General features: G+C 43.2%; 1 long non-coding RNA gene and 1 pseudogene across 1 annotated transcript; both read left to right on the plus strand.

Annotated features, from left to right (window-relative positions):
* Positions 1 to 21,495: 21,495 nt before the first annotated feature.
* LOC130102020 (uncharacterized) lies at positions 21,496 to 35,062 on the plus strand (annotated as a pseudogene).
* Positions 35,063 to 57,737: 22,675 nt separating this feature from the next.
* LOC130102030 (uncharacterized) lies at positions 57,738 to 58,148 on the plus strand. Its single transcript, XR_008809103.1, has 3 exons — positions 57,738 to 57,842; positions 57,934 to 57,972; positions 58,086 to 58,148. It is a non-coding gene; the product is annotated as an uncharacterized LOC130102030 (long non-coding RNA).
* The last annotated feature ends 13,941 nt before the right edge of the window (positions 58,149 to 72,089 follow it).

Raw genomic sequence — 72,089 nt, forward strand, 5'->3', positions numbered from 1 at the left:
TCGGGGAGCTTTCTCCGTTTTCTTTAATCTTTCTTTATTTTCGTCTTCGGACTTTTCTTACGTTTAGTTTCAGTGAAATGAACGTAATCGGCAACTTCAACCTGAAGGAGACTCTTCGAATCTGCAGCGACCACGCTCGCCCAGAAGAGCTGAGAAAGCACGCACCCGCTCCTAAGGACACACACGCAAGACACAGTTTTCCTCAGCAACACCAGGAGAACCAAAGACCTTTAAGCCTGCATTCAAACTAACGCGCTTTGCCCGCTCTGAAAGACCACGTGAGCGCATGACGCAAGGACAGAGACACAGACACGTGCTTTCTTCACATCACGCCAGAGAGCGTTACCTGTGCAAGTAACCGTTTACCATTCTTTCAAGGTTTAAGATCTGTTGATTCTTGGTGTCTAAAAAGGTTCTGTGTCTGTGATGAATTTCGCCAAACCAGCTGGATCTCTCATCTTCTCATCTTCTCACTCTCTCTCTCTCTCTCTCTCTCTCTCTCTCTCTCTCTCTCTCTCTCTCTCACTCCCAATCTTGCGCTCTCGCAATCTCTCTCTCTCACTCCTGTTTGTTATTCGTCTGTCTCATTTGTTTTACTGTTTACTGTACATACATGTATCCCGTGTTTAAATGTAGAATTCTGTATCCGTAGTTTCATTTTATTAAAACCATTATATTCTTGATTGTTTTGAATGCTCATATTTTACAAGTCAATGAAATGCGATCCTATAGCTACAAAGCTTTACAAGTTGTTACTATATCAGTAACGTAAATTTTATAAACACGAGAAAATTAATGTTCACGGCCGGAACATTGAGATTTCTTGGAGTTTATAAAAAGGGATAACGTTGTTGAATTAATTGATGGGTTAATCTTACAGCCGTTTGCTGGACAAACCGATTGTTTGATAACCAATTGATTCCCTTAAAGTTATCTCATATAATCGATCTGAAATGAGACCATTGATATATGAATGAGGAATTATAATTCGTTATGATTGATCATTCATATATACAATCGATCTATTTTCAATTTCGATAATTTAACTGTAATATGCAATATATTAATCATACTCATGATTAATTATTAAAATTCCCTATGCATAATTTGAGCTAATTAAGGCACATCTCGATGTCGCTACAGCCCTAAATCATCGAAGGTATGGGAATACTTCAAATTTAGTCCCAAACATAAGGTGTCGTTATTTGCGCTCTTTGCACAAATGGAGTTGGCATACCACACCAGCACAACAGCAATGTGGGAGCATCTGAAATGAAGGCACCCTATTGTCACTCGTGAAGGAGACAAAAACAAGTACTAACGTTGGCGAAATTAATTTCATGTTTGTGTAGTGTGTTGTGTAGCTTGAGCTCTGCCCAATTCGGTGGTTCTAGCTAACCATCTCAGATCTAAGTGCAGTATGTTCGTGCTAGGTTAGTTAACGTTAGCTAGCTACTGGCGCATAGCTGTATTTAGCTAACGTTAGTTATCATTTCACGAGTTTACATGTTAATGAAATCTGATGTAATATTATAATTAGGGCTGGGCAAGTTAACGCGTTATTATCGCGTTAACGCATTTATTAATTAATGCCGACAATTTTTTTATCGCACGTTAACGCAGTTTTTTTATTTTTTTTATTTTGAAAGTCCGTTGCACACTGGCTCTGAATAGGACATAGGCCTACAGTCAAACCATGGATCACAGGAGGGGTGGGATGTTGGTCAGCCAGCAAATAACCCACCCAAACCAGCAGTGGAGAGAGGCTTTGGCAGGTTCTCTCAGGTGAACAGAAAGGGAGACAGCGCTCCGCGAGTGAATGACAGGCGCTCTATGGATAGTAACCATGGCAACGGCTTCTGTGCGCTACGCAGCTGTAGTCTTTTTAACTTAAATTAAAATTATACATAACTTTACCAGATGTGCCTGCGTGTAGTTTAGCGGGGATGCTCTGCAATGTGAATTCCCTTCTGTTGATGTCCTGATAACTATTTAAATATTGGAAACTCACAAACAGCGAGCCGAGGATCAGTCTCTCTTCCAATGATTTTGTACTGCGCGTCGTGTACAAAAAGTTCTAGACAATCAAAGTCCTTTTAGACAATTCAACTTCGGCAACGGGCGGGCGCGGGCGCGTGCGTGAGGCGAGCGCGTGAGGCGAGCATGACCGCAACAGTTTCACAGAACGCACCCGCTTGTCGCTGCACCTTGTGCTCGACCAATTCACCTCACTCTAAAAGGCTGATTTATACTTCTGTGTCGGTACGCTGCTATACTACGCGTTGGTTGGTTTTACTTCTGCGTCGTTGTCCGCGTTGACGCGCAATTACACATGCAGAGGGAGCATGTGAAACCCGTGGAGCGGTTCTAGCAATCACAGCGCTTGCGGTACGCGTAGAATTGACGCGTTGTTACATTTTTGGAGAGGTGCACGTCAGGGTACGACCAGAGTGCGAATTACCCCACCATAATTGGGGGGTACTGCTCCTTCCCTCATTTTTGAAAACACTCTTATCTGAATAATTTTATGTACCTTTATAAAAGGGCAGTTTTCCTTAATTTTATTTAATGTATGCTCTAAATTTCATTTCAAATTCTTACATTTTATTAATAGGCTACATTCAATTAAAATAATAAGACAGCCTAGCGGCCAATCAAATTAAATAATTTACATTGAAAAATTATAACTGTATTAAATGAGATTATGAGATTGTTTTAAATATTTTTTGAATAATATAAGGAATGTTGAAAAGAATGATACTTTGAAACTAAACCGCCAGTAGGAGGCGGCAGGCGGCCGTCTTAGTGAGCGATTCATTGAGTCATTCATTTAAACGATTCGTTCAAACGGCTGATTTATTCACAATGAGGCGGTTTAATAATGGGTAATTGAATCTTTGACTCGAGCGATTAGTTCAAAACGCTGAATTATTCAGTAATGAATCATGGATGAGTGTTGCTCTGAGATGCGCTGTGGTTCTGTTGTTTGGAACTATTTTCGCTGCTGAAACAGAACAAAAACAGTCATTGCGTCTAAAAATGTAAGTAACTTAATTTGAACTATTTTACTTGTTTATCGAACTGTTATGAAATCAATATCTCGGTTTCAATCATGAATGCATTCAGGAAAACAGCACTCTGGTCGTGTGTAGCCTATATATTGTTTCTTAACTATAAATTAATGTTATAAATAACTGCGCGAGCCGCAACAGCGCAACTTTGTCCGTACATTAGCAGGAGCACAACAACAACAACTCACTCGGCTAGCTGCCCTTCTCTATCTCCACGGTGGTTAAAAATGGTACGGTCCACAATAGGGGTGTTCGCTGAAATCGCTTTACATTAAAATGTTCCTACAGTGAAAATAGGAGTTGACTTGTATTGTAACTGTAATTATATTTTTTCACAATATCAGAAAAATTATCTGACCCCCCCAAAACTGATATTTCTGTCCCTTTGGGGGGTATAGTACCCCCCAGTACCCCCTGTAATTCGCACTATGGGTACGACGTAAGTTCGACGCAGAAGTATAAATTGGGCTTTACCTCTGTTTAATGCAATCTTAGTGTACGTGGGAAACCATGGCATGACCAAACCTAAGCTACTATCAGAAGTAACGTTGGTCGACTTATATCTCATGACCTCTGACTACATAAACCAAGAAAACTGGACTCGTTTTAACAAGCTAGATAAAAGGTAATGCCCTGGCAGTGGCAAATAGCTTTGTTTTAATATTTGATTTGATTACATTAATGTTTAAGTTGAGATTTACAATAAATATTTTATTGCTGTGTAAAGGGAATACTGCTGGTAAAGCACCTTATTTGTTTAAAGTTTTTGCAAACCACATGTTATTACACTTTTGTGTATATAGCAGTACATTTAAATCAAAAAGTGAGTAATACACTACTTTAGAATTCATTATTAAAGTTTGCGCGTAAAAATGCGATTAATCGCGATTAATCGCAAGAAAATCATGCGATTAATCGCGATTAAAAAATTTAATCGTTGCCCACCACTAATTATAATGCGTATTTGGCTTGCTGTCCGGGGGGAGGGCTCCGAGCTCAGAATTCGGCCCGACCCCAGAGTACTCCCCCCATAACCTTAGAGATCATAGGAATCTATGAGCGGACCCAGCCGATGTGGGGTGAAGGGGTGGAGGTGGGGTGCTGAGAAATTAGTCATGAGACAGGAGGTAAGGGAAGGCTTTATTTATACTGGCTTCTTCTTGTGCTGATTGGATGATTACCTGAACATGCTCTTCCCGAACTTTGTTTACATAAAACTTCCTTTCACGAGTTTACATGTTAATGAAATCTGATGTAATATTATAATGCGTATTTGGCTTGCTGTCCCGGGGGAAGGCTCCGAGCTCAGAATTCGGCCCGACCCCAGAGTACTCCCCAAATAATGCCAGATAAACGAAGGACAGCGAGCGTAGAATTTAACCCCCCAAAAAGTGAAGGGTATGTATTTACCAAGGAACGAGCTTGCCTGTTCGACTGGGAAGTCTCTCGCAACGACCGACGGGAACTTGGATGCTCACGGCATCGGACGGATAAGCCCATTCTGCAGTTGAACTGACAGCTCGCTGACGCAAGAATTATGCGAGCGTGAATTTGTGGACGAGTTTAACCGTTCACCCGGGAGGGCTCTCGCAGCGTCCGACGGGAACTTATATGCTCACGGCATCGGACGGGTAAGCCTCGCCAGGTTGGACGGAGGGCGCCCGCTGGACTCGGTCGGGAGGGCTCGACCGGCGCTTCGAAGGGGGGCTGGGGCACGGGAAAGACCCCTCACGTCCCGACGAATGGGGAGCCCGCCTGGCGACACGAGCGCGGTCGTCCGGCGACGACTAAGACGGGCAGACTCTCACTGCAATTCGAACGGGAGGGTTCAACCAGCGTTTTGGAAGGGGGACGGAACCCGGCCTTCGAACGGGTGAGTCATCGCTGCGTGCGAACAGGGGAGTCTGCATATGATTGAAAAACGTACACTATGAATTTTAAGCGAGCGTGCAAGCGGCGAGCCCAGATGTAATCGGAAGGTTTGGTGTAAACGGATGTAACTGAAATGAGGCGCAGCAGGTGATAATTATAATTAATTAATTAGTTAGGGCTTGGTGAGCATTTCTGATGAAAAAACGGCTAGACCTAATATAGGTTTTGAAGGCATTCGATGACCAGCGACCGAGGGTTTTGATTTGTTGTTGGGAGAGACCTTTTTGAGCGGCTGTGGTAGCTGCTCCGATGCGGAATGAGTGGCTAGAGAAATGCTCTGCTGAGACGCCGGATTTGATGAGGACTGCTTTAAGATGCTTTTGGAACCAGAATCTCGTCGCTGGATGATTGGAGTCGTTAGTGAAAAGAGGGTCGAGTGGGGATTTGGACGAGGAAAGTTTATACTGCAGGTAGTTAAAAAGCGCATGGTACGGTTGGATGGGAGTTTGTAGATTGAAAATATAAACGAAGTGACCTCTTTTATCTCTGTCCGTTTTGCTTTGTTTATTGAAAAATGATATGGTTTCATTATCTACGATCTGGAGGTCTGAAATGGAGGGATGGATATTTGGGTCGAATAAGGAAGTGATGGTCAGTTCGGAACAGCGGAGGAAACCGAAGAATGCTTGGATGAACATAGCTTCTAATGTATATGCGGTGTTGATGGAGTGGTATCCAAGACGGAGTGATGAGATGCATCTGGTGAGTATATCGATTGTGATTGGTTGTCTGGTATCTGGGCGCGTGGGGCGGGATCTTTGGATTCTTTTAACTAGAAGGGACGTTTGGGAGTTATTTATTGCGGGTGTAGGTTTACCGTGGATTAATTTATGGAAGAATTGAATGCCGCTTAGATAGCTTTTAATGGATCCGGCTTGGAGACCTTTAATACTATGAAGATGAGATATGAATGAAGTAACTGTTAAAAGAGAAAATTCGGGAAACGACAGGTTGTGAGAGAGGTGGAATGATTTGAATGATTTCCATGCTGTGTAATAAGTTTGCAGGGTTCTGGGAGAGACGGCTTGGAGGATGGATTCGATGGACGTGTCCAGGAGGGATTTTAGCGGATGGTTTATGGGAAGATCAGCTGCAAATAAGGAGGTACTGGAGTTGGAGTGGGGTCTGCTTCTGGTGCCAGCATCCTGAATTTCTGAAAGGAGAAACGGGAGAGAGAGTCAGCGATTTGATTTTGAGCCCCTGGAACGTGATTTGCAGTTATTAAGAACTGGTCGCATGCGGAAATCCATATGAGGCGTCTGAGGAGTGGCATAAGCGCAGGTGAGCGAGAACGACCTTTGTTGATACAGTGTACAGTTGCTTCGTTGTCGCAATGGATTTGGATGCTTTTGGTTGACCATTCTTTCCCCCATAGGGAAGCTGCAACGACGATTGGGTAGAGCTCGAAAAGGGCAGAGGAGGCTGAAGACTGGGGTGTGTCCAGGAGCTGAGGGGGTCAGGGAGACGCGAACCAGCGTCCTTGGTAATAGCCGCCGAAGCCGATCGAGGGAGCTGCATCTGTGAACAGTTTGATATCGAGGGGGAGAGAGATAAAGTCGTCGTAAAAAAAAGTTAAGCCGTTCCACTGATTGAGGAAATTAATCCATAATTTTAGCTCGTTTTTTGACTCGACGGAAAGGATGTTCCGATCTTCCAGCGCATGAACAGATGAAGAGAGGGCTAGGAGATGCGCGATAAAGGGTCGGCCCTGTGGAATAATGCGCATCGCATAATTTAGGTGGCCCAGCAGCGAGAGAAGTTCGCGTTTTGAACAATCTGTGCTGTCTGTAAAATTGGATGCGATTAGAATGATGCGATCGATTTTTTCCTTAGGCAGTGAGGCCTGGAATTTTGCTGAGTCCAGATTGATGCCCAAGAACTCGATGGATGTAGTTGGACCCGATGTTTTCTCGTGGGCTAACGGAATCCCTAGTTCGGCGAAAACTTTTTTCACTATGAGGAGGTGAGCCTCGGGGATGATGTCGTGAGGTGAAATTATTAGGAAATCGTCGAGCAGATGGAGAAGATGAGGAATTGCATAATTATTGGAAAGGATCCAACATATGGCTTCAGAGAGAGTGTCAAAGATTTTTGGGCTTAGTTAAGCGCACGGCGAAATAATACTTTTTCTGCCAGTTTACGCCGAATAAGTGCCATGAATCGGGGTGGATTGGCATTACTTTAAAAGCAGAGGAGATATCTACTTTTGCAAGCCATGCACCTCGTCCAGCTATTTTAATCATGGTTATGGCTTGTTCGATATCATGATAGTTGAGAGAATACTCTTCGAGAGGGATGAGACTATTGATGCTTGGATATGGAGAATTATGGGGGGCTGAAAGGTCGATTATCAGCCACTTTTTTCCAGAGAATTTCCTGGTAGCCACGCCTATGGGGCTGATGCGAAATTTGTCGAACGGGGGGGCCTCGAATGGACCGATCATGAAACCGGATTCAACTTCTTTTTTAATTAGCTTATTTACTACTCCGGGCTCTGCTAAGGCGGACTGAAGGTTAGCGCAGATAACATTTTGCGTGGGATGGCTTTCTACACCGGGTTTAAAGCCTTGATTGAGACCTGTCAGTAAATCATTTGTGAAGTTGGCATCTGGGTGGTGTGATAATTCTTCGGCTAGACGGAAAACATTCACAGGAGTCGAGAGATAGTTTTTAGCATTTTTATTGACAGATTTTTTGACTGGGCATATCACGCGGGCGTGTGCGCCGCCGCAGAAATCGCAGACGTGGAGAAAACGACAGCGTTGTCTTGGGCATCTCCCTTCGTTGAAGTTCCTACAAACTTGTCTATCGGGTGCCGAGTATGGTGCTCTGGTTGAAAAATCTTCTCTTGCGTGACGCGGAACGTAACTTGTGGATTTTATGGCATTCTGCTCTGGGCAGGGAGGGATCGACGGATTAATTTGGGGGCATGCCGTGGTGGCATGGATTGTGGATCTGCAGATTGCGCAGGAGATATTTTTGCACCCGAGGAAGACTCGGTTATGGAGATCGGTGTCCAACGCTCCCCAATAGGGACACTGATTCCATTGGGAAACGCGGACGGCGCATTTTGCGGAAAACAGCTTGTGGTACGTATAAAAATGACTACCCCCGTAAGACAACGCGAGCTCAGCTATGATGGACAGATAGTCGTTCAGCTCGTGCCGTCTATGGGGAAAAGACGAGCATATGATTTCTGTATAACGGCTGAAGGCAATTCAGAATTCGGCTAGTGACAATGAACGTGATGTAACCTGTGAGTTATTTTTTATAGTGACTGAAATGTCGCCGCAGTCTACTTGGCGATTGGACTCAGCCGGAGGAAACAAGGACAGGAGAGAACCCAAATCAACATCTGCACCTGCTAGGATTTGAGCTCTGATGTTGTTCGTCACTGGAGGAGGTTCAGTTGCTACTGCATTCGGAGGGGCTGGTTGAGGAGTGGCTGAGAAAAGAGAGAAAGGAGAACGCACCTGGAGAGGGTTAAAGGGATGGGAAATCGGGGCTGTGGCCGTTTGCGGAGGCATCCTCACGCGGAGATCGGCCCCCGGGTTAGGTGGAGGAGGAGGAATAGCAAGAGCATAGGGAAGGGAAAGGGAAGGGGAAAGAAATGCGCCGGCGATTGACCGGCTAACGGAGGCATCCTCATGTTAGGGTAAGCACCTGACGCTTGGGAAGGAGGAAAACTGAAAGATGTAGAAGGGAAGAAAAACGTTTGGGGATCGTGTAAGAAAGTGGAACTGCCAGGATCTAGAGTGTGAGGTACCACGATGGGAGGGGCTGAGGAGGGGAGTTGACCTGGAGGAGATTGGCGCCCATCCGTGACTGGTTCCGGGGCGCGGCCCAGGCTAGCGGAAGGTCTGTGACGCCGTGGCGCGGGGGCGGAGCCTAGCGTTGCAAGTGAGGAAGGAGGTACTGCGGGACGAGCGATCGGGGCCCGGCGAGCCTTGCTCGTTCGAGCCGAAGGAATTGGAGCTGAAACAGAAAGGTGAGAAGATTGTAAGGTGACATATAAATTAAATAATTCTGCTTTTTTCATCCTGCGGGAGAAATTTGCATCAGAATTAATTAGGGCTTGTCTTAGCCCCTTAACTGTCCACTTCCCTATGAGAGGGATGTTAGGGGGAGCTGGAAGGTGGGAAGGCGCGGAGGAAGACGATGATGAAGATGATGAGTTCCTCGCTGGCGGTGGTGAGGGGAGTCTTCGGCGCCTTGGAGTATGCGGAGAGGATCTGGAGGGCCGACGTCCCCTGGTTGAGGATGGGGGCTCAAAGTTGCCGTTGGCTGCTGGAGAAGGAAGGGTCGCTGGATCTGCGCTTTGCGGTTGAGATGACTCCGAGATGAAAGATTCGTCATCGGAGGGAAAGAGCTCTAACTCGGACATGACTGCACGGAGGCGGAGTCAGATGCTGAGAAATTAGTCATGAGACAGGAGGTAAGGGAAGGCTTTATTTATACTGGCTTCTTCTTGTGCTGATTGGATGATTACCTGAACATGCTCCTCCCGAACTTTGTTTACATAAAACTTAATCTAATGTTGGCTTGAATGGTAGCAAGTTTACGACTGCAGAACACAGCTATCTATACTAGCTAACGTTAGCTAACATGAACGTTAGCTACTAACCTAGCACGAACAAACTGCACAGAGCTAAGATGCCTTGGTTAGCCCAGCACCACCAAATTGCACAGCTGCTAGATCTAGCTAACGGTAGCAAGCAGATTGCAGTAGCTTTTAACATTATTTGTCTAACGTTAGCTAACTCACGAGTCACGACTTAACGTTAGTTAGCGTTAACTCATGCTGTGGTCTTTTACGAGTCAAATACATAACATTAGACTAACGCTAGCCAGCTTATAGTATCATGATTCAGTACACTAGTTCGCCAATGTCAATTAATGGAGCCAAGCAATGTCCAGGCCAGGGCTGCACATAAGCTGGTGCGCAGTGCTCATGAATGGATGTTTTTATGAGCACTGAAAAAAATAAAATGAGCACCACATCCAAGTGTGATAGGGCTCATTTGAGTACCAAACGTTTTACAGTGTAGATATAGTACTCTGTAAGAACCAGATCAAAATTGTTGTGCATTTAATGTGCACCCCTGCAATTTCCATGTTACAAAACAACACAGACAGAGACACAGCTGCTACGTTATCAGCTGGCTAGCCTAACCATGATGATGAAAAATGCATTGTTGGACATAACATTACTTTTAAATGTAGCCACGTTAGGATTCAAATAAACGTAGCATAGCATAGCAATGCAATGAGGTTAAGACTAGAATTAAAATGCCCCACTGTCTAAGGAGCTGTTGTTCTAATATGCATTGCTTTTGTGTTTTCTAGGACAAAGCAAATAACCTTGCCGTCCTATCTTGGGAAAGAGACGCAATGTACTCCACAGAAGGCAGCTGAACTGAGCAAAAGGATCTTGAGAGTAATTATTAGCTCAGCTATTAGCTTCATGTTGCTTGCTTTGAGCATCTTTTTTTTAGGATGGAATGGCTGTGCCCATTTTTTGTGTCCTATATTTATTAGCTAGGTTATGGGTGTTACTTCAGTTAACTTGGCCCTTTTCTTTGTGTCCTTATTTGGATTGTCTAATAATTAATCTTCGTAAGCCACATATGGTTCTATGAAAGGTGCTATGTTTACGTTGTTATTAAGACTAATTTTCTTTATCTTACAGGTGATTGTCAAAGACATGAGGCCTGTGCCTCTTGTTGAAGGTGAACCCTTCATAGACATGATCGAATATGCCTGCCCAGGCTTCAAATGTCCCTCCAGGTGGTGGTTCACAAAGCAGTTGGAGAAGGCATATCAAAGTACTCTTGGAGATCTGAAGAATGACTTACAGAAGAGGTTCTCAAAAATCACACTCACCACCGATGCCTGGACAAGTATTGCCACAGAGGCATACCTCGGAGTGACCTGCCATTACATCAACGACAACTGGGAGATGGTCTCATTCGTTTTGTGCACAAAGCCCCTTCAGGACCGACACACTGCAGAAAACATCTCTCACTGGATTGAAGAGGTTGCCGAGAAGTTTGACTTCTCTCTCAGTGATGATGTCCAGGCGATTGTCCACGATAATGCAGCCAATGTGGTGAAAGCCCTTAGAATCCTTGAGGAGAGGCATGGTGTTGCCTCACTTCGATGTGCTGGCCATACCACCCAGTTGATCGTCAACCATGCTCTGAAAGATCCCCGGATCAACAAGGCACTTGGGGCAGCAAGGAGCCTCGTCGGGTACTTCCATAGCAGCGAGATCGCCACCCTGAAGTTGAAACTCAAACAAGAGCAAATGGGCACAGCTCAACACAAGTTGACCCAGGATGTAGCTGTTAGATGGAATAGTTCTTACTATATGATCACACGCCTCCTTGAGCAGCGGTGGCCTGTAACCGCAACCCTCTCAGACCCAGAGATCACCAATGCAGCAAAGCACTACCTGGATATGAAAGCTGACCAGTGGAGCCTCCTGGAGGAGCTACAGAAAGCACTTGAGCCCTTCGAGCAAGCCACCGTTTTCCTGAGTGGAGAGGCATACGTCACAGTCTCTGTCCTACCTCCACTGGTGAAAGGCCTACAGATGTCCACGCAGACAGCCTTTGAGTCTGCTCCCATTACCACCTTCCAAACAGCAGCCGCAGCAGAGATTTGCTTCAAGGTTAGTTTAATTATTCAGCTCTTTAAATCTCTTATAGTGAACTAACTGAATATTTTAATTAAGCTTTCCCAGTTTGCATCTTTCAATTGTTTTCCCATTGGCATTCTATCATGTAGAGCTATTGATTCTACTGTTATCTTTCTCTCTAAGCACCTTGAATTTCTTTGATCTTAAGTGTGCAAATAAAATCCATTATTTTTCAGATGGAAGTTTGAGACAACATATGATGAAGATGGGAACAATGTGTGCATCTTCGTCGCGGCCCTTGATCCGAGATTCCGAAAGCTTAAGTTCCTGTCCACAGACGACATCCTGAAGGTGAAAAGCAAACTTCAGACCCTTGCACTTCAAGCCAGACGAGTGCAAGTCAGGGAAGAGTCTGAAGATGACTCCCTCAGTGGCCAGCCAGATCACTCCAGACTAGGGGTGGAACGGTACACACAAGTCACGGTTCGGTTCATATCTCGGTTCAGACATCACGGTTCGGTACGATTTCGGTACAATGGAGTGAAAAGCAAAACAAAAATGCAGAAGGCATTTTTATAAATGTCTTAAGCCTTGTATTTTTTAAATAAGTTTCATTAATAAATGGATAGAACCAGTTTATTTGTAGTGCACTGAAAATAGTTTTATGTAATTAGTTTATTAATTAAATTAATAAACAGACTAAAAGACCTTGAGATATGTTTGGTAATTGTACCTGAATGAATTTAAAATTAATTTTCTATATTTCAGATGTGTAAGGACTGGGCGAGGGTGAATCTGAAAGGACTAAATACATCCTGCTAAATACCCAAAAAGCCTGGAATGTAAATTTACACACACACACACACACACACACCCACGCACACACACGCATCCCCCACCAGTGAAGACCACGCTCAGGACAGAGCTTGGTGTCCAGTTACGAGACATTTTTATGGCTGACTTGAATGTGATTCCAAAGAGAAAGAAACTTCTTTTCTTTAAAAGACATTTAACCCGATATATTCGATGTGTTTTTATGTGTGTCCATTTGCCCATGTCACATTGTAATGACTATAATTTGTCCGTAACTTAAAAGTGAATTATAAATACCCTAGATGTATTTTAATGTAAATGTTTACCTATAACAGTCGTGTTTGATATCGTAAAAATGCCCTGGACTTGACTCAGCCAGATATGTATGAACACACCGTAAAAGGTATGATTATGTGCATAACACATCTCTGCAGTAGAAATGACCCTTCCTAACACAGGTCATAATTTAATTAGACAAGCAGTCTGACAAGACAAAGAGAAATAAAACCCAAAGTCCCGCCTGTAAACTTCCAACCCTCTAATTGGCCAAGCCAACAGGAAGAGGCTGGATTTCTCCAAAAGTGATAAATGACGCTTCCCCCCTCCGCTCGCTCTCTTCCTCCCTTGTCCTCGTGTTACAGGGCCGGAGTGGGACTCATTTTCAGCCCTGGAGTTTCATGCCTTAGACCGGCCCACTTTAGTTACCGTCTGACTATATTAAAATAATGTAATTGAAACCTCAGTATAGCTATAAGTCTGCAATAGTGCAGTGTTCTGTACAGCCTTGTCATTCATTGTATTTAAAAAAATATATAAATTTCTATTCAGTGCAATAGCCGTATACAGGGTTTTATAAATACAGAGGTCCAAAAAGTGATCTTGCTGGGGGTTCGGGGGCATATGCCCACCCAGACAAGTGAAGTAATACAAACAGTGAAAAGTCCCAGTGCTGATATGGGGAAATATAAACACATTCGAGGTATACAAATATCTAAATTTATACAATAACAATAGCAATATATTAGCCCTATATATATAGGTGATTGTGTTGTTAAATTGAGCTTATTTTTACACTGATGATCATCATTGGCAAAGAACATATGTATGTCTGTGTTAAATAGGAATCCATTGTAATAAAGTTATTCTCATTCTGGGCACAGTAGCCTATGCAATAGGCTATTCCTCTACCTGCTCTCATTTCTCATCTCCATCTTCTCTCATTCTTCTTCTCTGCAGTCTCTTTATCTTATAGGTTACCTGTAAATCTCCCCTTCCCAAAGCTGAGTTTTGATTGATACAGTCTTCACAAACTGATTATTTCTTTCGGTCGTTTAAAACTTCTTTCGTAATTAAAACAGCTGATTAGTTTAGCCACATGCATCTTATCTCGTGAAGCGTCGCGTTGGGATTGGCGCGCGGCCGCGGCTCGCGCTTCTGTGAACATAAATCCCGCTTGCTTTGATCGGTCATCTCAAACATTTTGCCATTGCCGACGAGCGGTGTTTGAATACTGAAGCAGCTCAGATTATGAGGTCGGTTATCGTCGCGATATGCAAATCATTGCAGCACCAAATTAGAGTTAATATTAGGCAATTATTTCACAACGTTCATTATACACTCAGAAAGCTGTGACTGGAGTGTCATGGTGCAATGGATCACAGGAAGCAAATGCGAGTGAATGAATCTTTATTGTCTCAGTCCACGGCAAAAGCCAGCAATGGTGACGCAGGGACTGGATGGTCAACTCGGTGAGTGAAGACAGACGGTGCGAAGAATCCACGGTGAACGAAGAACACACTCTAGGCACGAAAACACTCCACGGAACACGACACGATCAGGAACAGGAACCAGACAGGGACACACCAAACAAAGATCTGACAAGGATGAGAGAACAGCGGTGAGTATAAGTAGTGGTGATGATCAACTGCAGCTGGTGATGTGATGATGAACAGCTGGAGCGGATCAGGTAATGCCATACAGACATGCCCCTCACACACGTGCGTTCATACAACAACGTAAACACGAGACAAGAAGGAACAGAGAAATTGTCTACCGTGACAGTACCCCTCCTCCTAAGAACGCCTCCTGGCGTTCTCAGACTCCCTTACCTGTCGATTGTAATCATCGATAAGAGAGTGATCCAGAATGTCTCTAGCAGGAACCCAACTTCTCTCCTCCGGACCGTAACCTTCCCAGTCCACCAAGTACTGGAACCCGCGTCCCCTCCGTCTAGAGTCCAGGATGCGATTGACCGAATAGGATGGTTGCCCATCTACGAGTCGCGGCGGTGGGGGAACCGGGACTGGCGGATTAATGCGAGCATAAAACACGGGTTTGACTTTGGATACATGGAACACGGGATGAATTCTCTTGTACGCAAGAGGAAGTTTAAGGCGGACTGCCACCGGACTAACAATCTTGGTGACAGCAAACGGGCCAATAAATTTGGGAGCAAGTTTATTCGAGACGGACCGGAGAGGAATGTTCTTGGTAGAAAGCCACACTTTGGAACCGACGACGTATACGGGAGGCCTCCGCCGGTGGCGATCGGCCTTGGCCTTGGTGCGAGCTCCCACTTGGAGTAGAGTCTCACGGGCTCTAGTCCAAGTGCGCTGACACCTCTGGACAAAGGCGTGAGCGGAGGGGACCGCGACTTCGGATTCCAGACTAGGAAACATTGGTGGCTGGTAACCTACACTACACTCAAACGGAGATAGGCCCGTAGATGACACTGGTAACGTATTGTGGGCGTACTCCACCATAGACAGTTGCTGACTCCAAGAGGAAGGGTTCTTGGAAACCATACATCGCAACATTCTTTCCACATCTTGGTTGGCTCTCTCAGTCTGACCATTGCTCTGGGGATGAAATCCAGAGGACAAACTAACAGTCGCCCCCAGTAATCTACAAAATTCTCGCCAAAATTTGGACACAAATTGGGGACCCCTGTCAGAAACCACGTCCATCGGGAGGCCATGTAACCGAAAGACGTGATCTACGACAGTTACCGCTGTCTCCTTAGCTGAAGGTAATTTGGGTAAGGGGATGAAATGTGCTGCCTTCGAGAATCGGTCCACCACAGTTAAAATCACTGTGTTACCCTGAGAGGGTGGGAGGGCGGTAATAAAATCTAGAGCGATATGGGACCAGGGTCTCGAAGGCACCGGCAGCGGCTGAAGTAACCCATCTGGAGGTCGATTGGAAGACTTACCAATGGCACAAACTGAGCAAGCCAAAACAAAATCGTGAACGTCGCGAGCCATACGTGGCCACCAAAACCGTTGCTTGACTGAAAAACCAGTGCGATTAACTCCTGGGTGACAAGCAACGTTGGAATTGTGACCCCACTGGATAACGTCTGACCGTAATCCCTCCGGCACAAACAAACGATTCGGTGGGCACCCGGGCGGAGGCGTTACCCCTTCTAAGGCTCTCTTGACCTTCGCTTCGACCTCCCATGTGAGTGTTGAGACAATTCTGGTCTCAGGTAAAATACACTCGGGAGTAGACGGGCGTTCGGAAAAATCAAATATGCGAGATAAAGAATCCGGCTTGATGTTCTTAGAACCCGGACGGTAAGATAGAGTAAAATCAAATCGACCGAAAAAAAGCGCCCACCGAGCCTGCCTGGAGTTCAATCTTTTGGCAGTTCTGATGTATTCTAGATTCTTGTGATCAGTCCAGACGATAAAAGGTACCCCCGACCCTTCTAACCAGTGTCGCCATTCTTCCAATGCCAACTTGACTGCCAACAACTCTCTGTTACCAATGTCATAATTGCGTTCGGCTGGGGATAATCGATGTGAAAAAAACGCGCAAGGATGCACCTTGTCGTCCACAGGTGAACGCTGGGATAACACTGCCCCTACTCCCACCTCTGACGCGTCGACCTCCACCACAAACTGACGTGAAGAATCAGGGGTTATAAGAATTGGAGCTGAAACAAAGCGGCTCTTCAGTTTAACGAACACAGCCTCGGCTGCTTCGGACCACCTGAACGCAGTTCGGGGGGAGGTCAAGGCAGTCAGAGGCGCGACTAGCTGGCTGAAATTGCGAATGAAACGCCGGTAAAAATTGGCAAACCCCAGAAACCTCAACAGGGCCTTGCGGGAATCTGGACTTGGCCAATCCACCACAGCCTTGATCTTCTCAGGGTCCATCCGCATTCCCTCGGACGACACGATGTAACCTAAAAAAGGAACAGACTGTGCATGAAAATCGCATTTCTCCGCCTTGACAAAAAGCCCATTCTCTAGCAGCCTCTGAAGCACTCGTCGGACGTGCTGCACATGCTCCTGGAGAGACGAAGAAAAAATCAATATGTCATCCAGGTAGACATATATGAACTGATCGATCATGTCTCGCAGCACATCGTTGACCAGTGCCTGGAAAACTGCTGGGGAGTTGGACAGCCCGAACGGCATAACCAAATATTCAAAATGCCCCCTGGGGGTGTTAAAAGCAGTTTTCCATTCATCTCCCTCCCTGATGCGAACCAAATGATAAGCGTTACGTAAGTCCAATTTTGTGAAGACAGATGCTCCCTGCAACCTCTCGAAGGCTGAAGACATCAACGGCAAAGGATACGTATTCTTTACCGTGATGTTATTCAACCCTCGGTAGTCAATGCAAGGTCGCAAAGATCCATCCTTCTTCCCCACAAAAAAGAACCCCGCCCCCGCTGGAGAAGAGGAAGGGCGAATGAATTTGGCTACTAGAGAATCAGAAATATATTTCTCCATAGCCTCTCTTTCAGGAATCGAAAGTGAATATAACTTGCCTTTAGGCGGAGACTTACCTGGCAGTAAATCTATAGCACAGTCATAGGGACGATGCGGAGGGAGAGAAGCAGCACGAGACTTACTGAACACTTCCTTCAGATCCAGATACTCCGCGGGCACGTTAGACAAATCCCCTGTTTCCTCCTGCAACACAGAAACAGGTACAGACGAACAAGCAGACACAAGACAAGACTTATGGCATTCCTTATTCCACTCCAGCACAGCTTTATGAATCCAGTCCACACGGGGGTTATGTTTGATCAGCCAAGGATGTCCGAGAACAACAGGTGCCAAAGGTGAGTCCAAAATAAAAAAAGAAATAGTCTCGGTGTGATTGCCAGAAGTGATGAGCGTGATATCTTCAGTGGTGTGTGAAATGATGGGAAGTTCTTGACCAGTTAATGCATGAACAGAAATCCTGTGAGTGAGGGGTCGAAGGGGAATCTGGAAGGTGCGTGCGAAATTAGAATCCATAAAATTACCTTCCGCCCCGGAATCCAACAGTGCAGAACAGTCGTGCTGGTTGGTTGACCATCTCAGTCTTACCGAGAGGAGGGTGGAGGTAGATGTAGCTGGTGAGGTCTTCCTGGCGGAGATCCCACCCGACAGTAGCCTCATGTTTACTGTCGGGCTTGGCCTTTTACCGGGCAGTTGTATGCAAAGTGACCAGTCCCTCCACAGTAAAGGCAAAGGCCCTGGGATCTCCGCCTCTCCCTCTCCTCTCGGGAAAGCCGAGCTCGACCCACCTGCATGGGCTCGTGATCGTCGACAGGGCTGACCACGCCCCTGCCGCTGGACCGCCGGCCGTCGAAATCTCCGAGAGGGCGGGTGGAAGTTGTTCTGCGCTCGACTCTGGACAGTCGAGCGTCCACCCGCAGGGCAAGGTCGATTAGGCCATTGAGACTGGTGGGGAGATCCAGGGCATAGATCTCCTTCTGGACGTGGTCAGCCAGCCCATGCAGGAACATGTCCCACTGCGCCTCCTCGTTCCAGCCACACTCCGCCGCCAGGGTCCTGAACTGGATCGAGTAATCGGATACCGAGGATTCGCCCTGGCGGAGTTCAGCCAACGTCCTGGCCGCTTCTCTTCCGGACACCGCGCGATCGAAGACCTTCCTCATCTCCTCCGCGAGGGACTGGAACGAGGAACAGCATGGGTTCTGGTTCTCCCACACCGCCGTTCCCCAGAGTGCCGCTCTCCCAGTCAGCAGCGTCAATACAAATGCCACTTTCGTTTGTTCATTGAAAAAGGTGCGAGGCTGTAAAGCAAAGTGCATAGAGCACCGGGTTAAGAATGCTCTGCAATGAGACGGCTCACCCGAATAAGCCTCCGGAACCGGCAGTCGAGGCTCCGACTGGGAGGGGCTTCCTGGTGGTGCGGGGGGAACGGCTGGTGTGGGGGGCGCAGCGGGGACACGTAGGCGCTGGATCTGCTGGGTGAGCTCAGACACCTGCGTCACCAAAGCTTGAACAGCGCGACCCGTGTCGCCGATCTCCTTCTCCTGGGAATTCATTCTCTGGATGCTGTGATGTACAAATTCTTCTATGGACGGTGACGCACTCGCTGCTCCCATTTCGTGGTCAGATCTTTCTGTCATGGTGCAATGGATCACAGGAAGCAAATGCGAGTGAATGAATCTTTATTGTCTCAGTCCACGGCAAAAGCCAGCAATGGTGACGCAGGGACTGGATGGTCAACTCGGTGAGTGAAGACAGACGGTGCGAAGAATCCACGGTGAACGAAGAACACACTCTAGGCACGAAAACACTCCACGGAACACGACACGATCAGGAACAGGAACCAGACAGGGACACACCAAACAAAGATCTGACAAGGATGAGAGAACAGCGGTGAGTATAAGTAGTGGTGATGATCAACTGCAGCTGGTGATGTGATGATGAACAGCTGGAGCGGATCAGGTAATGCCATACAGACATGCCCCTCACACACGTGCGTTCATACAACAACGTAAACACGAGACAAGAAGGAACAGAGAAATTGTCTACCGTGACATGGAGCCTATATAAAGCATTCAACCCAGTGCCATGACAACACCGGCCCTCCTGGCCAATAAAACAGACCGGCCCACCGGGAATTATCCCGGTGCTCCCGATTAGCCAATCCGGGCCTGTCGTGTTATAATGTAACGTCTCGCCTCCGGGCGAGCTCTTCGCCTTTCTTTTATTTGTTTCTAGTTTAGTTTGTGTTTTTCAGTTGTAGATAAGTCTCTGTGTTTAATTCCAATCGACGATTGAAAAGAAAACTCCGTGACATATCTCTTCAGCAAATCCATCTACAAGGGACCTTTAAACGAGCGCGCGCTCGCTTTGAAGGAGAAACACGCGCACGTGACCGCGTGACGCGCCGGACCGAGCGACGCACGCGCTTCTACACCAACCATGCAAAGATGTAACGTTAACTCCGCGTGATTTCCCCGTAGAGATCTTTATTTCTTTTCTTTGTTAGTCAAAGTTTTGTTTTCCGTAGTCGACTCAGTTCACTTCCACGAAGTGAAACGAACTTAGCCGAACTATCTTCCTTTGGTAATGTTACCCAAAGACTCTGAACCTCCGTTCAACGCGCGCCAAGCAGCACCACGTGACGCTTCTTAAAGGACTCCGCTCACGCACGCGGCCAGACAAGGCCGCGCAGGAATGCCGGACACAGAGAGACCAAAACTTGTGCAAGTATCTCTTTTGAAGCTTCTCAGAAGCATTAAGATTATGTGTTTCGTGTTGTTACAGAAAGGTGAAAGTCTAGGGAAAAATCGTACCCATGCTGTCTCTCTCTCTCTCTCTCTCTCTCTCTCTCTCTCTCTCTCTCTCTCTCTCTTACTCGCTCACGCGTAAGTTATCCATTGTCCAAACTTTACGCATTTCTCGTTCAAAGCGATTTTTATTTGTCATTACACTATGCCCAATATACTAGCGTTATACTAGCTTTATAGGCTAAACTGTTTTTAGAGATAAAACTATTTACATTCGATAATCATGAAAACAAATCTCAGATAACGGTTGACTAGGTAACAATGTGTAATTAGACCAAAGGTTCATTTTGCGCCGGAGTTCTCCTTTAAGCGTTTTGTCCTGACGGAAGGGGAATCTTTGAGTATGATGAGGTATTGAGGGAAACCGATTATAATCCCGTTCATGGTAGAAAAAGCTGATAACATGTAAGGCTACACAGGGAAAGTAACAATGAAGTTAATGAATGATACATAAAAACAGCTTTTGTACCTTTATCATCTTTTCCGCATATACTGACCCAGATAATCGTCACAAAAAAAACGTAATGCATGCTCAATTGTTGTACAGTTTTTATGAATGAATGGCTTGCTCTAACTTTTCATCAACAACACGCGCTTGCACCCCCTGCTGGTGAGGTCGACTAACAGCAGATGGAGATTATGCTTGGTAATCTACTACTTTTCCTGCAGCTCCTGGATGTCAACGTTGAATTTACTGTCGAATTTGAACCACTGAATTTGTGGAAGCGAATTTGAAAGCGAAATAAAATGGACCGAAACCCGCCTGTTGAATATTATAGGTTGTATTTTTAATCAGTTTGAATATTTTGTAAGTGAAATATGAAAGGTGAAAATGGATTATTGAAATTTTACTAATGAAAATGTGTTTGAAATGTTTTGAATTGAAATATTCACAGCCTAAATATTCAACCATGCTAAATTTCAGCCCATAAAAATGCAAGCCCTAAAAATACAATGCATTAAAATACAAGCAGGGTTAATGCAATGCATATTTTTTTTCAAGTAGTACAATTCAACAGGCTTTTTGTTTCAAAAACATTTGTCATTATTTTACTTCCATAGTTGGGTGTCAGGTTACAGTTTGACATGAGTTTAGAGTGTGACAAAAGCACAATGTTGTGTTTTATTGCGAGTGTACACAAATATAAGTAAACACTTTGCAGTTTGAATGATGTCCTGTATGAACAAAATGACAGAGTATGTTTTTATGTTTCCACTGTTGGATCGGGCCCGCGCCTCTCTCTCACACACACACACACACACAGTTCGATCGCGCCCGCGCCTCTCTCTCTCGCGCGCACACACTCCAGCATTGCAATCTTGACATCGCAGCCTGTTCATTATGCTGCGTTCACACCAAACGCTTTATTTATTTTTATACCGTGTATTATTCGAGCACCGAACCGTGACGCCCGTACCGTTTCGGTTCAATACGAATACATTTACCGTTCCACCCCTACTCCAGACAGAAGCCAAAGTCTGTTCTGGACATGTTGCTTGGCACAGATGATGAGGAGGAGTTGGAAGATGAAGACCCAGGCCAAGACCAGAGGGAAGATGCTGTCAGGAATGAGCTGCTTGTGTACTTTGGGGAGAAACCCATTCCAAAGGACAAAAACCCACTCCAATGGTGGAAGGAAAATGAAACGAAGTTCCTGCCCTGGCTGTTGTGGCGAAATCCTATCTGGCTGCCCCTGCAACATCCACACCTTCGGAACGTCTGTTCTCAGCAGCAACTCAACACTTGTGAGCAAAAAAAGAGCAAGCCTCACCAAAGAGCACATGGACATGCTCACATTCCTCCACAGTAATTCAGAGTAGGTTGTGTAGAAGAGGAGTAAAGAGTGGTGATGGATGAGGGAGGAGAAAAGCGGAGAGTACTATATTGCACACACTTCATTAGCATGTAAGCTTACAGAATAGCAGTTAAGTCAGTTCGATTCCATCAGGTTTTATGTCGGGACTGTTATATTGTGTTAAACACATTCAGGAATGTCTATACTGTGCACTTTTATGTTGGGACTGTTATATTGTGTTAAACACACTCAGAATGTCTATACTGTGCAATGCAGTGTTTTTTTTTTTGCACTACAACTTTTGAATTTTTTGAACAAGAGTTATGTTGGTACTATAAAAGAGTTTAGAGTTTCAAGCTGGCCTTTCATTTTGTATAACAGTACAATTATTTTATTTTATTTTGTGTAAAGCAGAAGATTTTTTGCTGTGCAAAACTGTTGTTTAATGAAATATTACTGTTGTTTAATGAGATATTACCAGGGGCGGACTGGTCATCTGGAGCACCGGGACTTTTACCGGTGGGCCGGCCCGGTACACATATAAAAAAAATATATAGCCTATATAAAAAATTACGGAATATTACATTTCTTTTCTACGCAAATATATGAGGGAATCGATCGCGCGGGCACGGCAGACAAGGAGTGTGTTTCGGGTGTGTGTGTGTGTGTGTGTGTGTGTGTGTATTGCCCTCCCTCCCTGTTAAGTTTGATCTACTCCATTGCGTATCTTGAGAAACGCCCTCTTTCACGTCCTGGAAACACACCAAGCCAACGCCGATGAACTAGCGCAGATGAAAGCCGACTGTGTTGTTGCTTCGCATCGCCGCGTCGCGGGAAAAAAGCTGCACTTGAACACACCGAGAGAACTACTGCCGACTGTTAGCTAGAATGCGCGTTCTGCGCCTGCGTGTAAATGAGACAACTGTCTATTTCTGAAGATATATTCGTCTATATTCGTCATACAAAAAAGAGAAATCTGGCGGCTGCACACCGTAAACAAAGCAGCAGTGCGTGCTTACCGTTCTGAAAATCAATCCTGCTAAACACTTTCTTTATTCCACTCCTCTCATGTTAAAATTTAAATATTCGCCAAGGAACACTCAGGTAAGATGACGTAACATTAGAACAGCCTTCTATCTGTGCTGTTTTGACTTCTTTGCTTGCTGTTTTGCTATTATTCTCGTGCAGTGCACTGACTCGTTCACTATAAGCTGAACAGCCAATCAGAGTTCCCTCTTTCACCGAAAGGTCGAATCGGCCGAAAAAAAGCCGGCGAGGACCAATTTCAGCCGACGGTGCGGAACACAACTGAGAAAACTTAGTCGGCCGACGCACAAACCGTCTATCTCCAATATTAGAGACTTTAAGCAACAGCTGCTGATAAGAACGGCAACGGCAGCCGGAAGTAAACAGTTAACTGCCGTAGCTAAGAGAGCGCAAAAATCACTAAGCAACAGTAAAGAGGACGGCATAGGGGATAATTTAATCATCAGACAAAATACAACAAAATAAATGATTTTAAAAAGTAAGAGAAGGGTTGATTTTGGCATTTAATGATATACAGAAATGATTATAATGCCACTTAACCTAAAACATAACATTAACTTTCTTAATCTGTCACGTAGTAACGACTACGGCAAATCAGCTGTTCTCCCGTAGTAGACGGTTACAGTAGAACGTCGCGAAGTAGCAGTTAATGTTGCGCATGCGCAATAGAACGACAGAATGCCGTTGCCGTTCCACCAGAGGCTGTTGCTTAAAGTCCCTAATAACCAACTGCAGAACCGCAGAACCATACGTCATAGCAGTGTGAGGACGACAGCGCCAGCCTAACCGTCTGATGCCGGAAATGGGCGGAGTTCATGTTTAACGCGGAGCACACAGAACCATAGATAAACAGAACAAGGAAAAGAAGAAGATAACAAGTTCTATCTTTGATGGATGCAACATACTTAACATTATACGCTTATACAAAACGGCTCTAAGTATTTTTTAAGTTACCGGTAATATTCAACAATGCGTTTGATCTGTCATTGGGCGCGTTTCCATTACAGATTTGTGCAATACTTTAAACCCATTTAACCCTTAATTACAAAACGAAAAATTAACGGTTGTTGTATTTTTAAAACGCAAAGTTGAACACCGAAATTGCGCAAAAAAAAAATTGTTTATGACTTTTTGCCCCTTCATTAAATATTTAAAATATTCACAAATGAATGTGATTTTTTATTTATTTTTTTATTTTTTATTTTACTGGTTTTCTAAGGCCAAATTAGAACCTGGAAATTATGTTTTTCCCGCAGTGCTGAATGAGAAGAACCATATAACCACACCACAGCCTACAGAAAGGTGATTTATTGGCGAGTTATAGGCTATAATAAATGTGTCTGAAAAAATAACGAGGCATTTTAATTGTTTATTAATAAACTGTTTTCTAAATCAGTGGACATTTCAAGCTTTAACCTACGGAGGCGATATTTTGTTTCAGTTCTCGCGCTCCAGTTCACAGAGATCATGAAAGCGCGCCTGATGGTTTGATTTTATTTTACAAAAGCACAACGTTTTCTTGTTATTGTGAGTTTACACAAATAAAAGTAGTTGCGAATAATGTATTATTATTTTCTGTATGACCAGAAATGATAGAGTATTTTAAGTTGTTTCCACTGTTGATAGGAAAATGCAAGTGTTCGCGCCTGCGCCTCCCTGTCATCAAGTGCGCGCTCCACACTCGCACAAACACTTGGATATGCGTCAAAATCTTGTGTTTATTTGTGATAATCTTAGCCCATTATGAATGAGATGTGACGAATTGCTTTGTTCTTTTATTTGGATAAAAGCGTATTCTACATATGTAGCCTAATAAATGTTATAATAATGATGATAATTATTATTATTGTTTGCGGACACGGACCGCGTCTTCTAGGTGACTGTAAATGCGCAAAACCTGTTTCCATTGCAGTTTTACGAAATATTCCTTTTTCGAATTGCCTGAAAAACCACCTCATGCCAGCGTAAAAACTTGTTTACGATAAACGGGAGTTTTTGCGAAATGGACGTGTTTCCATTGTGCGTATTTTCAATTCGCAATTTGCGCAATTTGAAGGGTATAATGGAAACGCGGCTAATGACACCATTATATGAGAACTGAACTGAGCTGGAGGACGAAGACATCAGAATGGCTATATAGATTAATTAACTGAAATAATAACTTTTTTACAACAGAAATGAATCAACACTGAACTTACTTGAGCTGACACTATTTTGTTCTAGATCTACAGAGATTTAATTTGTTGTTGGCGTAGCCTATATTGTATTGTACAGCATTTGTTAAATTTTCTGACCATGATAATTGCATTAATTGTATTTTATTTCACCTATGAGCACCTAACGATCTTTTGATATCAGAGGAAAAAAACTCATTTTATTTAAATTAATCATTTTTGTTTTTTCAGTCTGTCATATCATTGTTGTGTATGGTCTATGAAAAAAATTGTTGGTTGAGTATTAAACATTATTTTCAATTAAATCATATGTTCAAATGCTCAAGCTTTGTTTTCATTGTTTTTTTGTTGTTGTTGTTTTTTAAGCTTTGTTCAATTTATATTGTTAATCTTTTGACTCAACAAAACAAATGGATAAAGTATAATTTTAACTTTTAAAAAAACTATTAACATTTGTTAATAGTACTATTGTCTTTTGTTAATAGGACAAAACATAATTCTTATCTTTTATAGCCTACTATTTGATTTTTATATTCATAGATGCCACCTACGTCACTTCCAATAGAACGCCGCCATATTTACGACCGATCTCGCCCGGTATGGCCGCCCAAACTGCCTATTTGAATAAGAGAGAGAGACAGAGATACCTGGAGAAAATTTTAATTTTAGGCTCCGATCCTTATTTGTTACCCCCAGTTTTCTTTTGCCCATTATTATCTGCCCCAGACTTGCCCTCCATGATTTATATATATCTTGTGCATAACCCCTCCCCATACAGTGGAGATCGCTTGAAGGCTGTCAAAAGTACCGATGCATATCAATATGCTGTAGCTGGATGGGTAAAAGACGTAAAAGTGCGGCGCTGGCCACCAAGGATTTATATTTAATCATGGGAAATGTAGGTATTATAAAAAAAATTAAAATGTATGATTTTGGTGGTATTTTGCTCTGAATAGCGAGTTGTTAGCTAGCTAAGTGGCTAACAGCTGGTAGCTTGCCCGCTGTTAGCCACGGCTCACGGCTAGCTGTCATTAATCTGGATTAGGCCTCTTGCGATAGTCAATAAATCAATTAATCGCACGAAAAAAAAAATGTGCGCGATAATTTCCATTTGCATGCTTGTTTGTTTTCCTCGTCTCTCTCTCTCCAAAGAGACTGGATGACAACTCTGTTTAAGACATAACCAACATATTTTATGTGAATACTCTCCAAAACGGACATTTAAACATAATGTTGTGTGTATTTGTCCATTCAGACACGAAACAGAGCTCAATTCATTACTCGCGCGCTGTATAGGGGTCTATGGCCGCACGCGTCGGGTCGTGTGTGTGCGCACAGAAAGATGAGACATGATGATACAATATGAGACATGCAGCGATGATCTCTTCGAATGACAGCTAACCACTTCTTTCTTCTATCCTTTTCTTTTGTTATATAATAAAATACCAGTTCGGGGTTCCTCTTTTGGCTGTTTTTGCAGCCAACTGCAGAACATATTGCAGGCATTACTGAGACCGTCGGTCGTAAAGATGGCGGCGCAAAGCTACAGTGACGTCATGTGACCCGAACGAATATATATATATTCAATTAAATCGTTTAAAAAAGTCTTTATAATAAAGTTGTTTTAAATTTTAAAACATTCCAAAACACGGAATTAGTGTAATGCCTTGCCGCGCCCACTTCCGCCCTCAGACTGTCGGGCTGGCGCTGTCGTCCTCAGACTGTTATGACGTAATGGTTCTGCGGTTCTGCAGTCAGACCTATCTCAAACCGTCGGCTTGGTGTGTTCCGGGCTTAATTTACAGAGAGAGAGATTGATTCTTTACATGGAACTTCTCTGAGCAGATAATTAATAACAATTGTCCATGGATGAAAAGGGGAAGAAAAGAAAAGGTGGAGCTGAACAGTTATGCATTGAAAAAACATTAGAGGTAGATGCTGTGAAATGCTTCAAATTAACAGATTATACATTTGGTGCGAAGAGTAGCAGTTCAGCAGGCTCTGATGGCTCTGGCTCCCCCTGACTAGCTGATATGCTGTCTTTATAGTTTTATATTAATAATGTTTTGTCTTAATGTTCTTTTATTTGTTTCCCTTTGGTTTTACAAATATGACCTAATATATGTTGTGTTACTTAAAATAAATGTTTAAATAGAATTTATTTTTGTATTGTGTTATATTTTTATGCTTTAAGGGGTGTTAAAAAAATATTCTGCACATTAATGGGCCAATGTGTTATGATTTGGAATGTGGTGGGCTGCTGTGGGCCCCTGGATATTACTGTTGTTTAATGAAATATTACTGTTGTTATATGAAATATTACTGTTGTTATATGAAGTGTAAATAGAAATAGATATTTATTTGAGATACATTATGGTTTTTATTCATCGAGCAACAGAAAAATAATCGTTATATTAATCGACCAATTAGTCGTTAGATTAGTCGACTAATCGATAAAATAATCGCCTGACTAATCGTTTAATTAAAGTCCCCATGAAATCAAAATTGACCATACTTACTTTGTTTGCCTAAATTGATCGTTTTGTGGTGAACAATTCATCCATGCAAGTCAATCCACACAAAAAAATTTTTTGGCTTTGTAATCTTTAATCAAATTTTGAAAATGCCCCTCCCCTCTGCATTGGAGGACCTTGCCCGATGACGTAGGCTTTACGGTTTGGGTGTCTGCTTAACATCCGTAACCACGCCCCTCCAACTGACAGTAGACAGGCTGAATGAAAACACCTACTTTTCTAGATCCAATCAGGTGCTAGTTGGAAAAAAGCCACGCCCACTATTTTGCCTCATTTAGTATTCCGTTTCTCTCGGAAATACGTCACAACACTGGAGAAAAGTCGTTTGCAACTTCCGGTTCACGGGGACTTTAATAATCGTTTACCCCAGCCCTAGTATACATAAGCTCCTTCAGTATTATCAGCAGCTATCGCGTTTCTCAGGAGCTAATTAAATGGCGAAATTCGGCAGGCAAACCGCATAATCTCACAAGGAATCTTACAATCGGGAATTTAGCGAGAGGAATTCGTTCCCCACAAGGATTTCACCTCAGATTCATTTAAAGGGGTCATATAATGGTACATGCACTTTTTCAAGTTGATTGTACTGAAATGTGTGTTGGCAGTGCCTGTACACAACCATCATATAATGATAAAAATCTATCCAGTGTTTTTGTTTAATCTCCTTATATGTTTTTCCCAGTCTCAAATCGAGCCGTTCGACCGTGTGACGTCACGCGATCGGACGCCACTCCCACGATTGTTGATTGACAGCAGCGTTTCAACACAGACCCGCCCTGAGCGAGCTGTCATCATAGTCCATCATTGTTGATACACTGGAGCAGAATGGCGTCTAAGAGATTGCGGTGTTCTGTTCTTGGGTGTAATAACGAACACAGCAGTCATTTTGATGTTCCTAAATCCGAACCGCTGAAGACACAGTGGCTGAGTTTTGTTTTCGAAGGGAATATTCCCCACGAGCAACGTCAATGCTTTCATGTTTGCGCGAATCATTTCTCGCCAGACTGCTTTATAAACAAGTGTCAGTATAAAGCTGGTTTTGCTAAGAAGCTGCTCCTGAAAAAAGAATCGGTACCAACTATTCGTGTTCCTGCTCCACCTCCAGAAGAAGTAAATGTAAAGTTGTATTAACCTTTATATTAATCTTTGCAAATCGCTTGCACGCTTCACAAAGAATACGGCTAAGGTTTACACTCAGGGTACATTACGGCATGTTTTCTATGTACGACGTTCTCAATATAATTCATAATTCCATGAACAACGCGTTTTGGTTATTGTGTTATTATAAACTGTGTACACATAGTGTTCTTATCTCACTCCTCTACCCTGCCAGTACATACAAAGATAGATCAAAGTGACATTACGTTAACCAACCATTCAGAAACGTCCCGTTCGAGCCTTAATTGTCGAACTTCTTCGGGGCCGTCATCTTGTTCCATGTCCGACTCCGGTTCAAATTGATACTGTTGCACAGATGTGTCCTCTCCTCAGAGACTCCCGCTGCCATTCTTTCTCCAAAATATACCCTCAACTGTTGTCAAGGCATGTCAAATCGCCCCACAGAACAGAGGGGCGGAGTGAGCAAAGCTCATTATCATTTAAAGACACATGCACTTAAATGGCGTGCTGAAAACAGAGCTGTTTTTGACCAGGTAAAATGAGTGTTTTCTTACAATACTAATGAGAATTTTTAATTAAAGTATATTACAAACTTTTCATTTAGACCCTAAAGAATCATATTAACTTGTATACAAATGGCATTATATGACCCCTTTAATAAAGCTTTTCTTGTGCATGCAAATTTAATTTACGCTTACAATCTTATGTACACTTCCACAAATTTTACCTTACATATGCAAATCTTTTTGGGTTATATATTGATGGGTTTTATAAACAGTTATCAACATTTAAAGTGGATCAAAACAGTTCATCGAAATTGTCCTAAGAAAAGAATGGGTATTGTTGTGGTTTTAGGACATCTTTAATGAAAGGTTTTGATCCACTTCAAATGTTGACTACTGTAATTGTATGGGTTTTATATTGATGCATTGGTATTGTTTTTCCTGATTTTAATACTGTGTTTTATCTACAGGCAAAATAATATGTTGTTGCCATTTGCCCTGTAGAATTGAGGCTCATTACCATTGTCCCAATTGCAGCAAAACTGTTCTGAAGAGATATGTAATGGAAACTCACTTAAATATATACCCATCAAATGTACCCCTTCAATTCTCTAAAACTTCACCTGCGGTGGTCAATTTGTCTTCAACATCACCTGCACTGTCCTCACTGCCATCTGCAGCGACACCTGCGGTGGCTTCTCTGTCCACAACGTCAGGTTCAGTTGTTATGGGAAGAAGTAGGCGGGAACCGGCGAACATTCAACACTTTAATAATAAAATAAACAAATACAAAAATAAAAGTATAAGCCAGCAGACCCTCACGGACGACTGCTGGCCACATTAAACACAACATAAAATCAGGCCTGTTCCTCTCTCGCTCTTCACTGTCGTCGCTTCTCCTTTTTGCTTCCGCTCCTCCTTGAGAGATGCGAGACCGGTGCGTGTCACAGGTGTTGTTCATTATCACTCATGCCACCGGCCTGGCGCCGCTCTCTCACGTCCCTCTGCCTCGTCCTGCTCGCCACAGTCAGGTTCACAGTTGCCAAAAAGGCAAAATGTGATTAAATGCCCACATTGTTCCGTCACTGTACTAAAAAAGAACTTGATAATCCACATTAACAGAAAACATACTGTCCATTCGAAAGATATTACAATGCACTCGCATCTTTCCAGTGTGTGTGTGTTGATATCCCTCAAATGGACTGTCAGCAGTTCAAAGAAGTGGTCATGGTTTCACTATACCAGTTCATGTTCAGAGAAAGACGTGGGGCAAAGGTCATTATGTTAGATGTGAGTTGGAGGAGTGTCGCCAGTACCAGCTACTTGCTCACCGGAGTGGACACACGTTTAGTCTGTGAACACCTTCGTTCACTGGATTATTGTTTTGAGACAGCATTTATGGAGCACCTGGAACCAAGAGTCCTTGATGAGATGGTTGCGCTTAAATTCATAGGAGAGTCAAAGAAGGCAGTTTGTTTGAAAAGACAAAAAATAGCTCAGACAGCTCATGCTCCATCTTCAGTGTTGGTGGCATTAGGTGAATCTCAAAAGCAAATCACTCTCCATACATGAGCCTACTGTTCATCACTATAATCGCCTTGGGAGAGTAATGGTAACATACAATTCAACTGCAAGTACTTGGCACTGCCCATGTGCAAAGCCACGAATGTCTTGCCATCACAAAAACATAGCCAAATGGCACTTATTCCAAACAAATAAGAACTTGTTCACAACACACAAATATTCTAAATCAAGTGACGCCTTGGGTCCCCAGCCCTCAGAAGAGCACATCTTCACTTCCCAAATTGACCTTCAAAGCACTGTGCAATATATATATATATATAACAAGAAGAAAATTCCAGCTAATCTTCCAGAAGCAGCAACCAAATCAAAGGAATTTTCATCAACTTATCTTCCAGTTGAAACAACGTGTATGATCTGCAGTGGTGAAACTGCACTTGACATGCCACTGCTGATTACTGCAAAAGTGTCATTGAGAGTAAGTTCAACATTCAGAAATGTATGTTCACTAGTCATATTAGATTGTCTCATAATCATTCATGAATGTTACTTGCACTTACTCTTTTTAGACATCTCTACTTACACCAGAAGATGCCCAGGGTGTAATATGATTTATAGGTACCACCAGGAATAGCAGGATGGTCTCCACAATTTTGATGATCATGTGCTTCTGTACCTAAGACACAGTTTACAGGTTTGTCTTTATTGCATAGGGCCCTATCTTGCACTCGGCGCAAATGACTTTGTACACTGACGCATGTATCATTCCTATTTTGCACCCACGCAAAGCGGGCTTTTCCCTCCACAGACACACGTCGGTTAACTAAGAAATACACTTGCGCTCCCCGGGGCGGTTCAGCGCAAAAAGGAGGCGTGTTCCGGCGCAAACTTTCCCTCATGCTATTTTGCTGTTCTATGTAACAAATGCGCCACTGACCAGAAAAAAATAGTCTAAAGTCAGTGGCGCGTTGCGCGTTGTTCATTATGCTATTTTAAGGGCGCATGCTTGGCCATAATCAATGTAGCGTGTGCACAACGCGCATACACTTTGATTCTTACATCTAAGCAGCAGTTTTCATTTTTGCAAATCATACATTATTACGATAGATAGATAGATAGATAGATAGATAGATAGATAGATAGATAGATAGATAGATAGATAGATAGATAGATAGATAGATAGGCAATTTATTATAAAAGCATACATGTAGCTTACACATTTACCCAAATTATCATACGCCTGTTTAACAGAAGTTAATTTGGGTGGGTTTCTACATCCCCAATGTCACTTCTCTGTGTTTTACGGCCCTGACGAGAACGTTGCTCTCCTCGGCTGTGAACCGCTCCTGGCGCGCGCCTGGCAAATCCGCCGTTATAATAGGAATCCGCTTTAGAACAAGCGCGCCTGCTCTTAAAGGGAATGTGAGATGACGCTCTGATTGGTTTATTTCACGTTACGCCCAAACCACACCTATGAATAATGAAGCTACTTCAGACCAACCCCTTTTAGATTTGCGCCAGGCGCAAGAGGCATTTTATCCCGCCGGGAAAATAGCAACAGCGCCGGGATCCGCCCACAAAGTTTCTTGCGCTTTGCGCTTTGACACTTGCGTTTCAGATCGTTAAAATAGGGCCCATAGTGTTTAATGACACACATACCTATCCAATAATTAAGCTTTAAAAAAATTGAGTTGACCCAATCCTGTTATGTCTATTCCAGAACCATGTATCAGTTTCCAGGGCTATAGATACTTTGGAGCGCCTCCGGAGAATAAAATACCCCAACAGAGACACCAGGGATGGAAATTAACTTTTTTGTCCACCTGCCACTGTGGCTGGTGGATTCCAAAATCTACCAGCCACTCAACGTTTTTATCAGTCACTTTCTTGTTTTTAACCGACAATGTGTAACTGCATGTGAAAATTAATACTACAAGATCTACAATACTTAAGCCGTTTATTCCATAGGGTAAAGTCTCAAGGTGTGCCTCCTCTAAAAGTGTCTGGGTGAAACAGCATGCTACTTTTATTTACCCGCCACGGTGGCTGGTAGGTGAAGCGAGTTTACCAGCCACAACACAAAATCACCAGCATTTGGCTGGTGGCTAGTGCTAATTTCCATCCCTGAGAGACACCATAATCCATGGTTATGGTCAATTTGAGGCCTTGACAGATACCGAATACTTGTATTCTTGTGTTACCTGTGGTTACCATCCTCCCGTGGTCAGCATGGACTTACACAAGAAGGGTGTTATTAGCATGTCAGGTAAGAGTTTGTTTTCTTTTTTAAATAGTAACCAGAGTAATGAAATGTAAAAGTAATTTTCTTGAAATACTATCTATCCGCCCTTAAGACGAACAACCGACTATCTATCTGTCTATCTGTCTGTCTCACTTTTTTGTTTGTTTCTTTTTTGTAAGTGAGTGACCTCAAAGAGCCTCCACCTGATTTTAGAGGGGAAGTTGACATTGAGGATTTCTGGAAATCAGTAAATCTTGAGATGATTGCTCGAGGATTTGTCCCCAGTAAGTGTTTTTTTGTTTTGTTTTTTAAACCAACAATAAATTCCTCTTTGTTATGGTCTCTTCTGGGAATGATTATTGAATTTTAATCTAATTTTTTTTCCCTCTGAAATGCGTCTCAGTTTTCATATTATGTAGACTAATAAATGTGTGCATGTGCATCAGGCTGGGCCAAAAATCCATTAGCTGTGCAACCTCGCTATGAAAGGTGGGCTCCATGGATAGGAAGCAAGACTAGGAAGGATAACACTGTATTGAATACAGGATACGCTAAAGTTGTTACAGCAAAGGTCACATCAGCTGAAGCTCAAATGATGAATGTCTCAGAAGACCGTCTTGTGGATGAGCTGATGAAGCAGAAGGTAGAAATCTTCTTTAGTTGAATCATGTGATCTCTGAGACAAAAGAATTGTTCTGACAATGTGCTTGCATTATTTAACAGGTCGGTGTTGTCCGAAATCTATGCAAGGCCTGTAATATTGACTCTAAAGGTTCTCGCATGGATCTAGTTTCAAGATTAAGAGTGGAGATGCAGAATAGGCAGTCATATGACAAAATGTTCCTGAAAATCTGGGGAGCATCAGGTGGGCATATTACTTTAATGAGATGATAATTGAGAGATGATAATTTTACATGTCCTTATTCAGTTTTTATTATGGCTTTTCCAGGTGACTGGTCAGTTATCCTATGCCCACATGGTGTGGTGTGTAGTATAAAGTTCAATTTGAGAGCCGAAAGTCCCAGAGATTTTGCGGACCTGTTGTTGTCATGGAAGCACATTCCTAATGTTAGTGTCTATGACTTTGCGTGAGGCTTGGCCACACATGGTAATTTGCGTGTACCCACTGCTATTTCATTTCAATCTCATGAAGGGAGACTAGCTTAGCCAACACCAGACAACATCAGTTCAGCAAAGCAGGGCAAACTAAACGTCTCTCTTCCTTGGTTGTTTGAGAAGATGGACAATTTGAATATCAAATGCCATCCCATCACTGGATCATCTGAGCACTACATGTTATATGACAAACTTCATAAATCGAACACAAAAGACCCCCAGGAAGTACTCAGAAGAATCAGCCTGGTCCCAGAGCTACAGGGTTGGCTAAATAGTCAAATAGCAGAACAGTTTTTTGCAAGCTTGCGAAAAAGCAACATTTCCTCAACAACATGGTACCATCAACACATATCTTTATGATGCACAACATCATTCATCATAAGAACACATCCACAAACCAGAAGCTTCTGGAAGTACAGCTGCAACGTGGTCACAGACCTCATGGAATTGAAGATATCATCCTGTCTGACTTGGGACAAGCTATTCTAGGTCAGTAGCCAATAGTTATGCTGCACTGCTTTCTTTTATAAACCATGATATTTTGAGTAACTTTACAATAGTAACCTTGTTTTACCCTGCTTTTCTCAGCCCCACAAGCCAGTGAAAGAGAAACCGTCAGGCAACATCCACATCACATAAAACAGGACATTAGTGAGGGAAATTGTTTTTCTCCTTGTGACTTTCAATGTTTTTTACCTTTTTGCTAATACTTTCTTTTTTAACATGCAGAAGACTGTGGACCTCAATGTGAAGCATTCACCAAGTGTGAAAATATTTCAGCCTGTCGAGCATCATGGACTTTGTGAAATCATCCAGCTCAAAAAGAACTAGTTAGTTTCAATAAAGTATTAATACAGCTCTGTTTAACTGTGGGATTTTGAATGTGAAACCTTTTTTTTATTTTTATTTTTTTTATAGCTAAACTACATACTGGATATTGAGAGACCAGGCAAGGAACTGATCGTTCGAACAACGAATGCTGTCCTAAACCGTGCTGACTTTTGGACACATGGAGTTAACTGTAAGATAACAGCTGTTTTACATTGCTTTATATATTTGTTGTTACATGGATTTCTAATTAATATTGTAATTATATACTTTTTTTCAGATTGGAAATGGTTGTTTTCAGTTGATTAAAAGCATTGCACGCTCAAAGTTATTTTAATTATATATTTAGTTACTTAGAAATACCTTCAAGTTGTACAATATTCAGTTTATACATTATTACAATAGTTGAAACAAAAGAACAGGTCCCTGGCACTCAGTCAAGTCTTCAAATGAGGAGAAGGATAAAGTTAAAAAGCCTTTATTGAATGTGGCTTAAGTCATTAAAAAGTACATGAGCCAACATGTTTCGACCAAACAAGTGGTCTTCTTCAGGGCAAAGTAACACAAGATCTGAGAATGGCAACAAATTATAAGTTAAGTCCCACATATAATCAGACAGAATACAATTAACCCAATAAGGCAATCAGGTCTTTTGTTGTTTTAAGCCACATTCAATAAAGGCTTTTTAACTGTATCCTTCTCCTCATTTGAAGACTTGACTGAGTGCCTGGGACCTGTTCTTTTGTTTCTTTGGATCTTTTCCCTACCCCAAGAGCACCTATCACGGACTTTATATACTTTACCTGAGTGCCTGGTTGAACCTTTTACACGATTACAATAGTTGAGTTGACAGTTCATATTTTGAATGGCACCTTCTACACACAATACCCTGCAGGGCAAGAACATTTATGTCGCCAATCTTTATGTTGTACCAACATGGCTGCCACCAAACAACTGTGATCCATTTGTGAGTCTACTGTTCTATCCCCTGTTATGCATGCTGTTATTATGTGTTCACTAAAACTTTCTAATTCATGTCAGGATGATGCTCACATGAAAGATTCCCTTGTGATTCCGATTTGGACACCAGGGGGCTGTTCTTCGTACGTTGCTTAAAACATCCGAGATCAAACGAGATATCCAAGATAATATCATCGTGCTCATCATGATCCGGCTAATTAGGTTCTTCGAACACACCTGCCAGTTATGATTAGTATAGCTGGATTGAGTTATCTGAGATAATTGCACATTCATGCGCTGGTTTAAAAGGGGATATGTATCGATAGTAGAAACATTGATCAGCATCGCTGCTATTGGCTGCTCACCGTGGCCAAAGAGCGCGCTCAGTTCCCTTTCAAGGGAACTCGAGCTGAGTTTGAGACGCGGTGGGAACGCTCTGCGTGATTGCGTCATGAAGCACGTGTAAAATCAGTCCAATGGAAGCCCGATACGTCATAGGTGACGTCATAGACCAGGAAACTATAAAGCACCCCTGAAAACAGATCGCGACAGCTTCTGTTGTCTTCAGCAAGCGCTCTCTGTGATTCTGTCCTTGTCTATTTATTGTTGTCTGTCCAAGCATTATATTCATTGATTTATCAGTATGGCGAGCAAGCAAGATTACAAACGTTGTGTTGTTCCCTGCCCTCGTTTTATTACGGGTGGGGACACACATCAGATGTGTGTTGCTTGTTTGGGAGTGGAGCATGCCCAGTCGGTCCTCGAGGGGGCTGACTGTGAGCATTGCATGAGTTTGTCCATGAAAACTCTCCGCTCTCGCCAGGCGTTCTTTGAGGAGGATGGTTCGGTTCGCGTTCCCCGAGGTGCGGGTCCCGCTGCTGCCGAGGCACAGCGGCGGCGTGCATCTTGGGGTTCGCAGATGGATCTAGTAGCGGGGTTTGAGACGGGCCCCGCCCTTTCTCAGCCCTTACCTGCTGGATCCGGTGTCTCAGCCCAGGAAGGAGCCCGCTCGGCGGTTTCTCCTCCCCAGGTTGAGGCACCAATGTTGCGGCTATCCAGTTCTGAGGAACTGGATGTCGTTGATATGGGGGAATTTGAGTCTTCGCCAGCTCATATCCCTGCTGATGAGGAGCTTATGGAGGTCTTATCTCGTGCTGTTGCTAAATTAAATATCGACTGGCCAGCTGATGATATTGATGTGGAATCTAGAAAAAGTCTTTTAGATGAACGTTATTTACCATCTAGATCACGACCTCCTCGTCGGGAACTCCCGTTTTTTCCCGATCTCCACACCGAGGTGTCGAGATCGTGGAATAAACCGGCGTCTTTCAGAGTGCATAATCCTCAGACTAGTAATTACAGTAAAGTTAAAGGGATTGATCACTATGGTTACTTGACGATGCCTCGTGCGGAAGAGACGCTTGCGAGCTATCTCTCCCCCGAGTTATCGTCATCACTGAAAGCCCCGACGTTACCCACCAGACCATTAAAAAATACATCAGTGCTGGTGGGTAAAGCGTATTCGGCAGCAGGTCAGGCTGCGGCATGCTTACATACCATGTCAATTTTACAAGCATACCAGGCTGACCTGCTGAGGGACATGGACGATTGTGAGGAAGTTAGTGCTGATGCAATTCGAGAATTGCGTCGCACAACAGACCTATCTCTCCGGGCCACCAAGGAGATGGCCAAATCTGTGGGCCGTTCTATGGCAGCCCTGGTGGCCACGGAGCGTCATTTATGGTTAAATCTGTCAGATATTAAAGACAAAGATAGGTCTGTTCTTCTGGACGCACCGCTTTCACCTACAAGTCTGTTCAGCGACGCTATAAATTGTGTTGTCGATAGGTTTCAAGAAAACAAAAAACAAGCGGCTGCGTTTCAGAGGTTTCTTCCTCGCCGGTCCAGTGTCCCCGAGGCTGTGCGTAATATAAAATCTGAGCAGCCTCGTCCGTCTACGAGCTCCGCACACAGGTTCCAGCAGAAACAGAGCGTCGCCGCTCGGGCTCCTCCGCAATCCGGGGTTCCCGAGTGGCGTTCGCAGTCCAGGCCTGTTGGGGGTAGACAGGATCTGAGGACTGTCACCTCCAAGAGAGCTTGGACTAAGAAGAAGTCCTGACGCCGAGTCTGTCAGGCTTCTGAGGGTGGTCCCCTCCAGGGAGGAACGATTCCGAGGAACCGTCCCTCTTTGGCGCCCTCCGGGGGGCGATTCTCCGAGGAGAGTCGCAGAGTTGCCACGTCGGTTGTTCCCTGCCGGTTCGCCGTTTAGGGCACCGAGGTGTCAGCGTCCCCGTGCAATCCTCTGAGGAGGGTTGTAGAACGGTCAGTTCGGTTGTTCCCTGCCGGTTCGCCACTTCAGGGCGCCGAAATGATTGTTCAATCAAATCCAGAGGCCAGTCTCGAGAGACTGGTTCCCTTATCAGAATTTCTGGCAGCGTGGAAACTTCTGCCAAATATTTCTCTATGGGTCCTGCACATAATAGAAAAGGGTTACAGAATTCAGTTCGGTTCTCGTCCGCCCAGATTTCAAGGGGTCCTTCCCACAGTGGTGGACTCACAGCAGGCTCTGGTTATGGAGCAGGAAGTACTGACACTTCTTCAAAAAGGAGCTATAGAGGGGGTGCCTCCCCCCAGCAGAGAGTCAGGGTTTTACAGCCGTTACTTCATTGTTCCAAAGAAGGATGGAGGGTTGCGTCCTATGATAGACTTGAAGGACGCGTACTTCCATGTATCTATCCATCCTCATCACAGGAAGTTCCTGAGGTTCGCTTTCGGGGGCAAAGCGTACCAGTATCGGGTTCTTCCGTTTGGCCTAGGTTTATCACCCCGCACCTTTACAAAATGCGTGGATGCAGCTCTGGGTCCTTTGAGACTCCAGGGCATTCGCGTATTAAATTACATCGACGATTGGTTGATTTTAGCTCAGTCAGAGCAGTTGGCAGTTCGGCATCGAGATGTCGTTCTGTCCCACATAAAGGATTTGGGGTTGCGGCTCAACATCAAGAAGAGTGTTCTCCTCCCTGCTCAGAGGACCACTTTTCTAGGTGTAATTTGGGATTCGACCACAATGCAGGCACGTCTGTCTCCTGCTCGTATTTCTGCGATTCTCATAGCCGTAAAGAATGTAAAACTAGGCCAGTCACTCACTGTGAAACAGTTTCAGAGACTGTTGGGACTCATGGCAGCAGAGTCCAACGTAATTACTTTTGGCCTGCTGTACATGAGACCCCTGCAGTGGTGGCTCAGAACCAAGGGGTTTTTCCGAGGGGAAATCCGTTCCGCAAGATCAAGGTCACGCAGCTATGCCTTCATGCCTTGGTCATGTGGAAGAAACCTTGGTTCCTCGCCCAGGGCCCAGTGCTGGGGGCTTCTTGTCGACGCGTCACGCTTTCGACGGATGCTTCCCTCACGGGATGGGGGGTGGTCATGAGTGGCCGCTCGGCGCAAGGTCTTTGGCAGGACCATCAACTGTCCTGGCATATATAAATTGTTTGGAGATGATGGCGGTATTTCAAGCTCTCAAATATTTCCTGCCAGACCTGAGAGGCCATCATGTGTTGGTCCGTACGGACAACACATCGGTGGTCTCCTATATCAACCATCAGGGGGGTCTGAGGTCACGTCACCTTTGCAAGCAGGCCCATCAGATCCTCCTATGGGCCGAGGGGAAGTTGCTATCTCTCAGAGCAGTGTACATTCCGGGGCGTCAGAATGTGGAAGCGGATATCCTGTCGAGGCAGGGGCTGAGGCCCGGGGAGTGGAGACTTCACCCCGAGGTGGTGGAGCTCCTGTGGGAGAGTTTTGGTCGAGCTCAGGTAGACCTTTTCGCATCGTCAGATTCAACCCATTGTCCCATGTGGTTCTCCCTCACGCACCCAGCTCCTCTCGGACTGGATGCGATGGTGCAGGTGTGGCCGAGGCTGCACCTGTATGCATTCCCCCCGATATCTATGCTTCCGGGGGTTCTGGAGAGGGTTCGCCGGGAAGGGGCTCGTCTGCTACTAATAGCCCCTTACTGGCCGACCCGAGTTTGGTTCTCGGACTTGGTGTCTCTTCTGAACGGCTCTCCCATGGAGATTCCACTCAGGAGGGACCTGCTGTCCCAGGCATGGGGCACGATATTTCACCCTCGGCCGGAGTTGTGGAAACTGTGGGCCTGGCCTCTGAGGGGGCCCGGCTCATAGATTCCGGTCTCTCGACTAAGGTCGTTGAGTCCATTCTCCAATCCAGAGCTCCTTCCACGAGAAAACTTTATGCACTGAAATGGAAATTATTCTCCACCTGGTGTGGTGAGCGTCAGTTAGATCCTGTTAACTGCCCTGTTGGTCCAGTTCTTGATTTCCTGCAAGACCGTTTCTCTGCTGGATTATCTCCTTCCACCTTAAAAGTTTATGTGGCGGCTATATCGGCCTACCATACCTCTCTTGGGGGTACTTCTATCGGGAGAGATCCTTTAATTACTTGTTTTCTCCGTGGTACATTGAGGTTGAGACCTGCACTGCACTCTAGAGCACCGGCTTGGGATTTGGCCATTGTACTTGAGGGTCTGGCTTTGGCTCCCTTAGAGCCTATTGAAGAGGTTTCAGAAAAATTCCTCACCTTGAAAGCTTTATTTCTCCTCGCTATTTCATCTATCAAGAGAATTGGAGATTTGCATTTGCATGCCCTGTCGGTTGCTCTTTCATGTTTGGAATTTGCACCTGGTATGGTGAAGGCATTTCTCTACCCTAGGCTGGGTTATATTCCTAAGGTCCCAGTTAATGTTGGGGGCCCAATAGTGCTGCAGGCCTTTTATCCTCCACCTTTTAATACCCCAGATCAGGAATAACTGAACCTGTTATGTCCAGTTCGGGCATTAGATGCCTACGTTCACAGAGCTGCCCTGTGGCGTAAAGGCCAATTTATACTTCTGCGTCGGGTGCGCGCAGTAGGTACGGCGTAGCATACGCACAGACGCGTACCATACGCCGTACCCTTCGCCGTAACCTGACGCGCACCTCCTCAAAAATGTAACTACACGTCGCGATGACGCGGACCGCAAGATCTGTGATTGGTCGGCTTGGTAGCATCGCGTTTCCTCCTATGCATTTCCGGCGTGTTCTTCTGCACCGCCCGCCATTTTTTAATTCTAAGTACAGCGAAACTGTAAAAAAAAACTAAAAATTTACCTTTTCCACCTCGATAAGCTCCAACTCCAACATGATCTGCTCTCTTTCAGTCGCCATTGCTTGTAATAACCTAAACTCAAAACAGCCGCGAGGAATCTTCTTCTTCTTGCCACGAGGAATCTAAACACAGTGGAACATTAAAACCCTCCGCCGCCAACTAGCGTTTCGGCGCTGTACTGCAGAGCAACGCAGACCTAAACGCAGAAGTATAAATGCTCATGACGGCGTCGCCTACGTGCGTAGCCCACGCCGTACACTACGGCGTACACTCGACGCAGAAGTATAAATTGGCCTTAAGTCTGAACAATTATTTGTCTGCTTTGGGTCACTCAGGAGAGGGTGCCCTGCATCTAAACAGGTGATGAGCAAATGGATAGTCGAGGCTATATCATTGGCTTATGAAGCGGCCGGTCAGCCTTCACCTATGGCTGTACGGGCCCATTCTACAAGGAGTATGGCGGCCTCTACGGCCTTCATTTTGGGTGTTTCCCTTCCTGATATTTGTAATGCGGCAGGATGGTCCTCTCCGCATACATTTGTCAGGTTTTATGACCTTGACCTCTCCACTCCAGGGGCGAGGTTGCTTGCTTCTTAGTGTGCGCAGGACTTCACACAGAACGGGCATTTGTCACTATGGCATAGTGGGTATGGGGTTCCCACCGCGTCTCAAACGCAGCTCGAGTTCCCTTGAAAGGGAACGTCTCAGGTTACGTATGTAACCCTGGTTCCCTGATAGGGAACGAGACGCTGCGTTCATCTGCCATACTTCCTGCATGCCCTGATCGACTTGCTTCAGACTTTTCAGAAGCTGTCGCGATCTGTTTTCAGGGGTGCTTTATAGTTTCCTGGTCTATGACGTCACCTATGATGTATCGGGCTTCCATTGGACTGATTTTACACGTGCTTCATGACGCAATCACGCAGAGCGTTCCCACCGCGTCTCAAACGCAGCGTCTCGTTCCCTATCAGGGAACCAGGGTTACATACGTAACCTGAGACGTTTTTCACCGCAGCAGAGCATGCTGAATTTGAAAACTTAATTAAAATCCCAGGGAACACCTCAACGTGTGCAAAAGCCAGGAGAGAGGGCTGGCAAAAAGTAGCAGACAAATTAAGTTTGTAGTGACCATGTTAGATGTTTTTATCACTTATTACAGTATATATTTTTATATTTTAATAATTTCTAAATAATGAATAACTTTGTTCATTGTAATGTCAGAGTCACCGCCCATTACTAGAACATGGGAACAAGTAAAAGTGAAGTACTAGAATATTCTACATAATGGTAATTTGTACTACTTAAACTAATCTCTTTTAAAAAGGCACTGTTAATAAATGTTTGCCTGTTTATAAAAGCAACCAAGAAAAAGGCTGAGAAAAAAAAGAAAAGAAAAACAAACAGGTGGTGGTCCTGCACCCCCACATTATGCCCAGGCAGAAGAGCTGGCCCTTGGGTTGAATGTGAACCGACCCATTGTGGAGGGCATTCCTGGGTTCAGCTCTTCCTCAGACCCACAGCCAGAGGCCAGGAGCAGCAACACCTTCACTGCTGGTAAATGAACTTTAAATGATCCAGTACACTGTAAAATAATTTGTTGCTGCATTAAATTAAGTAGGCCTATAATCCAAATGGTTGTCCAGTCATATCAACTGTTAAACCTTGAGTAGTAATGAATTCCTTTGACTCGTGAAAGTCTACATGTGTGACTGTGAAACTACATAGTTAATGTAAAAAAATATGTTGCCATGAGTTCTCTTACGAGAGTATCTCTCGTACTGGGTAATATCTTACGCTATGGGGAAAACCTCTTTTCCTCGAGATATTGAAGCCAAAAATTATCCTTAATTTTGAATCAATGTAAAACGCGTTGTGACAGCATGCAGACATAGGCAAGGCGGCTCGCGTGCCTATTGGCTGACCTGTGGCAACAGCAGCAGCCTATCGAGAGAGGCCCTGCGTGACGTGATACCCAATGGGGGTGCTTCGCGCCCATTTACGTCACGTCCTGCCAGAATAGGCGTGGCCTTGGCCTATAAATATAGCTCGACAGGCTGATACAAACTGATTTTCATCTCTTCAGCGAAGCACTACTGCAACGCTGGATCCAGAGTGAGAAGCCGCGCCGTCTGAGAAAAAGCCTTCTGCGGGACGAGCCTTTGAGCCTGAAGCCGCTGGCCTTCACCTCGCCGCTTTCAGCCGCCGTTCCTGCTACGCTTTCCGGCGTACTATATATCCTTTACTCTGCTCTGTGTGTGTGTGTGTGTGTGTGTTCGCCCCGCGACTCACACGTCTACACATCTAAAAGAGCCGCGTCTTTTTAAAGATGCCATCCTCCTGTGGCTCGTGCAAGCCCCACTCAGCGACGGGGACTGCCATGTGAAAATATGCGTTTCCTGCCTGGGAGAGGATCATGCAGCTCTCGCGCTCGCCGACGGCGGCTGCCCTCACTGCGAGCTATTGCCTATGGTGACTCTGAGGACTCGCCTGGCATGCTTCTCCGAGACTGCATTTCCACCCGCTACAGTGCCGCGCCGTAAAAGCGCCGTACTCAGCGGGTCCCCGAGCCTTCTCCAGCCCGTGAAAGCTCGCCGGTTCGCCCGACAGCTTCACTCGAGTCGCTCACTGACGGATAACGGCCGCCGCGCGCTGCCGCTTCCGCCATTAATGACGACGAGATAGCTGCATCTGTAGAGAAGTCCAGCTGCTCTATCCTGGCGTCGGACAGTGAGGATTGGGCGAGCTCTGTGGACATCCCCGCCCCTTCTGTCCGCGAGTCGTCAGGGAAACGGGCCAGCATCAAGACCGCGCGGCTAGCTTTCCTTACGTTATAAAAAAGCTACACCGCCCCCGCCCCCCGTGGGCGTGTCGTCACCGGCAAAATGAGGAAAGAGTGTGTTTTTAGTCCCGCCGAGGCCGGACTCCATTTCTCAAACATTTCTCAGCTCCTCTTAGTTTGAGCGGCTGAAAATGTCAACATTGCAGCAATGAGCCTGTTGTATAACACGCACACCTGCAAACAAACGCCGAACTGTGATGACCCTCTCTTATTTGCTCGAGCTAATGTCGTTCCCCTCCTGTGGCTCAGTGGCGGAACCCATAGCCTATGCGCGAGAGACCCGTGTTCGATCCCGGCTCTCGCAGCAGATAAAAATTTAGTCTCGCCGCGGCCAGACTTCCACCGAAACTTTTCGCTCGTTCAGTTCCAGAAAATGCGACTGCTCCAGTGTATTTAGTAGTAAACAAGCCGGCACCACGGCCCGCTTGCCTGCTCACAAATGCCGTTTCCACGGCGACCCAGAAAAATCATATAAGCATTGTATTTTCTGGTATTCCGGCCACAGCCGATGGTGTTATCTGTGTAATAAAATGCCCACAGCCCAGTGTTCATTTCTACACACAAACACAGCCCGCCACGGTACAGGGCTCGCACAAATGAAATCGACGCATGTCAATTGTGCATTAAATGTAGTGAATGTGCCCACAACCCAGTGCCCACAAACACTACACACTGCATGTACCACGGTTTCTGTAAAACGAAACCAACACAAGTCTTCCTAGCCTCCTAGGAAAACGACGGTGTTTCAGTCTCGCCAGACTTCCACTGAAACTTTTTTCTCGTTCAGTTCCAGAAAATGCGACTGTTCCAGTGTATTTTACAGTAAGCAAGCCGGTACCACGGCCCGCTTGCCTGCACACAAATGCCGTTTCCACGGTGACCCAGATAAATCACATAAGCAGTGTATTTTCTGAAATTCCGGCCACAGCCGATGGTGTAATGAGTGTAATAAAAATGCCCACAACCCAGTGCTCATTTCTACACACAAACACAGCCCGCAAAAATGCAGGGCTCGCACAAACAAAATCGCCTCATGTCGATTGTGCGCTAAATGTAGTGAATGTGCCCACGTCTCAGTGCCCACAAACACTACACACCACATGTCCCACGGTTTCTGTAAAAACGAAACCAACACACATTCAGTCGGCACAAGCCGACGGTGTTCTCAGTGCAGTGAGTGTGCCCGCTGTCCCGCGCCCACATTCCCTCACAGACACGCTCAACCCCACGGGGTTTGTCCCGCTCGCTCTCTCTTCACAATCTGTCATAGAGAAACCGAGCGCGACCAGGCTGCCCGCCGTGATCGGCGCGCCCCCCGCCTCGCACACTGTAAACACAGTGTTTATGTCTCAGCACACCGAAGCTCTGCGGCCGCCGCTATGCCGCGGCCAGAGCCCGGTTTTCATTCTACCTCTAGCTATTCACCCAGATGCGTGGGCAAAGCTTCCCGGGGTATCAGAATGGGTGTTGAACACTATAAAAAGAGGCTATTCGCTACAGTTCGCTCGACGTCCCCGCCGTTACACGGCGCGAGTCGAAACCACAGTAGACAACGAAGTATCTCATCTACTTCGAGCCGAAATAGCGAAACTACTGATCAAAGGGGCCATAGAGCCTTTATCTCAGGCTCAGAGCGAAGGGGGGATATACAGCAGATATTTTCTGGTACCGAAAAAAGACGGGGGTCTCAGACCCATTCTAGATCTACGACAGCTGAACAGAGTGCTTGTGAAGCGCCAGTTCAGAATGCTGACAACCAGGAAAATCCTCGCGCAAGTTCGCCAGGAAGACTGGTTTATGTCAATAGATCTGAAGGACGCCTATTTCCAATACAAATAGCGTCACGTCACAGGCGATTCTTGAGATTTGCCTTCGAGGGTCAGGCATATCAATACACACTCCTACCGTTCGGCCTGTCCCTAGCACCCCGTACATTCACGAAGTGCATGGACGCGGCTCTCGCACCCCTGAGACTTCAGGGCATGCGAGTTTTGAACTACTTGGACGATTGGCTGATTCTAGCTCGATCACAATCAGAGCTCTTAGAACACAGAACCACATTACTCGAGCATCTCAAGAATCTGGGTCTCACAGTCAACTGGGCGAAGAGTTCGCTGTTTCCCAGCCAGAAAATGTCTTTTCTGGGAACAGTGCTGGACTCGCTATCTATGATAGCACGTCTGTCGCCGGAGCGTGGATTGGACATTCAGCGTGCCGCGAGATCCTTCCGCCGCGGCACTATAGTCCCGCTCAAAAGGTTTCAGAAAATGCTGGGCCTCATGGCCTCAGCATCTTCGGTACTTCAGCTGGGCCTGCTTCACATGCGCCCACTGCAGTTATGGCTGAAAGCGCGAGTTCCACCCCGGGCGTGGACCTCTGGTCTGTTTCGCCTCAGGGTCAACATAAAATGCGTTGCGGCTCTGGAACCTTGGAAAATAGCCGACTGGTACCAGTCAGGCGTGAGTCTGGGGACTCCCTCGAGTGTGATGGTGGTGTCCACGGATGCCTCCACCACGGGATGGGGAGCGCTGCTCGAGGGCAGACCGTTCTTTGGCCAGTGGTCAGAATGGGAGAAGCTTCTACACATAAACTGTCTGGAAATGTTGGCAGTCAACAACGCGCTACGACGCTTTTGTCCCCAGATAAAAGGCCACCACGTCTTGGTCCAATTGGACGACATTGGACGGCATACATAAATCGCCAGGGCGGCGTCAGGTCCCGAAACCTTTACAGGCTGACGGAACGCCTCCTGGTTTGGGCTCAGCACAACCTGCTTTCACTGAAAGCAGCGCATATGCCTGGTCACCTGAATCTGGGACCAGACAGACTGTCCAGGGACAATGTCCCAGCAGGGGAATGGTCGCTGCACCCGCAGACGATCCAACTGCTGTGGGAGACATTCGGCAGAGCGAAGGTGGACCTGTTCGCGTCCCAAGAAAACGCTCACTGTCCGAACTTTTTCTCCAAGAGCAGGGATGCGCTGGCCCACGGATGGCCCCGCTGCCCCCTCTATGATTTTCCCCCCGTTTCGCTCCTGCCTCAAGTGTTGGAACGAATCAGGGAAAACGGATGCCCAGTGCTGCTCGTGGCTCCGCTCTGGACGAACCAGATCTGGTTCCCAGTCCTGATGCGGCTGACCAGCACTGCCCCGTGGCCTATACCGGTGAGGAGAGACCTCCTCTCTCAGGCAAAGGGCTCGATTTGGCATCCTCGCCCGGATTTATGGTCCCTACATGCATGGGCCATCAACGGGTACCCGCTAACCTCCCGGAGGGAGTGTTAAACACGATCTCGCAGGCCAGAGCCCCGTCTACTAGACGACTCTATTCCTCGAAATGTTCGGTGTTCTCTGCCTGGTGTCAAGCTCAAGGCTTTTCACCCGTAGACTGCGGGGTTACGGAAGTACTCTCCTTCCTTCAGGAGCTTCTGGATAAGGGCAGGACCCCTTCCACGCTCAAAGTGTACGTGGCGGCCATAGCGGCGTTTGCAAAACTGACGTCTGGCCAGTCACTGGGGAAAAACGACCTGGTCGTGCGATTCCTCAGGGGAGCTCGGAGGCTGAATCCTCACAGACCCCCTTCAGTCCCTGTGTGGGACCTTTCTACGGTTTTGGAAGCCATGAAAGGTGCCCCATTTGAGCCAATCCATTTGTCAGACATGAGACATCTGTCTTTCAAAACGGTGTTTCTTATGGCTCTCGCTTCAGTGAAGCGCATAGGGGACTTACAAGCGCTTTCAGTAAGCGCGTCATGTATGGAGTTTGGGCCTAATGACTCAAAAGTCATACTCAAACCAAGGCACGTGTACGTGCCCAAATCCCTCAACACACCGTTCAGGGCCCAGGTTATTTCCCTGTGCGCTCTCTCGGTTCATGATGAGGAGGAGGATACGAGTCTCCTCTGCCCTGGCAGGGCACTGAGAGCTTACGTGTCGCGCTCGTCTGTCTTCAGACAGACTGAGCAGCTCTTTGTTTTGTTTGGCGGACGCTCCAGGGGACTGTCCGCATCAAAACCGAGCCTATCCAGATGGATAGTCGATGCCATAGCGCTGGCTTACACTTCTAAAGGCCTGCAGTGTCCTTTGGGTGTCAGAGCACACTCCACGAGAGGCGTGGCCTCGTCATGGGCGTGGTCGACCGGGATTTCCTTACAAGATATCTGTATGGCGGCAGGCTGGGCCTCGCCGTCTACATTTATAAGGTTCTATAACCTAGAGGTTCCCGCCTTACAGGCCAAGCTGCTGTCGGTCTAGAATTCAGTACTATCTGCCCCACTGCGCCGGCGCAGAATGCTGAGTTTTGCTTGTGTATCGTTCACTGATCGATAAAACAGCTCCATGGGTGTTGAATAACCCGTATTGTCACCCAGTTTAGGCTGAACACGTTCACCTTGTCTGCGTGAAACATTGGTAACATAACTAGCTCCTGTAGGATGCTATTTCATGGGGAATGATGCTTGCAGCCTCTCTTCTCCGACTCTCTGTGAGTCTATGGTGATTATGCACTATATGAGCCCCGGGCTACTGCCCTTGGGACTTTGGTGTCGGATCCCAGTACGCACGGCGTGTTGCATTGTGTTCCCCATAGCGTAAGATATTACGCAGTACGAGAGAAACTCTCGTAAGAGAACGTACTCGGTTACTAACGTAACCTCGGTTCTCTCTAGAGAGGGAACGAGTACTGCGTATTTTGCCGTGCATACAACAGCTCTGGTTCGCTTCAGCGATGAAAACCAGTTTGTATCAGCCTGTCGAGCTATATTTATAGGCCAAGGCCATGCCTATTCTGGCCATGCCTATTCAGGGCCTCTCTCGATAGGCTGCTGCTGTTGCCACAGGTCAGCCAATAGGCACGCGAGCTGCCTTGCCTATGTCTGCATGCTGTCGCAACGCGTTTTACATTGATTCAAAATTAAGGATAATTTTTGGCTTCAATATCTCGAGGAAAAGAGGTTTTCCCCATAGCGTAAGATATTACGCAGTACTTGTTCCCTCTCTAGAGAGAACCGAGGTTACGTTATAAACCGAGTACGTTATTGATCACATTTCCCCCCAGTGTACTTCATTGTAATGAAATTGTGTTTTCCTCTTTTGTGCAGTTTTAAACAATACACCAACACTTTTACCTGTTCCCAAGCAAGTAGTGGCTGAAGCATGTGCAGTAAGACCTTTTATAACGTTACATCAAAAGGGAAGAAAGTACAACACTTTGTAATGCCCATTTTTTTCCCCAATGCACAGGACAGAGAAGAAACCCTCTCAGGTATCTTTAAGTGCATATATAACTTTACTTAATTTACACTTGAGTACCAATTTATTTCTGAATGCAATATGAGTTGCAGGAGTCCACATCTACAGAAGAGTGCACAAAGCAGGGATGCAGAGTTGGGCAGTGTTGTACTTTTCCTTTTAATTTTTTTTATGCATAAGCCATGTGTTTACAGGGTTACCCCTACCCTTAGAAAATAGAGTATTTTGAAAATACTTGACAACTTAAAGAAAAAAAACTGGCACTAGAGATGGAGTTGCTTCATAGGAACTTCAGAGTAAGTGCTAATATATTATTTCACACAGAGTACTATGGCTGACTTTGCATAATATCTCTTATTGCAGGCAAAAGATGACTATCACTGGCTTTTCTTTACAAAGAACAATTAAAATAAAACTCAAAGAACTAAGCATATTTGTCTTGTCTTTTATTAAACATTAATGAAATGTTTTATATATTTTTTTTCTGATGGTGCAATGTTGTGTAATATGGCCCATGCAATGTCACAGGCCCTGTCAGGTGCAACCCTCAGACTTTTCAGACACTTTAGTTGGTTAAAGTTCACTTCACTGTGTGCCCTTGTCCTGGCTAGAGCGGCATTGTAACTGGTCTGGGGTTTGGGTCAGGGAATGGGGTCATAAAACACCTGTCTCCAAGCAGGATCCTGTTGTAATCACCTCTATAATGGAATAATTCAGTTCTGTTAGGATAATCATAAGTGTATAGTGAGCTTGATATTTATATTTTTCCTTACCACGTTCAAATAATGTGCATAAATATCTGAAGATTCTTGAGTCATGCACAGATCCTGGCCATATTTGTGATATGGAACATAGTCACACCATCTAAGAGATTTTAGTCTGTCAACTGCCTTTTTAAAATTTGATATAATATTACTAATCTGGATAAGAATCGCAATAGTAACTTGCCTGCACTGTTATTAAAGCCCGACTTCGAACATTTATGCATTTCCAACAAATTAATGATGTAAACGACATACTCACGAGTCATGAGCTAAAAGACTTCCCGTATCACCTCCGCTTATAAAGCCACGATCTAATCCTGTTAACATGAAATAAGCCTGCTCGCGAGCAGGTTCAAGTTTGCGCACCTGTTGCTATGACAGCAAGTCCAGGATGAGCGTTGAAGAACCAAACAATCCAAGATCATGCCAAATCGCCAACCATCAAATCCAGCTAAGTGAGTTAGCGACGTATGAAGAACAGGCCCCAGGACACTACCAGTTGTGTGTACGTATTCACATTTAGTGAATATATATATATATATATATATATGTAAGGGATAATCCACGGCTAGCCATGCATTAAAGGATTTTAATGCACAACGTAGAGGCGAAGAACCACCCGACGAGAAGCGGAGAGTGGTTGCCTCTACGTCGTGCATTAAAATCCTTTAATGCATGGCTAACCGTGGATTATCCCGCTTATACCTCGGTTATTTGCCACGTTAAAAAGAAGTTAAAGCTGTAACTGATGTTTACAGTGTAATTTTTTAACAGACGTGTAAAAATGACGGTTATTTTCTTAAGTCACGGCTCGTTAGTTCTGGCACTCCGTCCGCTTTAAATAAAGTAGAGCCATCGGATTGCTTTTATTTGAATGAATTATCACATTTATTTAAATTCATTATTAAAATAGAGAGACAGAGAACTGAAAGAGAAGGAAGAGAGAGAGAGAGAGAGAGAGAGAGAGAGATGCGTGTGCGAGTTACCTGTGAACGTCTCTTCTCTAAAGTCTAACCCTCGTTGCTTAAGCATAGCTAACTTAATGATTCCTTAAAGCTGCAGTAGGGAGTTTTGAGAAAACGTTGACTTAGCCTGAAAATTTGAACAAGCACAACTTACAGGTCCCACCCCCTTGCTTTCTGCTGCGCTACAGCCCTCCCTCCAGGCTAGTAAACAGGGCCACCGATAACAGCGGATAAAAAGTTATATGGCACATTCACTAATAGGGACTAAACGTCAACAATATGCTTTACATTGACTATGGCCTGCCCATACTTTGACTACAAACTTGGTCCTCAAATCATTATGTATTTTGCAATAGCCTACATGTAACTTTATAACGTTGCACTCTTTCTATAAGTTATAAATAGCTAGTAAGATAACGTTAATATAACGGTAACTAACGTTACAGTATGTAAGTAATTATTCTAGCGATATATAATGCTAGATAAGGTGTGCTAGTAGGCTACATTATTTCAGCAACATGATAAGCCAGTGAATTAGCATGTTTCAATTGTTGCTTAGCAGAGTGCGTGACATTTTATCTGTTATGCGGCTAGAGTTTTGACACCGAGTCAATGGGCTCTGTGTAATTCTTTCTTTTTCGCTTGTTTATCGTCATCGGTCTTTTTCCTTTTACCTCCTTGTTTTATGAGCAGGTTTCACTCGAGAATTGGCAGTTTAGGTTGTTTCTCCGTCATAAGCACAGCTGCAGCACGCCGGCAATCTTGAGTTTGAACGACGGCTCGCGCTGTGCAAAAGAGGGGTGTGATCAGCGCGTACACGAGCGTGATTGACACTGCTAAGACATTCCTCCTGGCTCTGATTGGTTGTTTCTGACCGGGAGCGTGTATTTCTGCAAATGGCAATGGGACCACTGGGAGGAGCCAGAAGAGCTTGATTTTTTTCACAGATTATCTGTCTCATATTCTACTGTCAGGACATAATGACAGTTTTAACAAATATGTCAAAAATATTTTTACAAAAGTTACCTACAGCAGCTTTAATGGATTTATTAAAATTATTTATGAATGACAGGCAACACTGACAGTGACAAGGCAATCTTTATTTGAACTAATCATGTCATTTATTTAAATGAATTAGCTGTATTTGTCAAACCAAACTTTTCTTACAAGTCGGGTGCATGTGAAAGGGTGCATTTCTAATTTTCTCCAAGTCAGACTCAGTAATACGCGGATGATGAACACTGGCGTCTTTTCTATTTTTCCTGTAGCGCTTTAAAACTGATTTAAAGACGGCATTGCTTGACTTGAAGTCTTTATCACTTATGATGTTTTATTTTGTAATGTGACGGTTTATACCTGCTCTGAGACACATCAAACTTGCAACACTGTATTCGCGTCCAGCGGTAGACTGAACAGAGGCATACAACTCCCGCAATGTCTCCAACAGAAGCAGAGTAGGTCTCGAAATCACAATTGTTCTGTCTTTGGCGCAAAAAGTCACTGGAAGTGTTAACTGCCCATTTAGTTGTCTTTTTCGTATTGACCTCATCTTTGTCGTCTTCGATCTTATCTAGCTCTGTCTTTTCCCTCCAAAAAAAGCCTAAAACTTTTCTAAGTAATATACAGTATTTCGTTGTCACCCTGCCTCTCCAAATGCAAAACTGACATTAACAAAATGCAATAATGCAGTAACAGCTTAAAAAGTACTTGGGTGTGTGTTTTATTTTATATTTACCGTTCAATAATGCAATCGCTGCTGTCTGTCCCAGCGTATGTTTTGGACAACGCTATCTCACGACCAATTCGTCCGAATTTGACGAGTGATTAAAAGATGGCTAATTCGTGCGAATTCGTACGACCTCATTCGTATGAATTTGTACGATTTGTCTAAACCCATGTGATGGGTAGGTTTAGGGGCGGGGTCAGGGGTAGGTCATTCGTACGAATTCATCCGAATTGGGCAACTCGTCAAATATGTACGTTTTAGCAAAAATCATACTAATTCGACCTCACTCGTACGAATTGTTACGAATTAGCCATCTTTTAATCACTCGTCAAATTCGGACGAATTGGTCGTGAGATCGGGTTGGTTTTGGAACTATTGGGGCTTACATGAACCACGTGTCTGCCATCGCGGCGACATCAAAGAGCGTCGCAACTCTTTCAATCTATGGCTCTGAGCCTACCTAAATAAACGTTTTCATATGTGTCTCTCTCTCACTCTGTTTGCAAGAGTAACTCTGTTACTATGGTTACCAATGTTTATAGTAGCGGATTAATTTGATGATGAGAAACGGCATGAGTCCGGGCAGTGAGTTATGGGAAATGTAGTTTGTGAGTGAAACATGATCGTCTGGTGTGGAGTGCCCTCTGGTGTCTCTCAAGGGCACTCCAGCTGGTGACCGTTACACCCGTAGTGCTTTGATTTCAGTGCATGTATAACTGCAGAAAGTACCAAATAGATGTAAATGTACACATTAAAAAAATAAAATAAAAAATAAATAAAAATTCTGTAGAATGTGAAAACACACAAATTAATTTGTGCTGTTCAGTGGTGGAGGAAGTACTGAATCTCAGTACTTAAGTAAAAGTACAAATAACCAGAGACATATTTACTTTAGTGAAAGTAGAAGTACCACAATGACAACCCTACTTAAGTAAAAAGTAAAAAGTACCTGATTTTAAATGTACTTTAAGTATTAAAAGTAAAAGTACTTGCATAACAATTTCTTCTCTTAATGTCTATATTCTAGTGCTGGGCAACGATTAAAAAATGTAATCGCGATTAATCGCATTATTACGCGCAAAATTGAATAATGAATTCTAGTAGTGTATTGCGCACTTTTGATTTAAATGTACTGCTACAAAAGTGCAATAACATGTGGTTTGCAAAAACTTTAAACAAATAAGGTGCTTTTATACCAGCAGTATTCCCTTTACACAGTATCAATAAAATATTTCTTGTAAATCTCAACTTAAACATTAATGTAATCAAATCAAATATTTAAACAAAGCTATTTGCCACTGCCAGGGCATTACCTTTTATCTAGCTTGTTAAAATGAGTCCAGTTTTCTTGGGGTTTTTTTCTGAACAGGTATCTTGTATCAGGGAGCAGCAGAAACAGTCTATGTAGTCAAAGGGTCATGATCACTACTACAGATATAAGTCGACCAACGTTACTTCTCTGATAGCAGCTTAGGTTTGGTCATGGCATGCCATGGTTTCCCACGTAAGATTACATTAAACAGAGGTAAAGCCCAATTTATACTTCTGCATCGAACTCACGCCGTAGCTGTAGCGCGCGTACCCTGACGTGCATCTCTCCAAAAATGTAACGTCAATTCTACGCGTACCGCAAGCGCTGTGATTGCTAGAACCGCTCCCCGGGTTTCACACTCTCCCTCATGTGTAATTGCGCGTCAACGCGGACAACGACGCAGATATATAAATGAAAACCAACGCGTTGTCTATAGCGTAGAGGCTCCGGCGTAAGTCCGACGCAGAAGTATAAATCAGCCTAGAGTGAGGTGAAGTGGTCGAGCACAGGTAAAGCGACAAGCGGGTGCGTTCCTGTGAAACTGTTGCAGTCATGCTCGCCTCACGCACGCGCCCGCGCGTTGCCGAAGTTGAATTGTCTAACTTTTTTGTACACGACGCGCAGCACAAATCATTGGAAGAGAGACTGATCCTCGGCTCGCTGTTTGTGAGGTTCCAGAATCTTAATAGTTATCAGGACATCAACAGGAGGGAATTCACATGGCAGAGCATCCCCGCTAAACTAAACGCAGGCCATCAGGTAAAGTTATGTATAATTTTAATTTAAGTTAAAAAGGCTACAGCTGCGTAGCGCACAGAAGCCGGTGCCATGGTTACTATCCATAGAGCGCCTGTCATTCACTCGCGGAGCGCTGTCTCCCTTTCTGTTCACCTGAGAGAACCTGCCAAAGCCTCTCCACTGCTTGTTTGGGTGGGTTATTTGCTGGCTGACCAACATCCCACCCCTCCTGTGATCATGGTTTGACTGTAGGCCTATGTGTATTCAGAGGCAGTGAGCAACGGACTTTCAAAATAATAATAAAAAAACCTCTGCGTTAACGCGCGATAAAAAAATTGTCGGCATTAATTAATAAATGCGTTAACGCGATAATAACGCGTTAACTTGCCCAGCACTACTATATTCTAATGATTAATAAAACAGTTAATCCTAACTCATTCAACCTAATAATCCTATAATGATGTTCAATAATGATGGAAAAGCCGTTATTTTTTAAGTTTTTGTCACCATTTCTGAACAAGCTTGCAATTAGGCTATATACACATCAAGCTTAATTTGACGGGGTTTGGCTGTAAACGCGATTAATTAATGGCGTAATTCTGAACCTCTTGGCTTGCCATATTAATCCTAACCAAACGTATAATAGGCTACACACGCACCCCACACCACTACTAAACCTACCCATGCGTATCCGCACGTAAAAACAAATTTCCGCGTATAAATTGCACGATAAACACACTGCGTGCTATAGAGACGCATTTAGTGTGACCGGGTTGATATGGCAACCAAACTTCACTGGTGAGACAAACGTGCGACGAACGGACGGTCAGGATGACGTTTTGGCAGGGGAAAACTGATCAGAAAATGTAACGAAAATGGGTAACACTTTATTTTAAGGTGCTTGTAATAAGCAGTAATTAACAGTTAATAAGACACTTATAAGACATTATAAGATGCATATAACATGCATATAAGCATTAACTACTTCATATAAAGGTTAATTAAAGGTCCAGGCCCTGAAGAGATCAGGGAAACTACTCCCTCTTGGGAAGGTCAATTTTTAAGGCACTGGGAGTTTGTGTTACCATTTATGTTTGTTCGGCGGTTCTAAAAAGTGCAATGTATTGATACTTGAGAAATGTATTATTTAATTTAATTTATTTATTATCATTAGTTAATGCTTATATGCATCTTATATGCATCTTATAAGGTCTTATAAGTGTCTTATTAACTGTTAATTACTGCTTATTACAAGCACCTTAAAATAAAGTGTTACCCGAAAATGTAACAGAACGTTGTAGAAATGTAGTGGAGTAGAAAGTATAATAATTGCTGCAAAATGTAACGAAGTAAAAGTAATAAGTATGCACTATTGATTCTACTTAAGTAAAGTAAAGATATGTGAAAAATTTACTTAAGTAAAGTAACGAAGTATTTGTACTTCGTTACATTCCACCACTGGTGCTGTTAATAATGTTATTTATGGAAAAAACAATACTGTACTTTTCTTTAGGTTTTGAAGCCAGCCCAAAAATTAATTCTCTTTTTAGACTCTAAATGTTCTGAGACACCACTCGGATTTGGTAACCAGAGATACAAAGCTCTGTTGAGGTCTTTGGAGAAATTTACTTAAAATGCACGGTTGCGCTTTTGTTCAGAGAAGGTCACGTTCATATGACCTGTCTCTACGCTGCAAGATCATCTTATTTCAGGGATTGTTCAGTTGGAGCGTTTTTTCAACTGTATGAAGGTTTGTACTTGTTCTAATGTACTTCAGGTTTGTCAGACGTTTTTTTACATTAGTGATGATTTCAGATTTAAACACTTTTGTTTCATTTTAAGGTCTGAGAAATCTGTGTGATCTGACAATGTGTGTATGTTCAGTTGTTCACTAATAGTCACAGTTCTGTGACTTATTTCATGAAGTTCGTAGTATTGTATGAATTGTTCAGATGTTATTTTCCTATATTATGCATTAAGGTTTGTTCTCATTGTATTCTTGAACGGGTTTCTCAGAGGTTACTGAGAGTACTAGGGGATCCCTATCTGATTCAAGCTCATTTTGTAATCAATATCATGCTAATGTTATCTACAGTTCATTCTACATAGTTGCAGGCCATATTTAAAAATGAATGGAACCCCTAGCTCTTTCACTGAACCCAGTTTGAGAAACTGTTCTACAGATTTAAATGTGCATGGGTTATTATCTATTTGTGAGAGAGACATTAGTGGAGAAATCAAAACAAATGAGCATAACAGCACACACAAAAAACTCACAGAAGAAACGTACTGAGGTAAAAATGTTGAGTTAAATTAAATTAAATTTGAATTTAAATTAAAATTGTATTATTTGTTTAAACTTCAATCTCATAAAATTATTTATTACAGTTGTAATTTTGCACTGTAAATTAATTAATTTAATTGATAAAAGCCCTTTTTATTAAAACTGAATTTGATCAAATGTAAGAATTTGACATGAAAGATAACGCATATATTTAGTAAGGTTTAAAAAATTGTCCTTTATAAAGGTAAATAACGCCCTGGTGTAAAAAGGTTAAGAAAAAGCTGCTAATGTTAAAAAGAACACAATCTGTAATCAACAGGGATATTGCGAACAGGATAATGCCTGGGAAATGGGCTGAAAAGACAGGCCTTGATTTAAAGGTAAATTTGATCAAGTTTCAAAGTGTTACTCATTGAAATTTTAGTCACTAATGTATTTTGCTATATTAAAGGGGTTTCCAGGGCAACCGTATGGTAATGACTGCGGTGTCTTCATGTTAATGGTAAGATTATTTTTTGTTTGTTCATCATCTGGCTATTTTTAATTCTCTTTTGCCTCATCATGTTTTTTTCCCCCCTGTAGTCTGCATTTTACCTGGTGATGGATTCCTCATTTGACGACACAATTGTGAGAACTCGTTTACAATAATGTTGAGTCAGTGTGCTTTTAAAATGCCAAGGGTTATAATTGCTTTCATGTTTTGTGCAGCTGGACATGCCAGAACTGCGGATATGGTGGTGTGTGATGTTGACGGAGAACTATGGTCTGGATAGGTACAGTATTTCTTTTTTTTTTTTTATAAACAAATAAATAATGGAACAATGTGTAATATTGTCATGCTTTACAGCTATGAAAAGGTTTGTGCACACTTTACTGAGGAGTCTAAAGCCTTCCTGCTGGGTGATCGACAACCAGTTTTTAGGCTAAAGAAAAGGAAGTTTGAGGAGACCTTTCAGGTGAAAGCATATACTAGGGGATATGACACTTAAAATGTCATATTACCTTGTGAATGTTTGATTTGCTTATGCTGTGGTATTTGACTTACAGGCAGAGCCACAACATCGGGTTCAGGAATTATCATCACAGGTACTGTGCAGTTGGTACTCAGAAAAAAAGCTAATTATCTTTAAATAAAAAGTTATAAAGTTAACACAGACTTAAATGTAATATTAATTGCTTTGTATTTTATATATTGTTAGGGAGATGTACTGCATCCTGTGTTGGGGGATGCACCACTAGAATCACTAGGATCATCATAAGAGGTACACTGTTTTGTTACATGACTAGCAACAAAGTCATAATAATTGTAAATAGTTGTTGCTTTGTTTTGGTTTTTGTTGTCAATGTGTATGGTTTATCACAGTTGTATCTCCCTTGATCACTGTGTTATTTCACAGAGTCGATTGATGCCAGATTTGCAAATGTTGCAAATGAATGACATGCAAATGTTTCTTGAATATGTAGTTGATGTCATGAAATTAAAGGTAAACTGTCGAAGTGCAATAGGGGAAAGTGCATAATGTGCCAATGTGTTTTTTATATATGGAAGGGGTATAAAGTGGTTTCTTTAAATTGTACTAATTGTATATTGTCTATTTGTATGTTGTATTTGGCTATTTTGCACGTTTTTTTGATGTGTAAATTGACATTTACAATAAAAAGAAAAAAATTCCATCATCTTGATGTTTTTTTGTTTGTTTGTTTTTAAATTGTATAAACCTGATTGTTCCTTTGTATCCTTGATGGTCATTAGCTTTGCTGTTATATTAAAACAGTATTTGCCTACTTGAATGGCAAATAAATAATATAACATAAAATTTCGATGAACGCAAGCTGCAAAATATAACTTTTGGGGGGAAATTTCGGTGGCGTTATAGCACGTAAGTACATTAACAGCGTCAATACAATGCGACTGAACTGCTGGAAACATTTCGACACAATTTGTGTCGATTGCACAGTGCCAGTCACTTGCAGAGGAAGCGCTCGTGTCTGAGCGTGCAGGTCTGAGAGTGCAAGTCTGAGAGTGCAACTGCAAGTCTGCAGCCAGACACTATTGGTGGTGCTGGGTTCAGGAAGCTAGTGGCTGCTTGCTATCAGTTCAGCTGGCCTTAACAGGTAGCTGCTGAAGGCGAGCTTGCGCCTTGGCTCGACTAAAGTGTTCATTCTCTGCTACTGGTTCCCCTCCTGGAACCTCTTTTATCCTGCTTACAGCCTGGTTTGCCTACCAGGCGGACCATGTGCTCCCCTCACCGAGGGTCACTATGAGTACTCGGACTCCTGAGTCTGGTCGGACGGTCATAGGCCTCTCGTGAGGCCTCCCAGTTAGACTTCCCAGGCCTCCTCAGTGCTTTGAAACATAAGCACTGGGTAGATCTCTGGATCGAGCAGAGTAAACTCCCCTGGCTAGCTAGGGCTGTAATCACTATGCTGAGTCATGCTCTCCGGGATACCTCGTCTCTGAGATCCGGGCCGAGTGGTTCACTGCCAGCTTCGCAGTCCCTCGGGTTGGATGCTTTACCTAAAGGCAAGTGTCCAGAGGCTCTGTCTTCGACAGACAGGAAGTGGCCAGACTGATGCGTCCAATGTAAGTGACACCAGGTCAGGCCTTCCTGGTGGCATTTCAGGTGGTACTTTCCCCTGAATAGTGACTGGCTGGGGTTCCCTCGGGTTCCCTAGCCACATTCCCTAGGAGGGACCCCTTCTAACTTGAAGTTGTGGTCCTAGGCCCTTGAGCAGGCCCAGGTAGGCCTTTCATTAAACTATGTTCATGGAGGTTTTCCTTCATGGTTCTAGCGTTTCATTGAATTTGATGGTTCTGACAGTTGTCACTACCAATGGGCATGCACTCCCCTTAGCATGGCGCCATGGGTATATCGTTAGCCAAAGCGTCATTGGCTCACAGTGCAAGTTCCCTTTCGAAAGGGAACGTCTCAGGTTACGACTGTAACCTATGTTCCCTGAGAACAGGGAACGAGACACTGCGTCTTCTCGTCATGCCTGGCTACCAAACAGTCCCTTCAGACTAAAGGATATTGTCATGTTTGTAAGGCGCCCTTTTATACTTCCAGGTCGCACGTTAATCATTCACGCTAATGATTCACGGGCTGTCGCTGGTCAATGTGATTGCCGTGATTTGATTGTCATTTCGTCACCTGTCACGCCTGAGGCTTTCCCCAAAGCATCAGTCGACGCAGTGTCTTGTTCCCTGTTCTCAGGGAACATAGGTTACAATCGTAACCTGAGACGTTTTTGGATTTCAGCTCTTCCTGTCCTATAGTTGTAAAGCACTGCAATTGTTCTTTAGGGGCATTTAATTGAGACTGCATTATAAAACTCTGTCAAAGGTTGTACATTTACAATTATAATTCTGATGAGAAAAGGTGTGTTTTAGCAACCTACTACTTACAAACAAATCATATTTGTCAAAGTTCTTTGTAAATGTACCCCCCTTTTGTTTGTTTAAATATTCTAGTTTAAGTGAAGACATCTACAGTGTGTTTTGTTTTATTATGATGTAATTTACTGTATGACGGTTTTTTTGCACAAACTTGCACAAAGAAAGCGTGAATACCATTTAATTACCATTTTGTTTTTTATTCAGTTACTGAACCGGCAAGATATCATTTTGACTTGCTTTATTTGTTTTTTCCTTTCTTGTTGCTGTTCAGCCAACAAAATAGCTTTCTATTATCATTACATTCTTATTTTCATGTCATGTTGCATTATTCTAGCCTGTGCTTATAAAATGAAAGCTGTACAATGTATTTAGTGAAAATGTTTTTCATTTATTTCTTTGGTCACAGGATCCTCCATTCCCAGCCCCAACCATTCATCTTAAGGACTGCAAAAATTGCGGATACTCTTTGAATCACCAGTGGCAGTTTCCACAAGATGAACAGAAAGGACATGGTAGAGGATGATAGGGGTATTGATATCTCATTGACATTAGCCAACTGTACTGACTGCATCACACACACACATACAGGCCACAAGTCAAAATTACAACTATAAGACAACTATTGAGTTGTAGAATATGTGTGCGTGTCAGATTGAGGTGGAGCACTATAATCACTGTCCAGTCTTTGCGGTGTCATTTGAAAGTATATTCATTATTGTTTCATGTTTTAATTGGTGTACTTTATTGTAGGGCTGTGCAATTAATTGAATTTCAATTTCGATTTCGATTTTGGCTCCCAGCGATCACCAAAATAGTACAATCGAGTAAAAACGATTATTTTGCCATGTTCTGTTTTGCAAGAACACTCTTATTTTGTCTTGTGTTCTGAATGACACGTGTACGCGCACATCCGCCCCTCCCGAAGTCATAAATTGCAAGCACAATAAACTTCACAATAACAATTTGCTTATTTAATATAGACTGGAGTGAGACCATAGACGTATCACTGTAGCGCCTCAATTCAGGCAAACGGCAGCGCGAGCGCACATCATGACCTTGGGCCGTATTCACAAAAAATTGTATCCTACCACTAGGAGTACTCCTAAATCGCACTAAAATATTTTAGCTAGGAGTTTTCTCTTAAAAGTTATTCACAACGCCTTTCAGACCTACTCTTAGTAAGGAAAAATGTCAACTCCTAAACTAAGAGTGAGTCTTCGTTGCTATGGATGACATCACTTCTCATGCACGAGCTTCCTCGCAATGATCACGGTGATTGGTTGTTAGATGACAGGGCCATCATGCGGAGCATAACACAAATCATGTCCTACACAAAATAATAATAGTACTAATGTCATCGAAATGCATATATAATGACATGTTTGTGCAGGCCCCAGTGAAGTGTAATTCTAAAAAGGCAGAGAGAGAATTCAATTAAAGTCGTGAATTCAATTAAATTAAATCAAGGTAGCCTCCCAGTTAACACATAATGTTCCCCTAACGTTAGTTTTTGGTTCCCGTTTGGTTATTTTTAAGCTAATTATTAGCTAATACCCCAATGAAAACCGCCACTTGCCTAATAATGAAAAACGACACTTGCATTAACACTTGCTTGGTTAATTGACATTCTATTAGCCTAAATAGACTACTTAAAGCAAGGAAATGTTGCTCCTATTGAAGTAGCTAATGTAATGGTGTGTTCACACCGAACGCGAATAGAGCGTCAAATACGCATCTATCGCGTCTAGTTAGACGCTTGAACATTCGCTCGAGTTCAAATTTTTCAACTTGCGCGGAAGACATTCGCGGCAAACGCGTCGCCCAATTCGCGTCATTCGTAACGCCCGGCGCGAATGATGCGTCTATTCACGTCTTTGCATTGACTTTGTATCTAATCTACTCGCGCAAATAATTAAATTCGCGTTCGGTGTGAACACACCATAATAGTTGAATGACGGTGGATTCGCCAAAACGGAAAAGAAAGCCCAACTGGACGCAGGATCAGTTATGGCTGCTGAAAAAAAAAAAAAACATAATAAAAGAGAAATTCGGCACTGGGATATCAAGCAAAACTAAGCGTGAGAATATGAGAGGATTTGTTTGCAGATCAATGCAGCATTCCCGCTTGTGTCGCGGACCCCGGACGACTGCGAGAGGTGGTGGTATGCGCTACAATCCTTTGTGAATAGGTCTTAGTGAGTTAGGAGTCCTCTCGACTTCTTTTAAGCTGTCCCAGACTTAGGTGCTACTTTTAGGGCTAAAATGCTTCGTGAATTACTCTTAGTGAAAAAAATTAGGAGTCCTAAAGTTAGGAGTGACACGCCCATTATTTTTAGTAGTTGCTCCTAAATTCGCCAGTTAGGAGCTACTTTTAGCCTTAAAATTCTTTGTGAATACGGCCCCTGATCATCTGTTCCGCTTTACAGCACGAAAAAAATCGAGAATGAACACAGGGCTCGACATTAACACTTGTCTGCTTGTCCGGGAAAAGTGGATTTTTTTTTTAAGTTTCAAGTGAAAGAGAGTTTTACTTGCCCGACCGATCGAAACTAGAGAATGATTTTAATCTTATACAGTCAGTGTAAACAGCGATTGGTAATGGATAGTGTATTTCGATCTGGTAGCTGCGCTGCCTGTCTATTTGTGAGAGAGACATTAGTGGAGAAATCAAAACAAATGAGCATAACAGCACACACAAAAAAACTCAGAGAAGAAACGTACTGAGGTAAAAATGTTGAGTTAAATTAAATTAAATTTGAATTTAAATTAAAATTAAAATTGTATTTGTTTAAACATCAATCTCATACAATTATTTATTACAGTTGTAATTTTGCACTGTAAATTAATAAATTTAATTGATAACAGCCCTTTTTATTAAAACCTAATTTGATCAAATGTAAGAATTTGACATGAAAGATAACGCATATATTTAGTAAGGTTTAAAATTTTTTCCTTTATAAAGGTAAATAAAAATCAAACCCTGGTGTAAAAATCACAAATACGCAGATTTGTAAAAGCTGATGAGGAAATTGCTTCAAAATGAATAATATATACACATGACAGACACAATTTAAAAAGTAGAAGCATAATTATGTCATTAAAAATGTATTATAACATTATTATAAAAACTTCCTTATGTGTGATTTAAATGGAAGTAGCTTACAAATAAATAATGTTTAACCTTTAATATTAGAATGATGTACCAACTGGGGTTCCTTATGGTTTACTTTACAGCATTAGTTGAGAGATATTTTTTCTTGTTGTATACCTGATAAACTTAATCAAGATGGAATCAAATTGTGTCAATATTTTTTTTTTTTACTTGAAGCAAATGTCTTGAAGCAAAATGTTTTCTTGTCAGAAATGCACCAGAATGCTTCATTTACATGTTTAAATCATACAAATTGTCTCATGGGGGATGATGCCCCTGACCCCCCTACAACAAATTACTTAGTAAACATGTCACCTTTTTCACCACTGAGTTTGCAGGTTTGTTTAATAGTTCAAAGAGTACAATAAATGTTCAAATTTAGAATTTTTAAAGAATTGTTGAAAGGTGTCTTTTTAATAAATGCAACACGTTCCCAAAGTCATGTGAAATAATCGTTACATAATCGTGATTATGATTTTTTCCATTATCGAGCAGCCCTAGAATACACAATATAATATTTAGAGGCATGACATTCAAAAATACGTTAAAATTACTGCAATAATTAAACTTGTTATAATTAAAATAGTGACTGCATTTAAATCCATTTCTTCTGAATTCACCACAGGTACACTTGGGACTGTGGATTGATTTGAGATCTGATGTAGTGTATGTAGTGCTTCTTCCTGTTTTTGATACAGCTATTACAATCTTTCTTAAGCATTTTAATGTTCTGTAAGACAAAGCTGTTGTTTATTTTATACCAACAATATTGTCTAAGCAATTCAGTGTCCATCACAATCACTCATTTGGTATTTTTTTTCCTCCCATCGTGAGACTCGTCTCATATGTTGTATACTGGAGCAGATGGAGTCTGGTGATGTATAGTTCTGTGTGCACTGCTTTGCTCTGCTGAGGGGAGCACCATTAGTGCCTCCTGCCTCTCCAATCTGTCATTGTAGACAGGATGGTTTGATTGACAGCTACATCTTTTTACTCTAGTGCTGCTGAGAGTGGGGCTGTATTAAGACATCTATCCTGAAGCAATCAAATTTCAGGACATGCAGAGCCTGGATTTAATGCACCACCAGAAGGGGGTAAGATCCTCTCTTCAGAAGAGCAGAGACCTATTTCAAATAGATGCCTTTTATTTCATTCACTTTGAAATTGTGTGAAATCGACATATCTCAGAAAGGACTGCAATTTTTCCAGAATCAATTTTTCCAGTGTCCACTTTCAGACACACATGAGCATGATAGGACCCCATCAGGTATTTTTTGCTAAACGTTCTCCTCTTAGCTGGAAGGATGGACAGCGAAAAACACGGGGTGAGTGCCAGAAATAGTCAGACTCCATTTTAAACTTTTCTCTGGCATTGATGAGGTGGAAGCCAGACAATTCCCGAAGTCATGATGGCTAGACCGCAATTTTAGACCTAGGATCTGTAATTGCCATCCTTGTAGCAAGTCTCTATCTGAACAAATAAAGATCTCAGAGGGCTTGACGGTTTCATGAGTCACATTTCACCTGTTGAGCTTTGATGATGATTAATTCCCACCATACAAAGTACTGTACAATGCACATGTGCACATTGCAATTAAACTAAAAAGTGAGGCACTCTTCAAAAAAAAAAAAAGTTCTAACATTTAAGACAAATTTAATCGTCTTACAATGTGACCATGTAGAGCTTGATGTACAGTATATATATATATATATATATATGTGTGTGTGTGTGTGTGTGTGTGTGTGTGTGTGTGTGTGTGTGTGTGTGTGTGTGTGTGTGTGTGTGTGTGTGTGCGTGTGTGTTCAATTTGATTTATTTTAATTTTCACAAAATAAATATTAAAATGGTTTGTTAGTATCAGATTTTCTTATTTTAGGATTATAAATCTGGGTCTGAGACCAAGGTAAAGCAATAAAATCTATGCACAAAAGGATATAGAGGTGAATGGATGACACATGCTCTCTTATTATTCTTCTTTTTCAATATATTTTTCAAAATACAGTTATTGTTTTTTTAAGTGCAAAATATTATTTAATCTTTAGTCTTTGTATTCAACACTTGGAGGCCTTCACATGTGTGCTCATTCAGGCTTTTCCCCGACTCCACTTGCCATTTTATTGCTCAGAATAAAATGCTGTACTACTCTAACCACAGTTGCATATTGCAATCTTTACAATTACCTAGCCAGGCATACGGAGAGATGTCACTAATGGGATGATAGCCCCATCCCTTGGCAGTGGCGTTAATAGAATTGTATACATGAAGTGGCCAGGGGGTGGCAAAGGCTACTTCAAGGGGTCCATAGATCATGAATGAAGATTTGTGTGCATCAAAAAACATGAATAAATCATATGATTGCTGATTAGAGGTTTAAGTGTGTGGTCCAAAAGGGTTACTTTTCTCTAAGTTTGACACTGACTGCACTGCATGTATTACTAGCACAGATGTTAACAATGTCTTCTAGGCTAAATTTGGAACTCTTATTTCTCTTATCTGATTAACTGTCTGTTAATGGAGCAATCTAACGTTAACTTACACAGTGTCTCAAATTCATAAATTTTTGTATCTTGCAGCTAACGTTAATATTCTTTTAAAATACCATAACAATGTGCTGCACCGCCACACGTCAAAATGCTTATTTTAACAAGAGATCAAATTAAATTTCAATCACCATCGAACTTTTGGTGTTGTACCCAGGTTGGCCAATCAGAAATCTGGGGTGTCCAGTGCCACAATGGACACCCCACTGGCTCTGTCACTGTCCCAAGGTCAACGGTGATTGTCTGTTGGCTCTTTATTTATTTTTTGGACAATTTCAGTGTGGACAAAGATTTACATTATATATTTATAAACAAGAACAACTGACGAGCTGCTTAAGGTACTTTCATTGTGTAGCAGACAGCATAATTTGTGGTCATTTTACTCTATCTCAAAAGTACCAGTACATATGATCACACAATCTTCCTTCCCAAATCTTCTTCAGATTTTTTTTCTGGTTTTATCTTTGTTTTTGTTTTTTTACTATATGACCTCAACTCAACATTAAAAATTCTAAATCATGAGTTTAGAAAAATTAAAATGATACTCATTGACCTTTCAGTATCTCAATGAGAAACTTTCGAATGAAAAACACTAATGTCAGTTTGTTAGCTCTTCTCAAAAGACGAGCTAAAGCTCTAATTGCCTTTGACCAAGAAGAAAATTTTGAAAGACCATCTATCAGACTCAGATTTTTTGTGCACTCAGTGTTCAAAGTACACAACGTTTTTACCTCTGGATCTCCAAACAGAAGTTCACAAACTGTGAACCTAGCGGATACAACTCGCTGTTTTCAGTTGCAAGACGTTTCAAGCCATAATTTGCACACCCTGAGGATGAGGTTGCACTAAAGAGATGAACTTTCATACGCAACTCACTTGCAGGCTGGCTGAAATTGCCATCCTTCCACCATAGGATTCGTTAACTTGAAACTGATGGTACATTTTCTCTACATCAAAAATTACACAACTGGTGTGCACATCCCAAACACCCAGAGTTGGGCGCAGGTGCAGGACAACTGAGTAATACAAATGAAAAAAAGAAGTGTGAAGTCCGCACACTGAAAAAGCTGCTCCAAAGAATTTATTAGCAAGGCAACGTTTTTAAAAATGGTCCAAAACTAGTCTTTAAACGCCAAAATAATCTTCGTGACTTGCTTGTGAAATCTGAATATCCTTCACGCACGAAACATGGTATTCCAACTCTTCCCCCAGGGAATTACAGGTGTGGTAATTGCGCCCAGTGTGCTTTTACACACAAATGTAAGTCTTTTAGTCATCCACGTACTGGTCATGATATTCCGATACGGGGTACTATTACTTGTTCTTCCACTCATGTGATTTATCTAATTCGGTGTCCTTGCGGTCTTGCATACGTGGGAAAAACATTTAGACAATTGCGTACCCGTATTAGTGAACATCGCAGTACCATTAGGACTGGTGATATGCGCAGCCCTATAGCGGCTCATTTTAGAAAAGTAGGCCATAATGTCAGCGCCTTGCAGTATATTGGCATAGAAAAAGTAACAAAACCCTCAAGAGGAGGAGATTATGAGAAAAAATTATTACAGAGGGAATGTTTTTGGATTTTTACTTTAAGCACTCTGTCACCATTAGGGTTGAATGAGGAGTTTGATATCAAGCCTTTTTTATAGTATTATTATTATTGTGTATATGTGTTTATGTATATGTGTTTATATGTGTATGCATGTATATGTATGTGTATGTGTATATATGTATGGGTATGTATGTAGGTATGTATGTTTTTTTTTTGTTTTTTGTTTTTTTTGCGTGAAATGTTATGGTCACGTGCTTTGTATTTGTCACGTATCTGTCACATGATCCCTTATGTGTGCATAATCAAGGTGATTATAATTAATGGTGATCACCTGTGTCTATTTAATGCTAAACTTACTCTACAGTGATTATTGTGCCTGATGAAGACCTGATGGTCGAAACGTTGCCTTGCTAATAAATTCTTTGGAGCAGCTTTTTCAGTGTGCGGACTTCACACTTCTTTTTTACATTTTCTCTACATCACACAAGTGCGATGGGGTGTTGACGAAATCGTTCTGTCTCACCTCATCATTAGCGCCTATCAGACAAGCCCACATCAAGTGAACTTGACATCGGGACATTGTGAGTCCCGAGTATTAATCCGTGTGGCCGTTTGGTGCACTGTTTCAACTGGAAGACTGTGTGTTTGTGGGGTTTGTATGGTACATTTATTGTTGTGTGAATGAAATCATAAGTTGATGCGAGTTGTTTGTGTCATTATTCTGCCATCATGTCTTTGATTTCTCTAGTCTTGTGGCAGGATCATGGCAGACCCATGTTTTGTGTAGAAGCACATGGCCTTTTGCTTGGGCCATGTGCTTGTGTTGTCTCGTTACGTTACCCCGCCCCCTTATCCTCGTCTCGTCATTGTCTAGTCAGTTTCACCTGTCCTTGTCATTAGTGTTCCCTTTATAATCCCCTCGTGTTTGCTGTCCTGTGTCGGTTCATTGTTTGACTTTGTTTGAGTCTAGCTGTAAGTAATTCATTGAGAAGTCAGTTATTTGAGAAGTGTCTGTTCCTGTCTTTGTTTTGTTCCTGTCTTAGTTTCAAGTCATAGTCTGGTGTGTTCTACTCTGTCTTGTTTAGCCCCCTCGTGGGTTTTGTTTTCTGTTTTTGTCCTAAATAAATCCTTTGAGAGTCATCTGCTGTCTGCGCCTGGGTTCTCCTTCCATCCTCATAACAGTTTGATAGTGATGGGCAGATCGAGGCTTCGTGAAGCAATGAAACAGTTGAACCAAATGGTCCATATTGTTTCGAGGCTTCGAATCAATCCGACACCCGTCTCCACTGTGACACCTAGTGGTCACTTGCAGGTGTTGATCTGAAACAACCTTGACAAGCCATGAATTTTTTTTATTTATTTTTTATTATTGTACTTTTCTAATATGTGAATCTTGCAACCTATAGGCTCCTCACTGTGCATAATGTTATTTTGGTCCTGCAAAATTAATATTAATAAAATAAATCAAGCCACAATGTCTCACTTTTTTACATATTTTTATTCAAAAATATTAATTTCTCTGCTGTGGAAGGACTTAGCCTACTTCTTTTTTTTACAGATAATTTCTCCAGCCTTTGAAAAAATCCTCTCACAAGGGACACTTGTTGCTGGTATGCAAAGATATTTTTTAGCTAATACATACAAATGAGGAAAGATTACTGCTCTCTCTTTCCAGTAAGTTAGTGGATCATGAGTTCTGGGCAAATAGGCTACGCATCGTTGATGTATTTTTCACTTCCACTGTGGCATCAGCTGTAGCATTGTGTATCATCCGGGTTTGATGGATACGAGTATCAAAAAGTTCCCATAAACTGTCCTGTGTTTCTACTGGATGATGTATTGTTGCAGTAGGCGAGCTGCCGATCACAATACACACATCTCACTTTATTTGAGGTTTCTAAATGGAAATGCTCCCACACCACAGATGTACGGCATCTCTTCTGGGGAGCCTCCATTTTATCTATCTTCTATCTAGATATGTATCTCTAATCTATCTATGTAATTAGATATATGTATCTACAATCTATCTATGTATTTAGATATGTATGTATAATATGTATCTATAATCTATGTATTTATATATGTAGCCTATCTTTAATCTATCTATATATGTATCTATCTATCTATCTATTAATCTAGCTGTCTTTATATATTTATATCTATGTATCTATTAATGTGTCAGTATATGTATAATTCTCTGTGTCTCTAGCCTATCAGTCAATGTGTTGTGTAAATTTAAATGTAAGCCTAAATATAACTAAACAAATCGCACTATATCACCAAAAATCCGCTATCTCAAAATCAAACTCCTCTCACAAAAACCCACGAGGTCAATATGCGTTGATTTCACTTTTATACAGATGTGCGATTGTGTGGTCTGTTGTTCCCGACCGTGTCAATCAAACGCTGATTCGGCAGATCACACCTGATGAAACACTTGTGAAACACTTCGAGGCTTCGTTTGGCCATAGTCACGTGACATGGGTGTTTTGAATCACGCCTTCGAATCAGTGTTTCGAAACATCTGCGCTTCGGGATCTCGCAAAGCTTCGGAACGACTGTTTCGCGGCAGCCATCCCTACAGTTTGAGTGTATTGGGTGTTTGTTCACCGTTGGATGAGTGTATTGGGTGTTTGTTCACCGTTGGAAGTGGCTACGTGTGTGTGTGTGCGCATGAGGAAATAAGTGTTAATGCTTGTGAGTTTGCATGAGCTTATGGAGTGTATATGGTTAATGGACCGTGGTCTCGTATGTCAGTGAATGAATAATGTGATTTGCATCTGTTATTTTGTGGCTTTTGTATTTTGTTGGAGATCATGATATAACTACTCAACTTTGTATTTTCTTTTTCTTTTGTGCTTATTGATTTTATTTGTGACAATTTGATGTTTAATTTGTTAACTTTGTTAGACTGACTAGGAAAGAGTTTTGACCACTCTAAGTCCAAGCTAATCGGTACCCTTGTTCACTGAGTGATTTGATTCTAATTTTCTGTCACCTGAAAGCACGTGTGTGGTGACGCGAGTACATTAGTGTGTGTGTGTGACTTGTCACAGGGGGATGTGATGCGACTAGTGCAGCAGTGCTTTCAGCCTGTTGCCACTGGCTAACCTTTATGGTGAACAGGGAAGCAACCTATAAGTCTCCCTCTGCCAGTATATAGCCTCTCCATTTCCAAGACTCCCACCAGGCCTCCTCGTGGCCACACACGGAAACTGGGTGCTTCGCGGCTCCAGGCTAACTTTGGTGGGGGATCTTGGAGTTGCAGTGGTCCCCAGAGGTCGTTCATGGCCAGCCACTGCCCTGCTGCCTTGCAGGTTAGTCTATTGAGATCAAGGCTATGGGAGCATACCCTGAGACAAAAAAGCATGTGTCGGAGGCACACATTAGGCTGACTCCTGACAGTCTGAAGCTCCAGCAGCCTCCTGCAACTATATTTTGGAACTGGTCGTCTTGGGTCACCCATGCCACCGGGATATTCCAATCTATGGTGAAGATAGTGTTACTGGGGCCTGTGCACCCTCTAAAAAATGCTAGGGTGGGAAGAAATAACGATTTATGGCATGGAGAAATGGGTAGACATGGTGTTGGGCAGGTGAATGCAAATGGTCTGAGGCTGCTAACACTGCGCAGAGCATGACCTCACTATTACAAACACATTGTTTCAGCAGAAAAGCAAATATAAAACATCTTGGATGCATCCACGATCTAAACACTGGCATCTGATTGATTATGTCATTGCAAGACGTGCTGACATCAGTGATGTTCTGTTGACCCGGGCCATGAGAGGTGCAGAGTGCTAGACGGATCACCGCTTGATTGTTACCAAGCTCCATTTCAAAGTGCGCCCCCCACAGCGTCTCAGGAAATCCACCAAAAAGCAACTGAATTGTGCTATGCTAAAGTCGGCTTCACCAAGGAATATGTTCCGCCGTTCAATAGGTATGAGGTCATCAGAGTGTGAGTCCATTCTGTGTTCTGATTACACCATAGACCAGAAATGGGCATCCATTGCCTCAATGTTACATGAAACTGCAGTCGATTCTATGGGCTATAAAACCAGAAAACATCAGGACTGGTTTGATGAGAACTCTGATGCCATCATGTCCATGCTGGAAACTAAGCGCAGAGCATACAGGGCTATCATCACCTGCCCTGCATCCACCATCCTTCGGCAGCAATGGCAAATAGCACGCAAGGAGGTACAGACAACTTTACATACTCTACAGAATTCATGGTGGTTGAACAAGGCTCAAGAAATTCAATCATATGCTGATAGAAACGACATGTATAACTTCTAGAACTCCTTAAAAGTCATATATGGACCTAGGAATTGTTCTATTACACCTTTCAAAAGCAGCAGATGGACTAACAATTTTAAAAGACAGGAAACAGATCTTGGCAAGGTGGGCTGAATATTTTGAAGTTCTCCTTAACCATCAGTCACCAATTGATCATTCCATCTTGGAGGAGCTACCAAATCGACCACCTATCCAAGCCCTTGATCATCTTCCAACATTTCCAGAGGTGCTAGCAGCGATCAACTCCCTCAAAGATAA

This window comes from Rhinichthys klamathensis, unplaced genomic scaffold (genome assembly GCF_029890125.1).
Source record: "Rhinichthys klamathensis goyatoka isolate OS25496 unplaced genomic scaffold, OSU_Roscu_1.1 h1tg000265l_1, whole genome shotgun sequence".
Classification (NCBI taxonomy): Eukaryota; Metazoa; Chordata; class Actinopteri; order Cypriniformes; family Leuciscidae; genus Rhinichthys; species Rhinichthys klamathensis.